Genomic DNA, 64,942 nt, shown 5'->3' on the forward strand with positions numbered 1-64,942 from the left:
AGATAAATTAATTAAACAAAAAGAAGAGAGAGCTTACGTGAATTGGTAGGGGACCATTAAGACATCTTTGTCGGCGTGCGCCAACATTGCTTTTGCCAAGTATGTTGCTACTTATAGCTTCTTCCTCTTGTGCAATGTCTTCACATATTCTTCCTTTTCTTCCGGGGTCTTGCCAACCAATTGCTCGCAGTCCTGTCTCAGCTCTACGGTGTGTTGTGTTTTGCATATTCTTGTTGGATCGACGTATCCAACCTTTGCTCCAGTTCTATCAGTTTCGTGGAATTGCATACTGTACAATGAATAAAGAAGAAATGAGATTTGTTTTATTTGTTTCGAATGAAACGTGCAACATGTAATAAAGAGTTCAGACTTACAGACAGAAAGCCGCAACGAGATTAACGTCCATTTTATCTAGCTTGTAGAGGGCGTAAAGGTCTTGGAAAGAGATAAAAAATATCCCATTAGGACCACTCATGAAAGCGCCTTTCCTAGATGCCTTCATATACCATTCGTGCATTACCCTCATTTCCCATGGTAGCTTGTTCATAAGATAAGTTGGCAAGAATGGCTTGCCATACTCATAAGTTTCAGGCACATCGGCAGATAACCAGGATTGCACTTCATCTTGGGCCGCCAGTACTGACTTCTGGGAGTCTGACAAGACGTGAGCAAGTTCTTTTCTCTTCTCAGAATTCCTGAAAGCTGAAAACATGAACTTCTCCTTATCCTTGTCAATCTCCTTTGGGTCGTATGTCGATATCAACTTTGGAATTATACGACGAGGTTCCAAAGTATTAGACTTCGGTTCGGATGTAGTACCATCTGGTATGTGCACTTGTTCTACCAGAGCAGATTGGGGTGTAGGTGGAGAGGTTTGAACTGAGGGCGGAGCCGGGGGAGCATGCTTTTTAGCTGGGGAGGTGGGAGAGGCTTGAACTGGTTGCGGGGCCGGGAGAGGCGGTTGTTGAGAAGGGGAGGGTGGTGGTGTAGGTTGGCGAGGCGGTGACCTAAGCGGTGGTGGTGACGGCGGATGTCGAGGTGACGGTGGTTCAGGAGGCGACGGTGGTGCAGGAGCGGCAGCTGAGGATGGGGTTGAAGATCCTGCTGCAAGAACGGCCGCGCTCAGGATTATGTCTCTGCGGTGCCACAAGATAAACTGATTCACTGCATCACCGAGAAGTTCAATCCCCTCAGGTGCAGGTATGTCTAGTTCCAAGGAAACGTGGTCGCTATGGACCTTGGCGACCTGTACCCTTGCGTAATCCTCAGGGATTGCCGTGTTGTGGAATTGACGTCCGGGTATCGCTAAACCCGTTGCAACCTCCTTAGTCTTTCCAGCGCGGCCGATTGGTACGACGAGACTGCACGGAGTTGGTCCAGTTATACTATCCACAGGGAAGGTACTTGTCTGCACTGAGCCTACACTGCTGGGTACATTAGTTGTTTGCTGTGCGGATTGTGTGGGTTGCTGGCTATCAGGGAATAACCTTGGAAATGCTGTCGGGTTTTCAGCTGCCAACGAGTAGAAGTGTTCCTTCACTTGCGCATAGATCTTGTCCGATAGTTGTTCTTTGTATTTGTCTCTCTTCTTATAACTTGGTGCGTCTTGTGGAAACCCGACCTTCCAACTTGTCTTTGAGGACAAACCCCTTACACGTCCAGAGTGTTCAGCCGTCCCCAACGCCGCAGTAAGCTGATCTCGCTCCCTCCGTGGGACGAACTGTCCTGATCTTTCTTTCTCGACTATCTGCTGCAAATTAGTAGTCACTTCTTCTATGTCTGGAGTCTCGAATAGTGTCGCGACCGGGAAAATTGCCTTTTCCCGAACGCTAGTGTATTAATCCCCGTCCCAGGAAAAGCCGGGGTACACCACACAAACATGATATAAAAGACACATCTTTATTATATCGATAATATTTACATTATTACAAAGGCGCTTCAGGCCTGACAATCAAAAATAAACAGCAGCGGACTAGCGGGCCTACGGCTCCATCTTCACAGGCGCTCAACTGGGGTATAAGCCAGGACTCCACCTAAGACATCTTCTCCAAAGCTTCTCTTACTGAAGAGGGGAAGGATTGAGCAAGAATGAGTACAACCACAGTACTCAGCAAGCCACACCGGCGGATGCATAATTAATGCAAGGGAGGTACAAGGGAATAATAATATAGGGATTAAGTTTTGCAGTAAACAGCATTTAAAAGACACTTAGTTGCCCAAAGCCATTTTGTAAAGACGATCCTAGAGCTACACAGTATTATTAAACAAGGCCGTGAACCCTCACGAACCTGCCTTAACCCAAGGCCTACGATGATTCGGACCGAACTGGCAACCCGACCTGGGTCCCAGCTCGTCCCAAGCCAACCCAGGCCAACCATTCCATATTTTAGTTGTTGAGCAAATTTTAAGAATTAAAACACTGACTTGGGTACATTGCTAGGCTTGCCCATATCCGAGGGCTCGGCTATTCGAATAGATTTACTCTGATCAGAGGTGTACATCTTTACCCACAGGACACATCTTCCTCACGTGCAAACACGTGCCACATACCACCACGGTATACGGACGGAAGACGTGACATAGTTCCCAACCCATCCTAGCCATAAACAAGAGTACCGACCCAATCCCACCTACGGCCGGGATACCCGGGACAGGCAGGCAGAACTGAGCCCCTAGCAGCAGGGCACCAACCCTCTGCCATATGACATCTCGACTACCGGGCCGCAGCTCGTGTAGCCTTCATTTGTCCTGGAGAATGTCCATCGACACCCGACTTCATCCATCTCCAATCCGTGTACTTTTGTTTATGACTAGACTGAGCCACAAACTAAGCCTTACCCATTAGACATGTGGAAGTACGGTAGTGCTTTGCAACAGAGGCCCGAGCTTAATCCTTATAGTGGCCGGGGTGCTACTTCCCACAACTGGCATGCACCCAAACCCCACCGAAAACAGGTTTTAGGGGTTTTGAAAGAGGAAGAGAGGTGTGTGTCCAATTCCAACATAAGCCAACCATTCCATAGTGTCCAAATGATATGAGAATTCCCAAAGTCTAAAGTTATAAAACCACCTAATGTTGCCTAATTAATCAGCGAAGCATCTACCTAAATTCATACTAGTGGAACCATAAATAGAGTGTCCACTAGTTGGGGTTTTATTTATTCTAGGGTGAACAAGGTAATAATAACAATAGCAATAATAATGTCTTAACAAAGGTAAATAGGCATGGCTAAATAAAACAGTGATAACGCGGGAATTTAAATAAAGCGGTAATGCATTAATTTAAATCAAAATAATTTTATAAACTGGGATTCAATATGCTCAAGGATGATGTGACTTGCCTTGCTCGCTTTCCCAAACACCGGCTTCAACTTCCACGAAGAGCGGATCTTCCGAAGCTGCAGCGTCTACACGACCAACGGAAAAGAAAAAGGCTTTTACTCTAATAAACTCCAAATAACAAGCAGGAACAAAGCACAAAAATGGGTTCTTTACATCTTAAGGAAAAATTAGAGACTTGAACGGTCCAATTCCGAGTTCAAATGGCCAAGATATGGCCATTTGAAGTTTATATGCTCTTTAAATGGATATTTGCGAATTTCTTCATTTAAATTTTAATTTAAAATCGAATTATTGCGTCAGCCGAGGGGAGAGGGCGCGCGGACCGGGTCCACGGGAGTGGGGCCCACGCGTCAGCCTCTCGGTCCACGGTGGACCGGGAGCACGCGGCTGGCGGCGGTCGGCGCCGTGGGTCCCGCGCGTCAGCCGCACCCGCGGGCGCGGGCGGCTGACGGCCGGGCCCACCTGGCAGCCGCGAGGGCGCGCCGAAGGCGGCCTCGCCGGCACGGCCGACGGGAGGAGGACGCGCACCCGCGCCCCGATGGTCGCCGCCGGCGACCAACGGCGCGGCGGAGTGGCACCCGAGAGAGAGGAGGGAAGGGGGAAGCGAACGGAACGGTCTTCGGCTCACCCCGGTCGACGGCGACGACGGGAACGGCGGCCGAAGCGGAAGAAGACGGCGGCGCGGCTCGGGATGACGAGGGCGACGGTGCTCCGGCGATGTTCGGGCGAGGAGGAGGCGCGGACGGAGTCGGCGGCAACACGGCGAAGCGGACGGAGGTGTCGCCGAGTAAGGAGGAAGTCCGGAGCGGCGGCGGCGGCGGAACGGAGCTCGGCGGCGACGGCGGAGAGAGAGGAGCACGGCGCGAGCACGAATCCGACGGCGAGAGCGAGCGGCGAGCGGCGGAAACGGAAGAGCGAAGCACGGGGATCGAATAAATAGCAACGGGAGGGGGAGAGCGCGGCCGGGGAGAGAGGAATCGCGCGCGGAGATCTCGGCCGCCATTGAAGACGCCGGCGACGATTGCGGGATGAATCCGGACGAATCCGAGGGAGAGAGAGAGGGAAAAGAGGGGGAATCGGGAGAGGGAAACGCGGGGAGTAATTCGCCCCTCTTTATGGCGCGCGGGGAAGGCGGGATGCGGCGGATTCGGCGGCGGCGGCGGCGCTAGGGCACGGGCGGCGGCGGGTGCGGCGCGAGGAGGGAGATGACAGGTGGGACCCACCCGTCAGCGAGGGCGGCGGGCGGGCCCGCCTGTCAGCGGCGCGCGCGCGCGGGGGAGGCCGATGGGCCGCGGGGGAAGAGAGAGAGAGAGGGAGGGAACGGGCCGAGCCGGCCCAAGAGGGGAGGGGGGGGGAAAAGGAGACTTCTTTTAGGGTTTTTCTTTTTATAAACCTTTTTAACTTTGTTCATTTCTTTTCAATTATTATTTGTGCTCTGAAAATTCCACTAAAATTTGAGGGCTCCTTTTAGACCAAGGAGAATTTAACAAAAATTCTCCGGGCCACATTTGAATTTTTCTTGCACGTATTTTAGTGTTTGCCAATTTCTTTTCGAATTTTAATTAATTCTATTATTCCTTTTAGCGAATGATTTTTATTTCGGGATGAATTTATCAGGACGTGACAAATCCACCCCCCTTACAAGAATCTCGTCCCCGAGATTCGAGGAGGCTAGCAAGAAGATAGGTTGGGCGGTCTTCTCTTCTTGTCTGACTTCTTCCGTTGCGTCTTGACGAACTTCCAGCAAAACTTTACCACTCGGAACTGCTTGGCTTGACCTCCTGTTGCGGATGGAATCTTCTCTTCACCTGACTTGGACCAGGGTGCACCTTTTGGCTGACTCAGACTAGGTTGCGGTAGTTCAATGATGCTTCCGTTCCAGAACTTCTCATGATTCATATCTTCGGAGTCAACCTCGGACAAGTTATCAACTTCATGTCATGCGTCGATATCAGCTTGTCATTACTAGGGTACCATGCTTGTTATCATGAGAATATCATGCTTGTCATTTACTTCTAACTTACCACTATTCACTTCATGTTGTCCTCAGTTAGCATTCAACGTATTCCTGTGCACCTTCAGCCTTGATGTGTTCTTTCCCATTGGATCATCTCCCAAGACATGGCGTCGCCTGGTAACCGGGGCTTGCACTTTTCACTCCGTGTAGCATCTGATACCGAGTTGAAGATTTCACTCCTTGCCTTCATAGAAACACTTTTACCTAGGTCATCTTGCTTACTTAATGACAAGGTGACTGTTGTGGGGGAGGCAATTACTATCAGGGGTCTTCCTTGAGCGATGCAGAGCATGTTTCTGTTTATCAATCACCTTTCGGCCTACTTCTTTCATGCTTGAGAACATCTTTGCCAATCTCTTTTATCAATCATCTTTCGGCTTATCTCTAACAGGTGGTATTCTTTAATGTGGATTGCGGACGCTTCTGGGGACGATGAGGTCCTTTGGCTTGCTGCCTTTCAGTGAAACCTTGAAGTGTTTCACCAAAAGCTATACTGACTGTCTTTGCCTTTGATCCGAAAAAGACACATCTGAAACTCTTAGTCCAAATAAATGTCTCTTTGGTTAATCGCTTGATTTTCTTTTCCATCATCAGGTTGGTTATTAACTCGAGGTTAGAATATAGTTCCTCTGGCACGAGACCCTAGGTCTCCTTTGTCAGTAAACAATTATACACAGGATCACATATCCGCATCTTCCAAAAGAATCCTCTTAGAACTTGTTTTTATTACAAATCTCTCCCATAGTACATGAATACAAGGCACTGTCTTAAGCAAAAAGGGAAGGTGCTTAACATCGGTACATTGTTTCCACTATGGGTTAGAATTAACATGAGGCCTCACAGGTACGGCGTTTGCTCCAGTGACCACAAGGCGAGTGACTTGTCTTCTTCTTGCATAATGGCCGGAGTGATGACGCAGGTTACGCTTCGGCTGTGGACAATCTCTGGAGAAATGACCTGGTTCTTTGCAGTTGTAACAAATCAATGCCCTTTTTACTGAGTTGTCCGTCTGAGAACGATCATTCTGACCCGGTGTTGGAATTGGTGGTTGGAAATCCTTGCTAACATTGGCATCAGTGGTACCATAGTTGCTATCACCATTGGAGTCTTTCTCAGAGTCAAAATTGCTAAGGTTGTCATTCTGGGTTCCAACATTGATACTATCGTTGACATCTTGGTGAATGCTACTGACATTGCACGCTTTATTCGAGTGGCCACTAATGGGGCAAGATCCATGGTTGTTGGTGGTATCATCATCATTAGTATTGCTAGTGTTGTTGTCTGCATTGCGTCCATCTTCTTGGGGCGGAAACTCTTAATGCGCAACAGAAGATCCGGTGATCTGAAGTGGCTCAGTGCGCTGTCTTTGGTTACCACCTGGAAATACTGGCATGTTGACAATCCTTCTCTTGCAGTTCGTCATCCGATTATGCTCACTTTCGAGTTGCATGGCTTTGTCCACAAGTTTCTCGAAATCTTCATAATCCTCTAGAAGTAGTTGCACTGCAAGCTCATCTTTTAACCCCTGAAGAAACTTCTCTTGTTTGTCTTCATCCGTTTCCACATCTTCTGGTGCATAGTGAGCCAAACGATAGAACTCGTGTAGGTACTCTGTGACGGTCAAATCTCCTTGCTTCAGGTAGCGAAACTCTCGTTTTCTTAGTGTGATCATTCCTGCGGGAACATGTGATCTCTTGAATACAGATGAAAACTCGTTCCAGGTGATGGTATGTCCTTCTGGCCGTGATGCTTCGTAGCTATCCCACCACTCTGAAGCCGGTCCAACCAGCTGATGAGTTGCGAAGCCAACCCGCTCCTGGTCGGTGCACTGAATCAACCCTAGCTTCTTCTCGATTGTGCGCAACCAATCACTGGCTTCCATAGGATCGACGGCAATGGCAAAGGTTGGAGGCTCAGTTTTGAGAAATTCTGATAATTTGCACTGTTGCTGGACTGTAGGCACTTGAACGTTGGTTGCCCCTGCTGGGTTGTTCCAATTCTGTAATAGTTGAAAGGTTGTTGCCAACATGTTGGTTTGGTTAACCACAACTTGGATTAGCTCTGGTGAGGTTTCGTTGATGCTTTTCTCATTCCCATTGGCTTGGGTTCTTGAGTCATCGGATCCATCATTCCCGTAGCCTTTGTTACCAGTGTTATCCATCTGTCACAAGGTAGAGGTTGAGAGGGGAAGCATACAAGGAAAGAATAGACCAGAACTAGGGACAAGACCTTAAAGGAACTAACTCTTTTTGTTGATGTGTTGTTTGTTTTGCTTATTCTGCAAGTTGATTAAGCAAACAACCTAGCATGGTTACATCACAACCCACTGATGCAAACCACGCGCTACACACACAAGCAAGGAACACACGACTAACAACACTACCCTATAGGGTGGCTTAGGTTCAGCGACAGGTTCTCCAAGATCTTCACTCCTGCTTCACAGCTGGCTTCACTGCTTCCTCCACTTCGCTAGCGGATCCTGCAGTCTTTCGGAGCTTCGGCAAACAACTGACGACATCTTCTTCTTCACAAAGCTAACCAACTAGTACTAGTTGAAATCTGAAGAAGGAAGAAGAGGGTAAACCTTTTGCAAATAGCATTAGGGGAAGGAGAAAAAGAGGAACTTTCACAAATAGTTTTATTTATAAAATATGTCCTTAGGTTTTATCCACTTGGCTTATCCTACAGTCGAGATGGCTCTGATACCAGCTTGTCGCGACCGGGAAAATTGCCTTTTCCCGAACGCTAGTGTATTAATCCCCGTCCCAGGAAAAGCCGGGGTACACCACACAAACATGATATAAAAGACACATCTTTATTATATCGATAATATTTACATTATTACAAAGGCGCTTCAGGCCTGACAATCAAAAATAAACAGCAGCGGACTAGCGGGCCTACGGCTCCATCTTCACAGGCGCTCAACTGGGGTATAAGCCAGGACTCCACCTAAGACATCTTCTCCAAAGCTTCTCTTACTGAAGAGGGGAAGGATTGAGCAAGAATGAGTACAACCACAGTACTCAGCAAGCCACACCGGCGGATGCATAATTAATGCAAGGGAGGTACAAGGGAATAATAATATAGGGATTAAGTTTTGCAGTAAACAGCATTTAAAAGACACTTAGTTGCCCAAAGCCATTTTGTAAAGACGATCCTAGAGCTACACAGTATTATTAAACAAGGCCGTGAACCCTCACGAACCTGCCTTAACCCAAGGCCTACGATGATTCGGACCGAACTGGCAACCCGACCTGGGTCCCAGCTCGTCCCAAGCCAACCCAGGCCAACCATTCCATATTTTAGTTGTTGAGCAAATTTTAAGAATTAAAACACTGACTTGGGTACATTGCTAGGCTTGCCCATATCCGAGGGCTCGGCTATTCGAATAGATTTACTCTGATCAGAGGTGTACATCTTTACCCACAGGACACATCTTCCTCACGTGCAAACACGTGCCACATACCACCACGGTATACGGACGGAAGACGTGACATAGTTCCCAACCCATCCTAGCCATAAACAAGAGTACCGACCCAATCCCACCTACGGCCGGGATACCCGGGACAGGCAGGCAGAACTGAGCCCCTAGCAGCAGGGCACCAACCCTCTGCCATATGACATCTCGACTACCGGGCCGCAGCTCGTGTAGCCTTCATTTGTCCTGGAGAATGTCCATCGACACCCGACTTCATCCATCTCCAATCCGTGTACTTTTGTTTATGACTAGACTGAGCCACAAACTAAGCCTTACCCATTAGACATGTGGAAGTACGGTAGTGCTTTGCAACAGAGGCCCGAGCTTAATCCTTATAGTGGCCGGGGTGCTACTTCCCACAACTGGCATGCACCCAAACCCCACCGAAAACAGGTTTTAGGGGTTTTGAAAGAGGAAGAGAGGTGTGTGTCCAATTCCAACATAAGCCAACCATTCCATAGTGTCCAAATGATATGAGAATTCCCAAAGTCTAAAGTTATAAAACCACCTAATGTTGCCTAATTAATCAGCGAAGCATCTACCTAAATTCATACTAGTGGAACCATAAATAGAGTGTCCACTAGTTAGGGTTTTATTTATTCTAGGGTGAACAAGGTAATAATAACAATAGCAATAATAATGTCTTAACAAAGGTAAATAGGCATGGCTAAATAAAACAGTGATAACGCGGGAATTTAAATAAAGCGGTAATGCATTAATTTAAATCAAAATAATTTTATAAACTGGGATTCAATATGCTCAAGGATGATGTGACTTGCCTTGCTCGCTTTCCCAAACACCGGCTTCAACTTCCACGAAGAGCGGATCTTCCGAAGCTGCAGCGTCTACACGACCAACGGAAAAGAAAAAGGCTTTTACTCTAATAAACTCCAAATAACAAGCAGGAACAAAGCACAAAAATGGGTTCTTTACATCTTAAGGAAAAATTAGAGACTTGAACGGTCCAATTCCGAGTTCAAATGGCCAAGATATGGCCATTTGAAGTTTATATGCTCTTTAAATGGATATTTGCGAATTTCTTCATTTAAATTTTAATTTAAAATCGAATTATTGCGTCAGCCGAGGGGAGAGGGCGCGCGGACCGGGTCCACGGGAGTGGGGCCCACGCGTCAGCCTCTCGGTCCACGGTGGACCGGGAGCACGCGGCTGGCGGCGGTCGGCGCCGTGGGTCCCGCGCGTCAGCCGCACCCGCGGGCGCGGGCGGCTGACGGCCGGGCCCACCTGGCAGCCGCGAGGGCGCGCCGAAGGCGGCCTCGCCGGCACGGCCGACGGGAGGAGGACGCGCACCCGCGCCCCGATGGTCGCCGCCGGCGACCAACGGCGCGGCGGAGTGGCACCCGAGAGAGAGGAGGGAAGGGGGAAGCGAACGGAACGGTCTTCGGCTCACCCCGGTCGACGGCGACGACGGGAACGGCGGCCGAAGCGGAAGAAGACGGCGGCGCGGCTCGGGATGACGAGGGCGACGGTGCTCCGGCGATGTTCGGGCGAGGAGGAGGCGCGGACGGAGTCGGCGGCAACACGGCGAAGCGGACGGAGGTGTCGCCGAGTAAGGAGGAAGTCCGGAGCGGCGGCGGCGGCGGAACGGAGCTCGGCGGCGACGGCGGAGAGAGAGGAGCACGGCGCGAGCACGAATCCGACGGCGAGAGCGAGCGGCGAGCGGCGGAAACGGAAGAGCGAAGCACGGGGATCGAATAAATAGCAACGGGAGGGGGAGAGCGCGGCCGGGGAGAGAGGAATCGCGCGCGGAGATCTCGGCCGCCATTGAAGACGCCGGCGACGATTGCGGGATGAATCCGGACGAATCCGAGGGAGAGAGAGAGGGAAAAGAGGGGGAATCGGGAGAGGGAAACGCGGGGAGTAATTCGCCCCTCTTTATGGCGCGCGGGGAAGGCGGGATGCGGCGGATTCGGCGGCGGCGGCGGCGCTAGGGCACGGGCGGCGGCGGGTGCGGCGCGAGGAGGGAGATGACAGGTGGGACCCACCCGTCAGCGAGGGCGGCGGGCGGGCCCGCCTGTCAGCGGCGCGCGCGCGCGGGGGAGGCCGATGGGCCGCGGGGGAAGAGAGAGAGAGAGGGAGGGAACGGGCCGAGCCGGCCCAAGAGGGGAGGGGGGGGGGGGAAAAGGAGACTTCTTTTAGGGTTTTTCTTTTTATAAACCTTTTTAACTTTGTTCATTTCTTTTCAATTATTATTTGTGCTCTGAAAATTCCACTAAAATTTGAGGGCTCCTTTTAGACCAAGGAGAATTTAACAAAAATTCTCCGGGCCACATTTGAATTTTTCTTGCACGTATTTTAGTGTTTGCCAATTTCTTTTCGAATTTTAATTAATTCTATTATTCCTTTTAGCGAATGATTTTTATTTCGGGATGAATTTATCAGGACGTGACAAATCCACCCCCCTTACAAGAATCTCGTCCCCGAGATTCGAGGAGGCTAGCAAGAAGATAGGTTGGGCGGTCTTCTCTTCTTGTCTGACTTCTTCCGTTGCGTCTTGACGAACTTCCAGCAAAACTTTACCACTCGGAACTGCTTGGCTTGACCTCCTGTTGCGGATGGAATCTTCTCTTCACCTGACTTGGACCAGGGTGCACCTTTTGGCTGACTCAGACTAGGTTGCGGTAGTTCAATGATGCTTCCGTTCCAGAACTTCTCATGATTCATATCTTCGGAGTCAACCTCGGACAAGTTATCAACTTCATGTCATGCGTCGATATCAGCTTGTCATTACTAGGGTACCATGCTTGTTATCATGAGAATATCATGCTTGTCATTTACTTCTAACTTACCACTATTCACTTCATGTTGTCCTCAGTTAGCATTCAACGTATTCCTGTGCACCTTCAGCCTTGATGTGTTCTTTCCCATTGGATCATCTCCCAAGACATGGCGTCGCCTGGTAACCGGGGCTTGCACTTTTCACTCCGTGTAGCATCTGATACCGAGTTGAAGATTTCACTCCTTGCCTTCATAGAAACACTTTTACCTAGGTCATCTTGCTTACTTAATGACAAGGTGACTGTTGTGGGGGAGGCAATTACTATCAGGGGTCTTCCTTGAGCGATGCAGAGCATGTTTCTGTTTATCAATCACCTTTCGGCCTACTTCTTTCATGCTTGAGAACATCTTTGCCAATCTCTTTTATCAATCATCTTTCGGCTTATCTCTAACAGGTGGTATTCTTTAATGTGGATTGCGGACGCTTCTGGGGACGATGAGGTCCTTTGGCTTGCTGCCTTTCAGTGAAACCTTGAAGTGTTTCACCAAAAGCTATACTGACTGTCTTTGCCTTTGATCCGAAAAAGACACATCTGAAACTCTTAGTCCAAATAAATGTCTCTTTGGTTAATCGCTTGATTTTCTTTTCCATCATCAGGTTGGTTATTAACTCGAGGTTAGAATATAGTTCCTCTGGCACGAGACCCTAGGTCTCCTTTGTCAGTAAACAATTATACACAGGATCACATATCCGCATCTTCCAAAAGAATCCTCTTAGAACTTGTTTTTATTACAAATCTCTCCCATAGTACATGAATACAAGGCACTGTCTTAAGCAAAAAGGGAAGGTGCTTAACATCGGTACATTGTTTCCACTATGGGTTAGAATTAACATGAGGCCTCACAGGTACGGCGTTTGCTCCAGTGACCACAAGGCGAGTGACTTGTCTTCTTCTTGCATAATGGCCGGAGTGATGACGCAGGTTACGCTTCGGCTGTGGACAATCTCTGGAGAAATGACCTGGTTCTTTGCAGTTGTAACAAATCAATGCCCTTTTTACTGAGTTGTCCGTCTGAGAACGATCATTCTGACCCGGTGTTGGAATTGGTGGTTGGAAATCCTTGCTAACATTGGCATCAGTGGTACCATAGTTGCTATCACCATTGGAGTCTTTCTCAGAGTCAAAATTGCTAAGGTTGTCATTCTGGGTTCCAACATTGATACTATCGTTGACATCTTGGTGAATGCTACTGACATTGCACGCTTTATTCGAGTGGCCACTAATGGGGCAAGATCCATGGTTGTTGGTGGTATCATCATCATTAGTATTGCTAGTGTTGTTGTCTGCATTGCGTCCATCTTCTTGGGGCGGAAACTCTTGATGCGCAACAGAAGATCCGGTGATCTGAAGTGGCTCAGTGCGCTGTCTTTGGTTACCACCTGGAAATACTGGCATGTTGACAATCCTTCTCTTGCAGTTCGTCATCCGATTATGCTCACTTTCGAGTTGCATGGCTTTGTCCACAAGTTTCTCGAAATCTTCATAATCCTCTAGAAGTAGTTGCACTGCAAGCTCATCTTTTAACCCCTGAAGAAACTTCTCTTGTTTGTCTTCATCCGTTTCCACATCTTCTGGTGCATAGTGAGCCAAACGATAGAACTCGTGTAGGTACTCTGTGACGGTCAAATCTCCTTGCTTCAGGTAGCGAAACTCTCGTTTTCTTAGTGTGATCATTCCTGCGGGAACATGTGATCTCTTGAATACAGATGAAAACTCGTTCCAGGTGATGGTATGTCCTTCTGGCCGTGATGCTTCGTAGCTATCCCACCACTCTGAAGCCGGTCCAACCAGCTGATGAGTTGCGAAGCCAACCCGCTCCTGGTCGGTGCACTGAATCAACCCTAGCTTCTTCTCGATTGTGCGCAACCAATCACTGGCTTCCATAGGATCGACGGCAATGGCAAAGGTTGGAGGCTCAGTTTTGAGAAATTCTGATAATTTGCACTGTTGCTGGACTGTAGGCACTTGAACGTTGGTTGCCCCTGCTGGGTTGTTCCAATTCTGTAATAGTTGAAAGGTTGTTGCCAACATGTTGGTTTGGTTAACCACAACTTGGATTAGCTCTGGTGAGGTTTCGTTGATGCTTTTCTCATTCCCATTGGCTTGGGTTCTTGAGTCATCGGATCCATCATTCCCGTAGCCTTTGTTACCAGTGTTATCCATCTGTCACAAGGTAGAGGTTGAGAGGGGAAGCATACAAGGAAAGAATAGACCAGAACTAGGGACAAGACCTTAAAGGAACTAACTCTTTTTGTTGATGTGTTGTTTGTTTTGCTTATTCTGCAAGTTGATTAAGCAAACAACCTAGCATGGTTACATCACAACCCACTGATGCAAACCACGCGCTACACACACAAGCAAGGAACACACGACTAACAACACTACCCTATAGGGTGGCTTAGGTTCAGCGACAGGTTCTCCAAGATCTTCACTCCTGCTTCACAGCTGGCTTCACTGCTTCCTCCACTTCGCTAGCGGATCCTGCAGTCTTTCGGAGCTTCGGCAAACAACTGACGACATCTTCTTCTTCACAAAGCTAACCAACTAGTACTAGTTGAAATCTGAAGAAGGAAGAAGAGGGTAAACCTTTTGCAAATAGCATTAGGGGAAGGAGAAAAAGAGGAACTTTCACAAATAGTTTTATTTATAAAATATGTCCTTAGGTTTTATCCACTTGGCTTATCCTACAGTCGAGATGGCTCTGATACCAGCTTGTCGCGACCGGGAAAATTGCCTTTTCCCGAACGCTAGTGTATTAATCCCCGTCCCAGGAAAAGCCGGGGTACACCACACAAACATGATATAAAAGACACATCTTTATTATATCGATAATATTTACATTATTACAAAGGCGCTTCAGGCCTGACAATCAAAAATAAACAGCAGCGGACTAGCGGGCCTACGGCTCCATCTTCACAGGCGCTCAACTGGGGTATAAGCCAGGACTCCACCTAAGACATCTTCTCCAAAGCTTCTCTTACTGAAGAGGGGAAGGATTGAGCAAGAATGAGTACAACCACAGTACTCAGCAAGCCACACCGGCGGATGCATAATTAATGCAAGGGAGGTACAAGGGAATAATAATATAGGGATTAAGTTTTGCAGTAAACAGCATTTAAAAGACACTTAGTTGCCCAAAGCCATTTTGTAAAGACGATCCTAGAGCTACACAGTATTATTAAACAAGGCCGTGAACCCTCACGAACCTGCCTTAACCCAAGGCCTACGATGATTCGGACCGAACTGGCAACCCGACCTGGGTCCCAGCTCGTCCCAAGCCAACCCAGGCCAACCATTCCATATTTTAGTTGTTGAGCAAATTTTAAGAATTAAAACACTGACTTGGGTACATTGCTAGGCTTGCCCATATCCGAGGGCTCGGCTATTCGAATAGATTTACTCTGATCAGAGGTGTACATCTTTACCCACAGGACACATCTTCCTCACGTGCAAACACGTGCCACATACCACCACGGTATACGGACGGAAGACGTGACATAGTTCCCAACCCATCCTAGCCATAAACAAGAGTACCGACCCAATCCCACCTACGGCCGGGATACCCGGGACAGGCAGGCAGAACTGAGCCCCTAGCAGCAGGGCACCAACCCTCTGCCATATGACATCTCGACTACCGGGCCGCAGCTCGTGTAGCCTTCATTTGTCCTGGAGAATGTCCATCGACACCCGACTTCATCCATCTCCAATCCGTGTACTTTTGTTTATGACTAGACTGAGCCACAAACTAAGCCTTACCCATTAGACATGTGGAAGTACGGTAGTGCTTTGCAACAGAGGCCCGAGCTTAATCCTTATAGTGGCCGGGGTGCTACTTCCCACAACTGGCATGCACCCAAACCCCACCGAAAACAGGTTTTAGGGGTTTTGAAAGAGGAAGAGAGGTGTGTGTCCAATTCCAACATAAGCCAACCATTCCATAGTGTCCAAATGATATGAGAATTCCCAAAGTCTAAAGTTATAAAACCACCTAATGTTGCCTAATTAATCAGCGAAGCATCTACCTAAATTCATACTAGTGGAACCATAAATAGAGTGTCCACTAGTTAGGGTTTTATTTATTCTAGGGTGAACAAGGTAATAATAACAATAGCAATAATAATGTCTTAACAAAGGTAAATAGGCATGGCTAAATAAAACAGTGATAACGCGGGAATTTAAATAAAGCGGTAATGCATTAATTTAAATCAAAATAATTTTATAAACTGGGATTCAATATGCTCAAGGATGATGTGACTTGCCTTGCTCGCTTTCCCAAACACCGGCTTCAACTTCCACGAAGAGCGGATCTTCCGAAGCTGCAGCGTCTACACGACCAACGGAAAAGAAAAAGGCTTTTACTCTAATAAACTCCAAATAACAAGCAGGAACAAAGCACAAAAATGGGTTCTTTACATCTTAAGGAAAAATTAGAGACTTGAACGGTCCAATTCCGAGTTCAAATGGCCAAGATATGGCCATTTGAAGTTTATATGCTCTTTAAATGGATATTTGCGAATTTCTTCATTTAAATTTTAATTTAAAATCGAATTATTGCGTCAGCCGAGGGGAGAGGGCGCGCGGACCGGGTCCACGGGAGTGGGGCCCACGCGTCAGCCTCTCGGTCCACGGTGGACCGGGAGCACGCGGCTGGCGGCGGTCGGCGCCGTGGGTCCCGCGCGTCAGCCGCACCCGCGGGCGCGGGCGGCTGACGGCCGGGCCCACCTGGCAGCCGCGAGGGCGCGCCGAAGGCGGCCTCGCCGGCACGGCCGACGGGAGGAGGACGCGCACCCGCGCCCCGATGGTCGCCGCCGGCGACCAACGGCGCGGCGGAGTGGCACCCGAGAGAGAGGAGGGAAGGGGGAAGCGAACGGAACGGTCTTCGGCTCACCCCGGTCGACGGCGACGACGGGAACGGCGGCCGAAGCGGAAGAAGACGGCGGCGCGGCTCGGGATGACGAGGGCGACGGTGCTCCGGCGATGTTCGGGCGAGGAGGAGGCGCGGACGGAGTCGGCGGCAACACGGCGAAGCGGACGGAGGTGTCGCCGAGTAAGGAGGAAGTCCGGAGCGGCGGCGGCGGCGGAACGGAGCTCGGCGGCGACGGCGGAGAGAGAGGAGCACGGCGCGAGCACGAATCCGACGGCGAGAGCGAGCGGCGAGCGGCGGAAACGGAAGAGCGAAGCACGGGGATCGAATAAATAGCAACGGGAGGGGGAGAGCGCGGCCGGGGAGAGAGGAATCGCGCGCGGAGATCTCGGCCGCCATTGAAGACGCCGGCGACGATTGCGGGATGAATCCGGACGAATCCGAGGGAGAGAGAGAGGGAAAAGAGGGGGAATCGGGAGAGGGAAACGCGGGGAGTAATTCGCCCCTCTTTATGGCGCGCGGGGAAGGCGGGATGCGGCGGATTCGGCGGCGGCGGCGGCGCTAGGGCACGGGCGGCGGCGGGTGCGGCGCGAGGAGGGAGATGACAGGTGGGACCCACCCGTCAGCGAGGGCGGCGGGCGGGCCCGCCTGTCAGCGGCGCGCGCGCGCGGGGGAGGCCGATGGGCCGCGGGGGAAGAGAGAGAGAGAGGGAGGGAACGGGCCGAGCCGGCCCAAGAGGGGAGGGGGGGGGGGAAAAGGAGACTTCTTTTAGGGTTTTTCTTTTTATAAACCTTTTTAACTTTGTTCATTTCTTTTCAATTATTATTTGTGCTCTGAAAATTCCACTAAAATTTGAGGGCTCCTTTTAGACCAAGGAGAATTTAACAAAAATTCTCCGGGCCACATTTGAATTTTTCTTGCACGTATTTTAGTGTTTGCCAATTTCTTTTCGAATTTTAATTAATTCTATTATTCCTTTTAGCGAATGATTTTTATTTCGGGATGAATTTATCAGGACGTGACAAATCCACCCCCCTTACAAGAATCTCGTCCCCGAGATTCGAGGAGGCTAGCAAGAAGATAGGTTGGGCGGTCTTCTCTTCTTGTCTGACTTCTTCCGTTGCGTCTTGACGAACTTCCAGCAAAACTTTACCACTCGGAACTGCTTGGCTTGACCTCCTGTTGCGGATGGAATCTTCTCTTCACCTGACTTGGACCAGGGTGCACCTTTTGGCTGACTCAGACTAGGTTGCGGTAGTTCAATGATGCTTCCGTTCCAGAACTTCTCATGATTCATATCTTCGGAGTCAACCTCGGACAAGTTATCAACTTCATGTCATGCGTCGATATCAGCTTGTCATTACTAGGGTACCATGCTTGTTATCATGAGAATATCATGCTTGTCATTTACTTCTAACTTACCACTATTCACTTCATGTTGTCCTCAGTTAGCATTCAACGTATTCCTGTGCACCTTCAGCCTTGATGTGTTCTTTCCCATTGGATCATCTCCCAAGACATGGCGTCGCCTGGTAACCGGGGCTTGCACTTTTCACTCCGTGTAGCATCTGATACCGAGTTGAAGATTTCACTCCTTGCCTTCATAGAAACACTTTTACCTAGGTCATCTTGCTTACTTAATGACAAGGTGACTGTTGTGGGGGAGGCAATTACTATCAGGGGTCTTCCTTGAGCGATGCAGAGCATGTTTCTGTTTATCAATCACCTTTCGGCCTACTTCTTTCATGCTTGAGAACATCTTTGCCAATCTCTTTTATCAATCATCTTTCGGCTTATCTCTAACAGGTGGTATTCTTTAATGTGGATTGCGGACGCTTCTGGGGACGATGAGGTCCTTTGGCTTGCTGCCTTTCAGTGAAACCTTGAAGTGTTTCACCAAAAGCTATACTGACTGTCTTTGCCTTTGATCCGAAAAAGACACATCTGAAACTCTTAGTCCAAATAAATGTCTCTTTGGTTAATCGCTTGATTTTCTTTTCCATCATCAGGTTGGTTATTAACTCGAGGTTAGAATATAGTTCCTCTGGCACGAGACCCTAGGTCTCCTTTGTCAGTAAACAATTATACACAGGATCACATATCCGCATCTTCCAAAAGAATCCTCTTAGAACTTGTTTTTATTACAAATCTCTCCCATAGTACATGAATACAAGGCACTGTCTTAAGCAAAAAGGGAAGGTGCTTAACATCGGTACATTGTTTCCACTATGGGTTAGAATTAACATGAGGCCTCACAGGTACGGCGTTTGCTCCAGTGACCACAAGGCGAGTGACTTGTCTTCTTCTTGCATAATGGCCGGAGTGATGACGCAGGTTACGCTTCGGCTGTGGACAATCTCTGGAGAAATGACCTGGTTCTTTGCAGTTGTAACAAATCAATGCCCTTTTTACTGAGTTGTCCGTCTGAGAACGATCATTCTGACCCGGTGTTGGAATTGGTGGTTGGAAATCCTTGCTAACATTGGCATCAGTGGTACCATAGTTGCTATCACCATTGGAGTCTTTCTCAGAGTCAAAATTGCTAAGGTTGTCATTCTGGGTTCCAACATTGATACTATCGTTGACATCTTGGTGAATGCTACTGACATTGCACGCTTTATTCGAGTGGCCACTAATGGGGCAAGATCCATGGTTGTTGGTGGTATCATCATCATTAGTATTGCTAGTGTTGTTGTCTGCATTGCGTCCATCTTCTTGGGGCGGAAACTCTTGATGCGCAACAGAAGATCCGGTGATCTGAAGTGGCTCAGTGCGCTGTCTTTGGTTACCACCTGGAAATACTGGCATGTTGACAATCCTTCTCTTGCAGTTCGTCATCCGATTATGCTCACTTTCGAGTTGCATGGCTTTGTCCACAAGTTTCTCGAAATCTTCATAATCCTCTAGAAGTAGTTGCACTGCAAGCTCATCTTTTAACCCCTGAAGAAACTTCTCTTGTTTGTCTTCATCCGTTTCCACATCTTCTGGTGCATAGTGAGCCAAACGATAGAACTCGTGTAGGTACTCTGTGACGGTCAAATCTCCTTGCTTCAGGTAGCGAAACTCTCGTTTTCTTAGTGTGATCATTCCTGCGGGAACATGTGATCTCTTGAATACAGATGAAAACTCGTTCCAGGTGATGGTATGTCCTTCTGGCCGTGATGCTTCGTAGCTATCCCACCACTCTGAAGCCGGTCCAACCAGCTGATGAGTTGCGAAGCCAACCCGCTCCTGGTCGGTGCACTGAATCAACCCTAGCTTCTTCTCGATTGTGCGCAACCAATCACTGGCTTCCATAGGATCGACGGCAATGGCAAAGGTTGGAGGCTCAGTTTTGAGAAATTCTGATAATTTGCACTGTTGCTGGACTGTAGGCACTTGAACGTTGGTTGCCCCTGCTGGGTTGTTCCAATTCTGTAATAGTTGAAAGGTTGTTGCCAACATGTTGGTTTGGTTAACCACAACTTGGATTAGCTCTGGTGAGGTTTCGTTGATGCTTTTCTCATTCCCATTGGCTTGGGTTCTTGAGTCATCGGATCCATCATTCCCGTAGCCTTTGTTACCAGTGTTATCCATCTGTCACAAGGTAGAGGTTGAGAGGGGAAGCATACAAGGAAAGAATAGACCAGAACTAGGGACAAGACCTTAAAGGAACTAACTCTTTTTGTTGATGTGTTGTTTGTTTTGCTTATTCTGCAAGTTGATTAAGCAAACAACCTAGCATGGTTACATCACAACCCACTGATGCAAACCACGCGCTACACACACAAGCAAGGAACACACGACTAACAACACTACCCTATAGGGTGGCTTAGGTTCAGCGACAGGTTCTCCAAGATCTTCACTCCTGCTTCACAGCTGGCTTCACTGCTTCCTCCACTTCGCTAGCGGATCCTGCAGTCTTTCGGAGCTTCGGCAAACAACTGACGACATCTTCTTCTTCACAAAGCTAACCAACTAGTACTAGTTGAAATCTGAAGAAGGAAGAAGAGGGTAAACCTTTTGCAAATAGCATTAGGGGAAGGAGAAAAAGAGGAACTTTCACAAATAGTTTTATTTATAAAATATGTCCTTAGGTTTTATCCACTTGGCTTATCCTACAGTCGAGATGGCTCTGATACCAGCTTGTCGCGACCGGGAAAATTGCCTTTTCCCGAACGCTAGTGTATTAATCCCCGTCCCAGGAAAAGCCGGGGTACACCACACAAACATGATATAAAAGACACATCTTTATTATATCGATAATATTTACATTATTACAAAGGCGCTTCAGGCCTGACAATCAAAAATAAACAGCAGCGGACTAGCGGGCCTACGGCTCCATCTTCACAGGCGCTCAACTGGGGTATAAGCCAGGACTCCACCTAAGACATCTTCTCCAAAGCTTCTCTTACTGAAGAGGGGAAGGATTGAGCAAGAATGAGTACAACCACAGTACTCAGCAAGCCACACCGGCGGATGCATAATTAATGCAAGGGAGGTACAAGGGAATAATAATATAGGGATTAAGTTTTGCAGTAAACAGCATTTAAAAGACACTTAGTTGCCCAAAGCCATTTTGTAAAGACGATCCTAGAGCTACACAGTATTATTAAACAAGGCCGTGAACCCTCACGAACCTGCCTTAACCCAAGGCCTACGATGATTCGGACCGAACTGGCAACCCGACCTGGGTCCCAGCTCGTCCCAAGCCAACCCAGGCCAACCATTCCATATTTTAGTTGTTGAGCAAATTTTAAGAATTAAAACACTGACTTGGGTACATTGCTAGGCTTGCCCATATCCGAGGGCTCGGCTATTCGAATAGATTTACTCTGATCAGAGGTGTACATCTTTACCCACAGGACACATCTTCCTCACGTGCAAACACGTGCCACATACCACCACGGTATACGGACGGAAGACGTGACATAGTTCCCAACCCATCCTAGCCATAAACAAGAGTACCGACCCAATCCCACCTACGGCCGGGATACCCGGGACAGGCAGGCAGAACTGAGCCCCTAGCAGCAGGGCACCAACCCTCTGCCATATGACATCTCGACTACCGGGCCGCAGCTCGTGTAGCCTTCATTTGTCCTGGAGAATGTCCATCGACACCCGACTTCATCCATCTCCAATCCGTGTACTTTTGTTTATGACTAGACTGAGCCACAAACTAAGCCTTACCCATTAGACATGTGGAAGTACGGTAGTGCTTTGCAACAGAGGCCCGAGCTTAATCCTTATAGTGGCCGGGGTGCTACTTCCCACAACTGGCATGCACCCAAACCCCACCGAAAACAGGTTTTAGGGGTTTTGAAAGAGGAAGAGAGGTGTGTGTCCAATTCCAACATAAGCCAACCATTCCATAGTGTCCAAATGATATGAGAATTCCCAAAGTCTAAAGTTATAAAACCACCTAATGTTGCCTAATTAATCAGCGAAGCATCTACCTAAATTCATACTAGTGGAACCATAAATAGAGTGTCCACTAGTTAGGGTTTTATTTATTCTAGGGTGAACAAGGTAATAATAACAATAGCAATAATAATGTCTTAACAAAGGTAAATAGGCATGGCTAAATAAAACAGTGATAACGCGGGAATTTAAATAAAGCGGTAATGCATTAATTTAAATCAAAATAATTTTATAAACTGGGATTCAATATGCTCAAGGATGATGTGACTTGCCTTGCTCGCTTTCCCAAACACCGGCTTCAACTTCCACGAAGAGCGGATCTTCCGAAGCTGCAGCGTCTACACGACCAACGGAAAAGAAAAAGGCTTTTACTCTAATAAACTCCAAATAACAAGCAGGAACAAAGCACAAAAATGGGTTCTTTACATCTTAAGGAAAAATTAGAGACTTGAACGGTCCAATTCCGAGTTCAAATGGCCAAGATATGGCCATTTGAAGTTTATATGCTCTTTAAATGGATATTTGCGAATTTCTTCATTTAAATTTTAATTTAAAATCGAATTATTGCGTCAGCCGAGGGGAGAGGGCGCGCGGACCGGGTCCACGGGAGTGGGGCCCACGCGTCAGCCTCTCGGTCCACGGTGGACCGGGAGCACGCGGCTGGCGGCGGTCGGCGCCGTGGGTCCCGCGCGTCAGCCGCACCCGCGGGCGCGGGCGGCTGACGGCCGGGCCCACCTGGCAGCCGCGAGGGCGCGCCGAAGGCGGCCTCGCCGGCACGGCCGACGGGAGGAGGACGCGCACCCGCGCCCCGATGGTCGCCGCCGGCGACCAACGGCGCGGCGGAGTGGCACCCGAGAGAGAGGAGGGAAGGGGGAAGCGAACGGAACGGTCTTCGGCTCACCCCGGTCGACGGCGACGACGGGAACGGCGGCCGAAGCGGAAGAAGACGGCGGCGCGGCTCGGGATGACGAGGGCGACGGTGCTCCGGCGATGTTCGGGCGAGGAGGAGGCGCGGACGGAGTCGGCGGCAACACGGCGAAGCGGACGGAGGTGTCGCCGAGTAAGGAGGAAGTCCGGAGCGGCGGCGGCGGCGGAACGGAGCTCGGCGGCGACGGCGGAGAGAGAGGAGCACGGCGCGAGCACGAATCCGACGGCGAGAGCGAGCGGCGAGCGGCGGAAACGGAAGAGCGAAGCACGGGGATCGAATAAATAGCAACGGGAGGGGGAGAGCGCGGCCGGGGAGAGAGGAATCGCGCGCGGAGATCTCGGCCGCCATTGAAGACGCCGGCGACGATTGCGGGATGAATCCGGACGAATCCGAGGGAGAGAGAGAGGGAAAAGAGGGGGAATCGGGAGAGGGAAACGCGGGGAGTAATTCGCCCCTCTTTATGGCGCGCGGGGAAGGCGGGATGCGGCGGATTCGGCGGCGGCGGCGGCGCTAGGGCACGGGCGGCGGCGGGTGCGGCGCGAGGAGGGAGATGACAGGTGGGACCCACCCGTCAGCGAGGGCGGCGGGCGGGCCCGCCTGTCAGCGGCGCGCGCGCGCGGGGGAGGCCGATGGGCCGCGGGGGAAGAGAGAGAGAGAGGGAGGGAACGGGCCGAGCCGGCCCAAGAGGGGAGGGGGGGGGGAAAAGGAGACTTCTTTTAGGGTTTTTCTTTTTATAAACCTTTTTAACTTTGTTCATTTCTTTTCAATTATTATTTGTGCTCTGAAAATTCCACTAAAATTTGAGGGCTCCTTTTAGACCAAGGAGAATTTAACAAAAATTCTCCGGGCCACATTTGAATTTTTCTTGCACGTATTTTAGTGTTTGCCAATTTCTTTTCGAATTTTAATTAATTCTATTATTCCTTTTAGCGAATGATTTTTATTTCGGGATGAATTTATCAGGACGTGACAAATAGTATGTCTCCCTCATCCGAGACTTGACCTGTGCTGCGCGCCCAAACCCAGTTCTTGCTACGTTCAACCATGGGGTCTACCAGCAGGGGCTTACCGGCCGCGGCAAATCTTTGCTCGATCTCCCGCCATTGATCGACGTGACCAGCGTATCCGCTCGACCCCAATCTATGGGGATATCTGTTCTTCTTCGCGAGCTCGGACATTTTTTTCCTCAAAGCCATTGCTTCAGTTGTTGTACGATCCGCAACAAACGTGTCCCAGTCAGCCTGCGATATATGTCCATAATCCGTAAACGGTGGGAGATTCTTCTGAACATAATCCCGATTTAGATCGGACTTCCACTGTCGCCATCGATCTCCCATCTTTTTAAGTGCGTAATCTCTCCCCCTGACCTCTGATCCAGGAGGGAACACAAAATACTTCTGCAACTCATTCCAGAGAAGTGTCTTGATGTTGTCGTCCACTGTTTCCCACAACTTGACATTAATGGGACAACGCGTCCTGACTAGAGTGCCACAGGCGTTGCTGAACTTGGACCGCACTATCGGTGGCTCGACGGGCTTTCCATCCTGATCGAGAGCAATCACGTTGTAAGTTTCCTTGGGTAATTTATTTTTGCTTCTCTCACCACGTCTTTTTTTCCCACTCCCGCCTGCACTTGTAGATGTCTCCGTACGTTCAGGTGCAGACGTAGCGGTGTCCATCTCAACTTCTTGCTCTGTCCTGTTCCTCCCGGCTTTACGTTTCGAGCGGCGTCGGACTACCATCTGCACAGAATAGGTAACTCTATACACCATTAGGTTCATGTCACATCATAGTTAGGGAATAATACATGGCTAACGATTTTCAGCACTTACGGCCTGTTCGATAGGTATGTAGTCCGGATCATCATCGCGGGGGGCGACTTGTGTTATTTCCATTGGAAACGGGTCACTTGGTGTGCGCCACGTTTCTTCACTAGAAGCGTCTGGCTGCTTATTGCTACCGGAATTTTGAGGAGCGTTACCTTCTTGAGGCGCTATTGGTGCGTTCGATGGAACCTTTTCGTTCGACATCTTCCAACTTGACGTAAAAAAATTTGACATAAGTCCCAATTTTACGTAAGTCCCAATTTAACGCAATTTCACATAAGTCTCAATTTGACATAAGTCCCAATTTAACATAAGTCCCAATTATACATAAATCTCAATTTAACATAAGTCCCAATTATACATAAATCTCAATTTAACATAAGTCCCAATTATACATAAATCTCAAATTAACATAGGTCACAATTTAACTTATTTTCACATAAGTCCCAATAACTTAATTTCACATAAGTCCCAATTTAACATAGGTCCCAATTTAGCATCAGTGACAATTAAACAGAAATCTCCATTTGACATAGGTGCCAATTTAACAAAAGTCCCAATTATACATAGATCTCAGTTTAACAAAAATCACAATTATACATAAATCCCAATATAACATAAATCTCAACTTAAACATAAGTCACAATTTAACATAGGTGCCAATTTAACAAAAGTCCCAATTATACATAAATCTCAATTTAACAAAAGTCCCAATTATACATAAATCCCAATTTAACATAAGTCCCAATTTAAACATAAGTCCCAATTTAAACATAAATCTCCATTTAACAATCCACAATTAAACCTTTCTCAAAATTAAACAATCCACAATTGCACATATCACAATCCACGATGCACAATTAAACAATCCACAATCCACAATTGCACATTTCACATTTCTTTTTTTAAAAGTAAATGTTATCGAGCGACGGCGGGGACGACCTGGCGGCGACGATGGCAACGGCGAGGGGGGAGAGGTCCGTGCGGCGGCGACGGCGACCTGGCGGTGGCGACGGCGACGACGAGGGGGGAGAGGTCCTGGCAGTGGCGTCGGCGACGGCGAGGGGCGGGGCGACTTCGGGGAGGAGCCAGCTGTAGCGGGGACGACTTGGCGGCGGGGACGACCTGGCGGCGGCGATGGCAACGGCGAGGCGGGAGAGTTCCGTGCGGTGGCGACGGCGACGGCGAGGGGGGAGAGGTCCTGGCGGCGGCGACGGCAACGGCGAGGGGGGAGAGGTCCTGGTGGCGGCGACGGCAACGGCGAGGGGGGAGAGGTCCTGACGGCGGCGGCGGCGACGGCGTGGGGCGGGGCGACTTTGGGGAGGAGCCGGCGGTGGCGGGGACGACGGCGACGACGACTTGGGAAATTTTGGCAGCCTGGCGGCTAGGGTTTCGCGGGAGCCGGGACTTAGAAAATTTTGGCTCCCCGCGCTCCCTATATATAGGCGCAGATCATCGTATGCGGGCGGCTTAAGGGACCGCATGGAAAAATATCTTTCCATGCGGTCGACATAAGCCGGCCGCATGCGAAAAAGATCTTTCCATGCGGGCTGTTAAGCCGGCCGCATGCGAAAAAGATCTTTCCATGCGGGCTGTTAAGCCGGCCGCATGCGAAAAAGATCTTTCCATGCGGGCTATTAAGCCGGCATGCGAGCCAGCCGCATAGAAAGATCTTTTTACCAAAAAAACTCATATTTTTTTTTCTCTAAGTAAACTGTCCATATATATTTTTTTCCCAATATTTCGCCACAATTATACATTCCAAATGTTTTTGGCACTAAGAAAACTCATGAAAATTGCTCAAAACTCGTAATCAAATGTTACATGCTAATGATTACAACATAAGGGGGACCTAAATTCATGCACGTACATTTGGAATACAATGAGAACTAAAGGTTACAAAATAACTATGACTTAATAACCTTGGCAACACCATCTGCTCGAACGTACGACATATTTGCTTCATCGATTGTTCTCTCAACCTTCTTAATTCGCATAGGAAGATCAGTAAACAATGGTACATCGTCGAACTGGTTGTAATCATTGGGGTCTTCGATGTTGTCGATGCCGACGATCTGTTGCTTTCCGGATATGACAATAGTTTTTCTTTCATCTGAAGGGTCCTTCACATAAAACACTTGAGCCATACGCTCTGCTAAAACCCATGGATCATCCTTGTGGCCTGTTTTACTGTGATCGACTATCGTTAGCCCGTAGTCATCAACGGAAACCCCTATTGTGTCTTTAACCCATTCACAACGGAGCACAGGGATCTGGATGTTTAGGCCATAGTCCAGTTCCCATATTTCTTGAATGGTCCCATAATACGACCTCTTTTCTCCACTCGTGTCAATCGCTTCGACACGGATCCCACTATTTTGTGCGGTGCTTTTCATGTCCTTCGTAGTCGTACTCAAGGTAAATCCATTGATGTCGTAACCTTGCCATGAATTGACAATACTTGAAGGCCCACATGCCAGTCTTTGTAAAGTAAGTTCCTCCACAGAATCACCAACTGGCAGGTTTAGATCTTTCAACCACAGAGGAAAGCGACGCTTGTGCTCTCTTGATATCCAATCATTGGACCGCCCTGGGAAGCAGGCTTTGATTTCTTCTAGGTGTCGCTCAATGAATGGCTCAACGATAGCGAGCTGTTGAAGAACGCTGTTGTGTGCCGCGGACACCTTTTTGTAATCATTATCGAAGAACTGCTTCCTACCAACAGTACCCCTTCCAGACAATCTACCTTCATGTCGATGAACAGGAATGCCAATGGCATTAGCATCCTTTATGTAGTCCATACAACACTCGACTGCCTCTTCAGTTGTGTATCCCTCTATCATTGATCCTTCCGGGTGAGCGCGATTGCGTACATAGCCTTTGAGGATCGACATGTAACGCTTATAGGCCCACATCTGATGTAAGTATAATGGACCAAGTTCAATAATCTGAGGGACGATGTGAACGATCAAATGCTCCATCATATCTAAAAATGATGGTGGGAAATACATCTCAAGCTGGCATACAGTCTCGACGGCAAATGTCTGAAGCGGACCTAATTCCAAAGGATCAAATACCTTCTGCGAAATTCGATTGAAAAAGTAGCACAACTTTGTTATAACCACCTTTGTATGGACTGGTTTGACTGCCCTTATAGCAATTGGTAGGAACACCGTTAGCAACCTATGACAGTCATGCGTATTGTATCCCGAAATGGACAAATCCTTCATTGATACTAGCTTCCTGATGTTCGATGCGAAACCAGTAGGCACTCTAACCCCTTGTAAACATTTACAGAAGGCTTTTTTCTCTTCAAGTGTCAACAAGTAACAAGCAGGAGGAATCTCGGTCTTCCCATTTGGCAGCACTACTGGGTGAAGGTCATGCCGTATGGACAAATCTACAAGGTCGTTACGTGACTTCAATCCATTCTTCGTTTTACTCGGGATGTCCAGCAATGTGCCAACGGTGCTATCAAACACGTTCTTCTCGAGGTGCATAACATCAATTGCATGTCGAATCTCTAGGTCCTTCCAGTAATCTAAGTATTTAAAGAAAATTGAATGCTTCTTGAAAGGCGACGCAGTACCGTTGTCACCATCAGCTTTCTTCCTCTTTACTGTCTTCTTCTTTCCCTTTCCATATACAACCTTAATCTTCTTTGTTATCTCATACACGTATGTACCACCTCTTGCTACTGGGGCAGTGTCATTCTCCACTGTATTATCGAACAATCTAGCCATCTTACGGTACCTATGTCTTTGTGGTAGGAACCGTCGATGTCGCATGTACACTGTCTTCAAAGACGACGTCAGGTATTTGTATGAAGTTTTCTCCAGACATATTAGACATCCAGTCTTCCCTTTAATCTGCCCAGATAATGAAAAGTTTGCAGGTAGGTCATTGATGGTAACAAATATGATCGCACGTAGATTGAAGTCTCCCGCTTAAACTCATCCCATAGTCGTAACCCCTCTTTCCAAAGCTCCTCCATGTCCTCCATCAAAGGCTCAAGGAAAACATCTATGTCGATTCCAGGTTGGTTTGGACCTTGTATGAGGATAGTGAGTAGAATGTACTTTCGTTTCTGACATATCCATGTTGGAAGATTATACATTGTGAGAAGGACTGGCCATGTGCTGTGCGAGCTGCTTAAGTCACCAAACGGGTTCATTCCATCAGTGCTCAATGCAAACCTTACATTCCTAGGATCCTTAGCAAATTCTAGGTGTTTTGCATCAAATGTCTTCCACTGGCGAGCGTCGGCGGGATGTCGAATCATACCATCTATTTTTCGGCTCTCTTGATGCCATCTCATCAACTCAGCATCAGTCGGGTTTGAGTACAGATGCTTCAGGCGGTCCTTAATTGGTAGGTACCACATCACCATTGAAGGAATCTTCCCGCGCTTACCCTTATCAGAATCTGGATCGGTACACTCTGAATCTACGGGCCCATTCCCCGTTTTATACCGACTTGTGCCACACGTTGGGCAACATTCCAATTCCGCATATTCTTTACGGTATAATATGCAGTGATTCTTACAAGCATGAATCTTTTCTACACCAAGAGATAAAGGACATATGAGTTTCTTCGCTTGATACGTGTTCGATGATACAAAGTTAGGCTTAGGAAGCAACACACGGAACAAACTCATCAGATCATTAAAACTTGTGTCCGACCATCCATGTTTAGCCTTCAATCTCAGAAGTTCAAGCACTGAACGCAAGACTGTGAAATCCTTATCACATCCCTTCGTTTCATCGTAAAGAAGATCCTTCGATGCCTTCTCTAATGCCTGCCAATTCTCCAATCCTCGTGACCTACCCGCTAGCACCTCTGGTTCAACATGGCGTAGCATATCCTCTAAATCAAAACCACCATCGAAATCATCACTATCGGTGGAAACATCGACAACCATTCTTTCACGCGAAATGTCTTCGATTATAAAATTCTCTGCCTCATTCATCTCGAAACTTAACTCTTCATCGTCATCTTCCGGATTGGCGAATTCCCCGTGATAGGTCCAAACCTTGTAGTTGGCGGTGAATCCGTACTCCATTATGTGACCCAATATTTCACCAGGATCTACCAACAATTTCTGATTCTTGCAATGACGGCACGGACAAAAGATCTTTGTCATATTCTCCCTCAAAGCATGCTCCTTAGCCTGATCAATAAATTTAGATGCTTCCTTAATAAATATCGGCTGCGTTCTCCGCATCTCATACATCCATGACGACCGATCCATCTAATTATATAAAGGCAAAAAATTTACAGATAAAAAAATAGACCGCAGGTATTTCATACAAAAGTTTAAATGCATTTGTCTCCCAAAAAAATACAACAATACATGTAACTAGTATGTACAATTGTTTACATGCAAAATTTGCCCATCAAAACATATATTTTGAAGCTAGATTTTGCAAAAAATAGTTAGAACAAACCTTGTCAAAATATTAAAAAAACTCCACTTTCCACCAACGAAATATAACAAAAATGGAGCCAAATGAAGCAGGATAGAGAGTTCTTCACCTTTCGTATAGAGTTCAAGTAAAAATTTCGAGTTGAAAACCTCCCCCCCTAATTGGTGCTTGCTTTACGAGAGAGAAAGCTTCGTTTTCAAATGGTCAAGCTCGGGCCTGGAGGAGCATATATGGCCGATCATCGCATGCGGTCCCTTAAGCCAGCCGCATGCGAAGATCCATTATCGCATGCGGCTGCTTAGGACAGCCGCATGCGATAATGGGTCTATTTTCGCATGCGGCCGTCTTAAGGAGCCGCATGCCCTAATACATGCGGCCCCTTAAGACGGCCTCATGCGAAAATAGACCTATTATCGCATGCGGCTGTCTTAAGCAGCCGCATGCGATAATGGATCTTCGCATGCGGCTAATCAACCCGCCCCCGGGGGGGCGGTTTTTGCAGGCGCCGCCACAAGCGGCCCGCATGGAACCTACCGACCCCCTCGTACAGAAAAACGATTTTTGTAGTAGTGTTAATTGCGGGCTGGCGCAAGAGGACAAATTTAGGCTGTGTGATATGCGAACGTCGTCGAAGCAGATTTTTTTTTTTTGACAATGGAATAGAATATCCCGGCCTTTGCTCAAAACGAGCTACAAACAATTATTACAAAGTTACACTTAAAAAAGAGTGTAGTCCAACAAAACATTGAGAACACGCACTTAAAATAAAAAATAACCCATCTAAGATAAGGAGAACACGTTATTGAAGTCTACTTGTGAATCTCCAACCATAATTGGCAAAAAGTTGCATAACTGTCGTCTCAAGCCTACGGCATGCAACCTTCATAAACTCGCCATCTTCATCACACCTTTGTAGCTGAGCCCAACACCGGAGCCAATATGTTGCCCTGAAAATTACCTGCATATATGTAATAGATGGTGATTTGTCAAAAACCAAATCATTCCTGCTTAACCACAGAGCCCAACATATTGCAGAGGCTCCCACAAGTATAAGCTTACTCCTTTTCTTGTCCACCCCCAAAAGCCAACCATAAAAAATATGTGATATACTACTAGGAGGGCATAGACCAAAAGAATATTGTATTGCTCTCCATATAAAGTTTGTATAATGGCAATTCATGAAAAGATATTGAATATTCTCATTTTTCATTAAAAAACAACATCTTAAACTACCTTTCCAATTTCGTCTTGCTAAATTGTCTTTGGTTAACACAACCCCTTTAAGTAAGTACCACATGAAGATCTTAATCTTAAGCGGCATTTTAAGTTTCCAAATCATTTTATTTCTCTCAATATAGCCATTATTAATTAAAGCAAGATACATTGACCTAACCGAGAACCTTCCATTCTGATTAAAGTTCCATCTAAAACAATCAGAAGAATGATTCAACTGGATATGTACAATAGAGGCACACAACTCATACAAAAAAATAAGATTCTGACCAACTAAAGCTCTCCTAAAAGAAACATTAAGTGGAACAGATCTCATAACACTAGCAATTGAAGAACCTTTCCTTCGGACAATGGCATATAAAGAGGGATACTTATCTTTAAAGGCTAAGTTATCTAACCATTTATCTTCCCAAAATCTAGTTGTTCCCCACTATTCACAATCCAGGAACCCATGTTTAAGAAAGTATCCTAAACTTTCATGAGACCTGACTAAAACTGACCAAAAATGAGAGTCACCTTGCTTCTTATCAACTTCAGTAATAGACTTATTATGAAGATATTTCCTCCTCAATAAGTCTTGCCAAACCCCTTGTTCATTAATTAACTTAAACAACCATTTGCTCAAAAGGCATTTATTTTGTATTTCCAAATTATGAACCCCTAAACCACCCTGATCTTTGGGCTGGCAAATGATATCCCATCTAGTAAGTTTGTACTTTTTCTTATGATCATCTCCTTGAAAAAAAACGAGATCTATAATAATCAATTTTTTGAAGTACCCCTTTCGGTATCTCAAAAAAGGAAATCATAAACATAGCTAAACTTGAAAGTACAGAATTAATCAACACCAATCTACCACCCACAGACATATACTTACCTTTCCAACTACTAAGTTTTTTTTCAATTCTTTGTTCAATAACCTTCCAGTCTTTGTTACCCAGCTTTCTAAAATGCATTGGAATACCAAGATATTCGACAGGAAGAGAGCCTAACTTACAACCAAAGATATTAGAATATTGATCGTAATGATCCTTCGTTTGACCGAAGCAAAATAATTCACTTTTGTGAAAATTAATTTTAAGACCAGAGAGCTTTTCAAATACGGATAAAATCAATTTTAGATTCTTTGCTTGCTGTAAATCATGCTCTAGAAAAATGATAGTATCATCTGCATACTGCAATATAGATAAACCATCATCTACCAAATAAGAAATTACACCATTTATAGAACCAACATCTTTAGCCCTCTTAATAAGTAAAGCAAGCGTATCAGCCACTATATTAAAAAGAATTGGAGATAAAGGATCCCCTTGCCTAAGACCTTTATGGGTTTGAAAATTATTACTAATTTGATCATTAACTTTAATACCAACATGACCCCCTTGAATAAAGGAAGCTATCCACTGACACCATTTAGGGGAGAAACCTTTCATTCTTAGCGTCTTTTGAACAAATGACCATTTGAATTTGTCATAAGCTTTTTCAAAATCAATCTTAAAGATTACACCGCTTTTATTCTTGCGATGTAATTCATGTATAGTCTCATGCAAAATAACCACACCTTACATAATGTTCCTCCCCGGTATAAAAGCAGTTTGAGTAGGACTAATGACCTTCTAGGCAACACTCATAATTCTATTCGTAGCAACTTTGGTAAAAATCTTGAAACTAACATTAAGTAGACATATAGGCCTATATAGCTGAATTTTCATGGCCTCAACACACTTGGGTAGTAGAATAATTGTACCAAAGTTAAAAGAGAATAGAGGTAAAGTACCGTTATGAAAATCATTAAAGAGATCCATTAAATCATGTTTAATAACATTCCAAAAAACTTGATAGAACTCAGCAGGAAATCCATCAGGACCCGGTGCTTTATTATGTTCCATTTGGAAAATAGCCTCCTTAATCTCTTTCTCATTAAATTGTTGCGTTAAAGCTTCGTTTTCAAAATGAGAAACTTGAGGAGGTTTTTTTTATCAGATCGTCTTTTAATAGACTGAGATATTGCAAACGTATCATGTAGAATATGTACGTCAAAAGACCAGGGCATAGCGTATATGTATCTATAGGTATACTAGCAAAATACCCGTGCTTCGCTACAGTGTATTAAAACTAAAAATATTTATTTTTAGCCAAAGTTATTTTCACACTGTTTGGTACTTTTGCTTGATAGGAAAAGTCTCAAATGATAGGTGACGCCGCTTTTTTTTTCTTTTTTTTGGGATTATCGTTCGGTTTTTATGTTGTGATTTGTACTCCGTTCACGATTAGGATTTTGTATCATCTTTGATTTTTTTCAAGAAAAAGTGCCCGCGCGTTGCAACGGGAAGAAAAGATGAGAAAATTGAGGAGGAGTTAAGAAAGATTTACTTAATTAACTAAAATACAAATTTCTGGAATACTTGTATTTTTTAAGTATTTTTTAAGTAGGTAGGTGTTTAAATTAATTGAAAAGTAAAGTTAGTGTAGGAAATAAAATTGATATGGCTAGATTTAATTTTAATTAAATTCTCTATAGTTAATTACACTTTCTGGAATTTTCTTGGAATTTTCAGAGCTTAATTGCTATTTTTAATAATACAAATATCATTTCAGCATTTATTTAAATAGTAATCTAAATAAAATCCTCATTACACCTGGGCCATTTTCAGCCCATGGCCACCCTCAGTCCACAGCCGAGCCGGCCCGCTTTCATTCCTTATTCTCCCCTCCTCCTCGGCCCGCGGACACGCGTCCGACCCAGCAAGCAACGAAAAACTAATTACCCTCCCTATCTCACTGTCGTGTGGGCCCATCACTACAGTGTCATCCCCTACCTCCGTCAAGTTCCTCATCTTCCCGACGCCTCCCGATGTCACCGCCTTCATAAAACTCGGCCGCATCCTTTAAGATAATATGAAATTAGTTGAGGGGTTTCAATCCTTATATTCTCCTCTTTCCGTTTTCCCAAAAATCAAATCAAATCTGCTTCATATCTAGCTGAGAATAAAGCCCTATCCAAACCCTATTTTTCCTACTGTATTACGATGCAACCCATGTTATTTTTCCGCGCTAACTATTGGAGACGGGCAACGCACACACGCGCGAGAGGGGGAAGAGGGAATCGCACGATTGATGGACGAAAATAAGTGTGACGAACGGAAATTTATGAATCTTTATATTAGTTAAGATATGGTCGATTGGGAAGGCACCCAACATCCAACAATTGAATTATCTGCTGTTTACTTTGTTCTATTTATACCTTCTATTTCTTTGCTTTTTTGCTCAGAAAGTAATCTTTCGTCGTCATGTAAGTACGATAGTTATCTTCTTTTATCTAAAAATATTCTTTACAAATGTAAATTAGTTTTTGATTCCATGAAAGTGAATTGATTGCTTTCATTAACCGGTTTTGATCTTAATTTTAACGACTCTATTAATTATACCGTAAGCCGTTAGGTAATCTTTTGTTGAAAAAAAAAGCGTCAATACTTCTCAACTCGAGAGACCAGCACTCCATCTTCACTAATCATAAATTCACAATTCCTAATCTCTGTTGTTCGTGTAGTAGCAGCAAGAAGCAATTTCCGATATAATTGTAAATGATGTTTTAGAGAATATTAAGTATGGTTGTCGAAGTGACAACTGCGTACGTCGAAGGACGTGGATACTCAATAGTCACTGGAAACGGTGAAGTGTATTATCTTTCTTTTATTTTTTCTGGATCCCCGTTACATGGCCCTAGGAGCCTATTTATAACCCTATTACTAGTTCCCCTATTGGGGTTTAGGTTTAACAGGGGAATTTACATGGTTGCCCTTATGAAAGGGACATTTACATGGGTATATAGTGTAATTAAGGTATATGGGCCCCTAATGGGCCGACTGGCGAACGCTGGCCCAGTGGCCTCCGGGCTTGATCGGCTGAGATGGCCTCTTGGGCCTCCTTGAAGTTGGACTTGCTACGGCAAAGTCATCCGCCTTCGCCATACACTCTTCGCCATATAGTCTTCGCCCAACATGCCTTCAACCTTGTGGGATACCGGTGCGATTCTTCACCCTTCGCCATCTTTGCTTCATAGTCTTCGCCATGGGGGCTTCACCTCAACAGACTCGACGTCTTGGGCTTGAACCCACCCCTGGTTGCATGGTTTCGGCAGGTCCGGTCGAAGGGTCTCATGACATACCGCCAACAAGCCCCTCACGGGCAAGAGTGAGATAGGAGCTTCGGCTGAGACCGTGCAAACCATGTGGTATGGTATGGGGCGCCCCCTTTGGACCGACGCTCCTGCCGAAACCTATTCTGGAGTCCTGCAGAGAAAGTGTGCATTATGTGTACGTGTACTTTTATGGTTAGTAACGTTTTCTAGGTTTCGCGTCTTGCGAACGGCGAAACCGTTTTTAATTTTCTCTAGGCCAAAATGAACAGTGATGGGCTTTCCCTCTTACGATTGGGTGGGGAGACGAACCGTCGCCTGGGTGGGCTATATATTCCCCCTTCCCCTTTTTCACCGCCGCACTCTCGTCATTTTCACCGCGAGCGCTCTCTCTTTCTCCATTCTTTCCTTTCACGACGCCCTTTGATTTCCTAGATCTTTCGCTTGTTCTCCCTTTTCGCCACCGCGCACACCTTTCACCATGGCTCCTCGCAAGCCGAACCCAGCTTCCGCGACAAGCCCTAATCCAGGCCGAATCGACGACGACACCACCGCCTTTCTAGGGGCTTCGCTTGTGGACGACGACGAGCTGGCAAAGCTTGTCAGCGCCAGCCTGCTGGTGGAGGGGAAGGCCTTCGCTCCGGGAAAGGCCGTGGTGCCGAAACACGGCGACAACCGGACGATGGTATTTGCCGTGTTTTTTGAGGTGGGGCTTCAGTTTCCATGCAACGTTTTGTTGCCGGAGATCCTTCGTCTTTTCCAGGTGGAGCTTCCCCAGCTGAGCCCATCGGCACTTGTCCGAGTCACCATCTTCGACTGGGCGTGCCGGACCGCCAGGTTCGAACCGAGCGCCGAGCTTTTCGGCGCCGTGTTCTATGGCACCGTGAACTCGAAGACAGTGGTCACCCCAGCCGGGACAAAGAAAACGGCGTTCGGGAGCGTGAACTTTAATGTTCGCCCCGAGCGCTCCGATCTATGGCCGGTGAACGCCGCCATGTCGAAGTGGGATCGCCATTAGATGGCGAAGTGGTTCTACCACTCCATCCCCTTCGAGGCCGGTTCCGACGCGGCGAAGGCCCTCCGTTGGCGGCGCAGGGCAATTTCGCCGAACAGGAAGCCCAAGGTCGCCATCGATGGCACCATGGAGGCTCGGTTCACCCTGCTTCGCAAGGTCTGCTCTCGGCTTAGCTGCCGCGATCTGGTGGAGGAATTTTGCATGCTTCGGATTTTCCCCCTCTCCCAATCGTGGCATGTTGTGGTGAATGAAGACGAGGAAGTTCACGGCTTGTCAAAGCTCGTCATGCCCGAGGGGGCGAACAGTGAGCCTCTGCATTTCCCTTACGTACTTGTGACTCGCTCTTTTTGTTCAACGCTTGATGTGGCGATTTTTCGACTTTCTGCAGTGTTGACCCTTGCTCAGGTTGACACTGAAGCCCGGAAGATGATCGGCGACGTGTCGATTACTGAGTTCAGCCAGCTGCTTACGCGGCTGGCGGCCGGTCGGGCGAACCGGGTATATGTCGGTGAACTGCCTCCCCGGACGAAGTCCTTCAAGGCCGATGGCGATGAGGGGCCATCTAGGAAGTGGCTGCGGGGCAGGTGAAGTTGGCCCCCCGGAAGTGCAGGGCCCCTGCCTCCACCGACTCTGATGCTGATGACAAAGACACTGTCATAGATCACGACGACAAAGAGGAAGGGGAGGATGTGGGGGAAACGGAGGTTGTGGCCGAAAAGGCCACGGACGAGGCCGCCGGCAACCGCGCCAAGACGCCCAGCTACACTCCGACTCCGAGCCCCGAGCACGTTGGGACCGGGGTGGAGTCGAACTTCTCCCTCCTCCGCCAAATGGATATGGAGGGGGTGAAGGCGCTGGTTGCGATCGCCGCAACCAAGGTGACGAAGGGGGGTTCGATCAAGAAGGCCCCCAAAAAGAAAGGGCTCGTTGATGTCGCTCGCATTTTTAGCGACGACGAGTCTTCGGACGAGACCCCTACTTCGCCCACTGGTCGGAGCTTGGGTCTTTCGACCGCTCTCAGCGCCATGGTTGATGCAGGTGGAGCTCGGGGGGAGTGTGGCCGCTGGGCTTTGGCCTTTGCTGACCGGATTGTCAGGGTCGTTGCTAGGGTCTTTGGCAGTCCTGTGCGGAGGACTGTGGTTTTCGCCGCTTGTCATTGAGAAGGGGAAGAAGACGGTCGTCGAGACGTCTGCTTCAGAGTATTCTTTGGTGGCCCCCCACTGCGCCCCTGCTGACTTCGAGACTGGCGCGGACCTTATCCCCTTCGTCGAGGGGGTAAGTAATCTCGTGTCTCTGGCTGGCAGCCCGAGCCTATTCACCGAGCTGAACGAGTTCGACGAAGGCTATTCTGCCATCAAGCGTTTGGCGGTTCGGGTATGTTGTTCTCCTTTTTGTTTACTTTCAGTTGTCCGTCTTCGACGGCTTATGTTAACGCTTGTCCTCTTCGCCCTCTCTTTTTCTTTTGATCTAGATTCTCGCGGCCCATTGTTCAACCGAACGGACTATGCGGGCTTGCCTTGACGGGTTCAAGAACCGTCTTCGAGCCAAGGACGACGAACTGGGCCGCAAGAGCTTGGAGATGGAGGGCCTCGCCAATACCCTCAAGGAGGCGAAGGCTGAGAATAAGCGGCTCCAAGCTGAATTGGAGAAGGGGAGCGAGGCGAAGGCTGAGATAGAGCGCCTCAAGGCTGAGCTCAAAAAGGAGCAAGCACATTCTACCGCTCTAACCGATTACTACAATCTCATCGAGCCGAAGATTTAGGCTCTTCGCCTAGAGGTCAGCAAAGCGGAGGCGAACACCGAACCCAAAGGAGGCGGCGGTGAAGCTTGGTGATGATGGAAGTGTTGGGATACGCGTAGGCTACGATAGCATAAATCAAAATTTTCTATCGCGTAAACCAGGAACCATGCAAGTATTAGATCATAGATCGTTACCACTCGACGCGCTGCACAGCGGAAGAAGACGCTGAGAAGTCGAAGGAACTCTCGCGAAGTAGCGCGCGTCGATGTAGAGGAAGTAGTCGATCGCACCGGCTCGACCTTCTCCTCCTCGTGCTTTCTCCTCGCCGTATTCCCACGCCGATCAGCACCGCAAACCAGCGGCGTCTCTACCGGTATCCACACGTACAGGGACGGAACGCCACGCGCAGATGTGCTTGCACCCGCGCGTGGCTAGGGTTTTGCTCGGGGAGGGAAGTGATGGCTAGGGTTTCTCACGTATTGCAATACCTCCGCCGGTCACACCCCTCACGAATATATAGGATCCATCACTCGGGCCTCCAAGGCCCATAGGACTCCTATTCGGATCCCTATCCGAATTAAGCTTATATTGGATCCCTATCAAATCCCCTTATTCCGGCCCATTAAGCATGCGACCCTGTATGTTCATATATACTCGGCTGTAATCTGAAAACTCCTTTTCGGTCCACGCGTCAACAGCGGCCCCTAGCAGAACGTATTGACCCACCGGGCATACATAAAGATCATATCGGTTGAACCTCTAGTGTATACTTGTATAAACCCCTTTGCCTCACGATATCGATTAAGCTCAAGGCTAGATATGTGGCATCCTCTAATAGCTAATCATTCACTCGAACCTGTTGATAGATTATATAACTTGTGATTGACCCCTCAATCACCTTTGGCATGGCTATGCACTTCCATAATCTACAACATCGAGGGGCCTAGAGATATCTCTCCATAGGAGGGGCAAATCCCATCTTGATTATACATATCCCACTACATATTTCATAGCATACCCGAAAACTACTTTTATAGCTACCCATTTACGGAGTAGCATTTAGCAGTTCTTAAGTAAGCTACTACACATGTTGAGAACCATGATAATCTCAGGTCTAAGGATTCAACACCAACACTAAATGAGATCACTGATGACACAACACATATGGCTCTTGCAGTGTCTCATGTTGGGTCTATCCAATAACATGTTCACCAACATGTGTCCACATTATTAATTTGGTATCTCTATACCATGATCCATGAGACATGATCATCAATTAAAACATGTGCTGATCATATAAACATATTTGTTCCACATATGATATTTGATTAGGGATCCTTTAGAAATAGTAACAAACAACATAAAGAGTCTCATGAAAGAATCACATATTCATTAACCAATAAGGAGTTATCTATTTCAAGGAACAATGTCGGATAAATATGTAAACAAAGTATGTGATACAATCATCTCTATGATTGCCTCTAGGGCATATCACTAACAGGAAGGAGCAGCAGGGCCTCGCTGGAGATCAAAACGCGGCGGCGAGCTCGGTCTTCATGGCGACGAAGTGCTTCCCGGGGTCTTCGGCTTTGGGGAGATGGCTGCTGAGCTTGCTATTGACCTTGCGGAGCCGAGAGAGGTGGCGGCGCTGACTGGCGACGGCCGAAGCGACGGCGCACGGCGGCTGGAGCGGCGGCCGAAGGTAGAGAGAGAAGGGGCTCCCGGGGAGAGCAATTCCGGCGACGGCGGAAGACAGGACTTGAGGGAGAGGTAGAGGACAACGAGGGGGTCCTTTATATAGGCACGGGAGCTCGGGTCCAGGCCCAAATCGACGGAAAAACTACGGGAAATTCTAGGGATCTTCGCCGGAAAAAGGAAAGATTGATCCGCGAAATTGGAAAGGATTTCCGTAGAAACTTTTGGGGATTTCTTGGGGAAAAGGAAGAGGAGATTAAGAGGATTCCATTCCCAGAACTAATTTGGAAATAGGAGCAACGGGGAGGTCGGATTTGGAAGGAGGAGGCGGCGGCAGTGCATGCGCACGGCGGACAGTCGGCTCTTCCTGAGCTGGAAGATGAACAGTGGCGCAGGAAGGCAAACCAGACTTTTGGCTGGGCTTCTATTGCACAGCCCGATAGAAGGAGGAATGCAAACCAGACTTTGGGAAGGGATAAGGCCGGCCGAATAGAAGGAAGAATGGGCGAGGACTAAAGGTGAACTGGTGTGATTATGGTGAATAAGAGCAATACCGGCTTCGGCCAACAGGATGTAGGGCTATTACTTGACAATTCAGGGGCCCGAAACTATATAAAAATCCCTGTCTCCATCTCTTTTACCTTAGTCTCGCGTATATCCTAGTACCAACGATCATCATACTATGCAAATACCGGAATCGCGACATAAAACGTCGACAGTGGCGCGCCAGGTAGGGCGATTTTTGGTGCTTCAAGGTTTCGATGAGATGGGTTTACGAGATGGATTCTCCAACAACAAGCTACTCGGCGACTTCGGCTGTGGGAAAATCTAACCTGATCGGAGCATATCTTCCGACGAGATTGGGACTACCGCCGCCGCGGAGAACCATGATGTCGGAAGCAGCCTAACCCTCGACGCGTGCGACATCAACTGGTGCAAGGCATCGGCCGGCCGAGTCCAAGCCGAACCCGACACCGATTCCTACCAACCAAGCAAGTGTGTCGAGGAGCCAAAAATCAACTGCCAGAGTAGTGCTACCATGTTCTGACTAGGACCCGATTTTTAGTCAGTTGACACGGGCGTCAACTCATCACGGCCGGCGTCAAGTCCAACCAATTTGGATAACGTCCATATGTGCATGCATCAGATCAATTAACAGCAAGTGCATGTGTTTACTGCATTCATGCGGCTGTACACCTGGAGAAGTAAGATTGCATCGATCTAATCTACTCCGAATACACATGTCAGAAATGTAATTAGTAGGTTAATTAATTTAATTGATCTACTAATTTCGTAGATATATCCGGCATATATCTACACAGGTACGCATTATTTTATATAAAATTTTCCATACCAATATTCAGATCATACAACATTGTCGGATTTATAATTTATTATGTTTACCTAGAGCATGTTTTTTATACAATATCTGTTGCGCGGGTGTCCCTGATGTTAAATCGACTACGATCTAACGCTGGGGACTCGCTCTGTCTTCTTCTGTATAAATCATGCTTGTTTACAGTTTACATAATGCCCTGATATTTAATCTGCTCGTTATATCCTGATAATGCTAGAAGATTCATGCAGTTTTTTGAGTACATACTCGATATTATCTGCTATATATCTTGTCTTCTAGAAAATATTTTTCAGGAACAATTGAGCACTCGAGTAGGTTGTGGTCAAGTACACCGCATTATCGAGAACGATCTCGACAAATGCAGAGTCGTCGCGCCCAACCTACCAACGAAAACTGACAACCTATCTCATAGCACCGGCTGTGGCTGGACTATTTGAGAAAAGGTTGTTAACGGATAATTCCTCGTGAACGTTGTCGGCTTTATTACCTGACATGATTGTGAACGGACATCCGGATATGCTACAAGTTGGGTGTGTGAGTCATGCTAGCCACATGAGATGCGCATGTAATAAACCAATTCCAGCGCCTCCATAGGTGTTCGAGAGTCGAGGTACGACTACAGCAATAACGCAGCGGTCCTCGTACTACGACTTCAAATGATCGAGAGACACCTACTCACTGGTCCTCAACCAGTCAATTGTAGCGATCTCTCGTACATTTAATTCTAGTGGTTGAGTTACGACTACTACCTGGTTCTGACCAGAGGTGTAGTGATTCTCCCATTACCTCTACTTCAACAAAGTTGATATCAGGTGCACAATATCGCCAAGTGTTTTACCCAGAGATCCCTTACCACAAAAGACACCTAGCGTTGAAACCTATCCTAATGTCCCTTTACGCCGTCTTGACAAAGCCTCTGAGGAACCTAAGGAAACTTCGGCTGGGGACGCCCAGAGCGGATAAGGCTTTGTCGGATCCTTTAGAGACGAAAGACCATGTAAGATCTGGTCGTGTAAGAGTTCTCGCCGTGCGTATTAACCAAGCCGTGTAATCGAAAATGGATTTTCCAACTTCACGGCTGGGGGCTAGGATCAGTGCTTGTTCAACCGAGGCAGGTGAAAGGTCCAAGAGCCTTATCCTCCAAGAACAATTCGCCGACAATAAGGCTAGGGGCTAGGGAGAGTGTATAACTCAACAAACTGACTGATCGAAGTCGGTAAAAGAGTAGACGCTCATATACAAAACATTGGTCTGTAAGTTTAATGCATTTTCGGTTTTCCATACATATTATAACATGTTACCCTTTGAGCGTTCGCTCGGGGGCTATTTCTATCTAATATTCTTTTCTGAGTATTGATTTTAGGAAAATTCTATTCGACATTATCGAAGGCTCCATGTCTCTATGGTTCTACACCAAGATCGACTAAGGCGAGTACGACAAAATTCGACAAGGCTTCGTCGCTGATTCTACGCCTTCTCGATCACTCGAGAACAGTTGGTGGATCTCGACAAGGAATACGGAATGAAGAAATGGTGTACCCACCGAGATAAAATTTCTTGACTTCAATCCAAATTCTCGATTACAGCAAGACGGGAGACTTAGTCGTATGCTTTGAACTTTCTTGGTTGACGTCAGAGATTGACTCAGACACACCCTTTAGGTGCCCGCACGAGGCTGATAAAGGAAGTCTAACGTTATCTCTGAATTCACCAAGAACGGTCACATGAGCTCGATAACAATTACTCTAAGGTCTGCGCGCGGTTGAGAATATGAATTTGTTCATTTGCATCGAAGTCTGGGGCTACTGTCAGGGTTATGGATACCACATACCTAATAGTAGTTGACTAAATCTCGGCAGGACCCACCATATACCATGTCCTATACGGAAAGAACCTGTGGATATGGGAAGAGTTCCGGATAAGGAAAGACAACTAGAGTTCTACATGGAAACGACAAGGACTACTCGGATTGTATCCATATTTGTTCCCCTAGTTCTACTTGCACAAGGGGATACCTATGGGTATAAATACAAGGCCCCCTAGGAGGAGAGGGGACACACCCACCATAGAAGACACAGACAACATAGACGCCACAAAGCTACAAGCCAATACAAGCCAACATGCGCCAAGACAAGCCGCCGGATATCGACATCAGAGATACGCCTGGATCGACCCTATCCGGTACGTACTGAGGCTAGCCGTAGGGATCTAGCGCTGTCTCTGACCTCGCCGGGCACGAACTCGAGGAAGAAGACTACCCTGTTGTCGACTACGAGTCAGACCTACAGACCGCAAAGTCGACAACAGTTAGATAGGCTACCCCAAATATTGTACTTGGTGTGATTATGGTGAATAAGAGCAATACCGGCTTCGGCCAACAGGATGTAGGGCTATTACCTGACAATTCAGGGGCCCGAACCTGTATAAAAATCCTTGTCTCCATCTCTTTTACCTCAGTCTCGCGTATATCCTAGTACCAACGATCTCCATACTATGCAAATACCGGAATCGCGACATCAAACGTCGACAACTTGGGCACCCTAAGTATTTAACAAAATTGAAACCAGCTCATTTAATGATTAATTTAATATGTGAATAATTACTGAAATAGTCCTTGTATTATTAAAATTAGGAATTGAGCTCCGAAAAATCCAAGAAAATTTCAGAGAGTACAATTAATCATGGAGAATTTAATAAAAATAAAATCCAGCCATGCTTTATATTTAGGAAATTTTATTTCCCACATTTAACTTCACTTGTAATTTAAGGAACATTTAATATAAATTCTATTAATATTTTATTAAATACTTTATAAATCCTGAAACGAAAATTCAGGCTGTGACAAAGGCGAACGATGTAAATTTGGCCAATGGCCCCTTCCCTTTCTTACTATAGCCAAGAACGGTCTTTTTGATATATGGAATGGATGATCCAAGTTTAGCCAATTATTATGCTTGATGCCTTTGGCATATATGCTTGCGTCATTTTCGCATTATTTTTGCATACTAGAGAGTGCTTACTCTTTTTGCCCACTTTTACGTTTCTTGTGGAGTCTTAACTTTGCACTTCGTCATTTGCCCTTTCTGCACTGTTTTAGCAGGGTGTTTGCCGAAAATTGTGTGTTCGGTCCCCCTTTGGGAATTGGCGAAACAAGAACGAGAAGTTCGTGGCGGCGAAGGGTTTGCCAAAGGTGCGATGCCCGTTTCGGCCTGTTTACTGCGAGATGATAATAAACGGCAACAGCTACAAGGTTTTGAAGGTTGCCGGCTGAATGCGGGCGCACCCCGGGAGAACCCTGGAAGACTACGACCGTATCCATACAGAACGTCTGGAGGACATGGTTCGCTTTTGGCGAAACCATCAGAAAACAGATCGTCAGGAGGCGATCTCCCAATGTCGTTATAGTCTAGTCTGTGTTTCGCCCCCTTCCCTCTTAGGGTCGTGTATAATATTAGTAGTGATGACGAACCTGATTCGCCAAATCATTCCTTAGGGAGTGAGGATTGTTGTGGGGGCGAATGTGTAATTTATCTGTAAGCTAGGCTGTAAAGCCGTTGCTTTCTTTGTCTATACCATGTTGTAAGACTTGTATTCTTCGATTGTTTTTTCGAAGTTGATAAAGATGTGTTTTACTTCCTTTTCGCTATTCTTTGCATTGTCACTTTTCGTGCTTTCGTTAGGTCGGAACGTGTTGGCCCATTTGCGTATATTAGCGAAATAGGTCTGCTGACTTTTCAGCTTTCGGCTTCCGTTTTCGATCTGTAGTATTCTGCGCTGATAGGAGCGCTTGTGTTTTCATATTGATCGAGTGTAACGGTGTTCGGTTAGTTGTTTCCCGAAACAAGTCGTCGGAGTACGTCACCCAAGGTTGTTTCGACAGGCTCGGATTAAAGGGTGAATGCCGGTGTCCATTCGGCCACGAAGTCAGCTAGGACTTCAGACTTGATGGCAGTGCGGGCGAGGAAATGTAGGTTGAAGGGAGATAACTCCGCCACCCACTTGCTGAGCCGGCTAGTAATTTCCTTGCCCCGGAGCTCTTAGCCCAAAGGATACTGTGATGGCACTGTAACTTTGTGGGCTTGAAAGTAGTGTTTAAGCTCGCGCGAAGCCATCACTAGGGCGTAAGCAAGCTTCTCCATTTCAATGTATCGTATCTTCGCCCCTTGCAAGGCTTCGGAGACAAAATACACTGGTTTCTGGCCTGACTCTGTTTCTTGGACGAGGGCCGCACTGACCGCCACCGGCGAGGCTGCTAGGTAGAGTAGCAGTTCGCTTCCTAGTGCTGGGCTGACCAAAGCAGGTGGACTCTGCAGATATTGCTTCAACTCGTCGAACGCTGCTTGGCATTCGGGTGTCCAGGTAAACTTTTCCGCGCCCCGGAGAGTCTTGAAGAAACGCAAGCCTCTTTCGGCCGCTTTTGAGAGGAATCGACTGAGTGCCGCAATTCGGCCCGCGAGCTTTTGTATTTCGCGTACGCTCGACGGGGGCTTCATTTGCTGAATGGCATCAATTTTCTCGGGGTTCGCCTCGATATCCCTTTCAGAAACGAGAAAACCCAACAAATTGCCCATGCGAACACCAAAAACACACTTCTCAGGATTTAGTTTCATACCCGCCGCGCGTAAGTTGTCGAAGGTCCCCTGTAAGTCGGACGCATGGTCGAAAGCCTTGTGGCTTTTCGCAACGATGTCATCAACATAAGCCTCCACATTTCACCCCAACTGCTTGTAAATGACCTTGTACACTAGCCTAGCGAAGGTTGCCTCGGCGTTCCTCAGGCCGAAAGGCATCCTGAGGTAGCAAAAGGTGTCGAATGGTGTGATGAAGGCTGTCTTAGAGATGTCGGCTGGATTCATGTGGATCTGGTGGTAGCCGGAGTACGCATCCAAAAAGCTCATGAGTTCGCAGCTAGTTGTCGAATCCACGAGCTAGTCGATCCGCGGTAGGGGGAAATGGTCTTTTGGGCACGCCTTGTTAAGTTCTGTGAAATTGACACACATGCGCCCTTTGCCGTTTGATTTCCGCACCAGTATCGAATTCGCCAACCACTCGGGGTGATCGATCTCCTGGATCACCCCAGATTTGAGCAGCTTTTGCACTTCGGCTTTCGCTGCTTCTTGGCGATTAGCAGACATCTTGCGCAGCTTCTATTTCCTTGGCTTGGCATTCGGCCTGACCGCCAGATGATGCATGATGAGATATGGCGAAACACCTACCACCTCGTCGGGGCCCCAGGCGCAGATATCAATGTTTTTCTTGAGCACCTCCAGGATGTTCTCAACTTCTCTTTCGCCCATGTCGCCCCCAGCGATACAAGTCTTGTGGGATTGGCATCATCGACCTGCACCTTGATCACCCTGCCATGAGGGGCGCGCTTCGGCGTGTGCTTCGCCCGGTCATGCGGTTCGGCCTCATCATTGTGGACTGCTCTGTTGATTACGGCCAAATCGCCCTTTGATGTAGCCGAAGGTTGAAGCCCATTGACCACGATCACTCTTGCAGGGCCAGGCATCTTGAGCTTGAGATAATTGTGGCGGGAGATGGCTTCGAACTTGTTCAAGGTTGCGCGACTGAAGATGGCATTATAGTTGTATGGGATGTCGACAACGTCAAACAGTATTTGCTCTTTGCGCCTCTTTTCACTTGTGCCGAAGGCTACCACCAATTGTACTTGGCCTAGGACTTGAACTGCTTCTCCGTCAAAACCGCGAAGCGAGGCCGGTGCTTGGGTGAGGGCTAGGGTTGGCATCCCCATCCTGGCATATGCTTCGGCGAAGATGACGTCGGTCGAACTTCCTCCGTCGACTATGATTCGCCGGACTTCGAAGCCAACTACCTCGGCCGAGATCACCAGGGGGTCTTGATGCGGGAACAGCACTCCTTCGGCATATTTTGGCCCGAAGGAAATCTACTGATTCAAGTATCACGGGGCCTCTTCGCTTGCCGAAGTGATGTTGTGCGCCATTCGCAGCTGCATCTTCTTTTGCTGTTTTGACAGTTGATTCGGCGGGTCAACCTTTGTAATCACTTGGATTACTCTGCGCTGCACATCTTGGCGCTGTTCGGCCGGGGGTGCTTGCTCTTGAACAGCTTCGTGAGGTGCTTCAACAGCTACTCCTTGTTGCGGTTTTGGATCTTGCGCGTTGCCATGCTGTCGAATGTTTCGGCATTGATCGGTGGTGTGCGAACAGCGTCCATGGAAGGCGCAGTAAAGGTCTTTTCTGACCTTCTTGCGAACGGGCTGTTGATGGCTACTTGCTTGCTGGGCGTCGAACTCCTTGCGGAGGGCTTGAACTTCTTCAACAACCATCACGGCCTTGCGTGGATGGTCGGTTCTGAATTTCCTCCAAGTCATGGGAGCTTGACCTGGCCTTGGCGGTTGTCACACCCCAAAGTTCTCCTCCCAAGCCTAAAATTTAATTTATAAATGACCCTAAGAAAATGCAGGTGCAAATCAAGAGAAAACCCTAAGAAGGTAATGCAAATAATAATCAGATTTGACATGTGGAATTTTTCTTGAGTTCTACATGTCGAAATTCATTAACAGGATTTTTAGTGGAATTTTCAGAGCTCTAGAAATAATTTTAACCAATTAAAATTGAGCAAGCAATATTTTAATTCCAGGGAAAATCCTTTTTTTTCCTTTTTCTTTTTCTTTTTTCCTCTCTTTTTCCTCCTTTTTTTCGAATGGGCCGTCGGCCCATTCTCTCCTTTCCTTCCCCCTCCTCCTTGCTAGGCCGGCCGCAGGCCGAGGCCCAGCCAGGCCGTCCCGCCGCCCTCCTCTCCGGGGTCACCGACAGGTGGGGCCCACCTGTCGGGTCCTTCCCCCACCTCCCGCCGATCTCGCTCGCGCCGCCGCGCCCGCAACCGCCGCCGCACCCACGTCTCCGCCTCCTCCGGGCCACGTCGACCACGCCCGCGCGTGCGCCGCGTCTCCCGCGCCCACTCCTCTCTCTCTCCCGCTCGCGCCCGCGCCCGAGATGGCCGGGATTCGATTTTCGAATCCCGCCTCTCTCTCCTCCGCCACCCCCCACGTCGGCCGGCGATTCCCGCCTCTCCCGGCCACGTCCGGTCCCCTCTCCCCCTATTTAAGCATCGCCGTCGTCCCCTCTCACTTTTTCCCCATTCCGCCGTACTCTCTCGAGCCTCCCATCGCTCCCGCGCCGTGCAACCCTTTGCCGCCGCCTTTTCCGCTACTCCGGCCGCCGCTAGCCGCCGTTAGGGTCGCCGCCAGGCCGCGCCGTCGCCGCCGTCGGGTTCGCGTGGCCGAGATCCACCCCGTCCACCCCTCCTCCGTCGAGGTTCGTCGCCGGAGCCCTCGTTCCCTCGCACTCGGGTGAGCACCACCTCCACCGCCGCCTTCGGCCATGGTTTCCGGTTGCCGTGGTCCATCTTCCTCTCTCTAATCCCTCTCTTCTCCTTCCTTAGGGCACCCCGAAGCTCGTCCGCCCGCCGACGTCGTCCTCCCGTGGCTTGCCGTCGCTGTTCGCCATCGTCTTCCTCCGCGCCGGCCACCCTCGGTGAGGCACCCCCCTCCCCTCTTTTCCCCTCCCTCTCCCTCCTAGCCGCCGCTTTAGCGCCGCCGCCGGTTAGTCGTCGCTTTAGCATCACCGCCCTTCGGCGCCGCCTTTGCGTCGCCGTCTCCGCCGCCGGATGCCGTCGCCGGCAACGCGACGCGCGCGTGCCACCGCCGTCAGCCCCGGGTCGGCCGGTCGGCTTTGATGCCGAGCCGAGCCCGGCGGCTGCCTCCACCGCCGCCCGTCCGATCGGCCCGAGGGCGATCTGGGCCGTCGGTCCCGTGGACCGGCGGTGGACCACCCGCGTGGTCCTGGTCCACGGTGAACCGCTCCTCCTGAGCCGCTGACCGGTGGGGCCCGCTTGCCGGCGCCGCACCCCCCTCTGTGCTGACGTCAGCCCTGGGATTTATTGCGCAATAAATGATTTAAGGTTTTTCTTGTATAGTAATAAACACAGTGAATCTTCTAAAATTCATAACTAATTCATCCGAGCTCCGTTTAAGCCCATTCAAGTCTCAGTAAATCAAGAAAAATGTGTAGAATCCATTAAAAATGGTTTTGTTCTCTGTTTCAGTAGTCTTATAGCCTGTTTGCAATGTTTGCCTTGTATGTCGCTAGATTCCGTTTCTTCCGACGCTCCCGTGTACTTCGAAATAGTCGCCGAGGTTTCTCCAGCAGCAGAGCAAGGCAAGTCATGCTTGTCACTTGAACATGTTGATCCTATATTGCAAATGCTCTATTGTTTTCTTTCAAATATTGCATTGTTTTATAATATTACTATGGGATGGTTACCTATGGTTACCAGTTCGCGGGATGCCCTGGAAGAACTTATCGTACTTACCACAAGCCAGCGTGGGCAACGGCTGGGCTTGTAGTGTAGCTTTCCTCTAGTCGACGCATCCAGGCAAGGGTGGGCGTGATGGAGCGGGGCGGGCCCTGCGACGGCCTCTGTCGCTTCCGGATTCACCTAGGCACGAGAGGGGACTGCCCGTTGCCCGCTGGGGACGGGGGTGAAACCTGAGGTGTGGTGTGCTTGGCTAGAGGGGGTTATGCGAAGGGTCCTGTCACGGCCTCTTTCTGATATGTCGTGGTGGCATGTGGGCGCACGGAAACGTGTCGTGGGGCTGTGTCTTGTGGGTACAGTTGTACAGCTCTGATCAGAGTAAAACTATTCGAATAGCCGTGCCCGCGGTTACGGGCGGTCAACCAGATTCACCGTGATTAGTCTCACCTTAGTGTAATCTTTTGAATTTGGATAATTTAGGTGGATGGTTGGGCCTGTCGCAACGTGGGTTAGCGCTGGACAGAGGATGTTTAATTAATAATTACAACTGTTTGAATCTTTCAGCTTCTGTTTATAAATGCTCGCTTTATGCAAATGAACCTGCTTAGCTATCCCTTGTTGAATCCTTGCATCATACCCCTATTCCTGTATGACTTGCTGAGTAATATTGACAAATAAAAGTTCCACAAGATGCTATCGAACAAGTGGTTTTTTCTTCCCCTTTTACCATCACTATTAGCCTACCCTTAACTATACTCCATTGCACCACACATAAAGTGTATTTTTGCATATATTATTCTAAGTGTGAAATGGACTTTTCACATAGTTTATGGGAGACTAACGGTGATACAATGAAAGGTAGGGGTGAAAATGGATCGGATTATATCCGATCTGATCCGTTCCAAATCCGTCCTAAACGAGGATGGTATGGAATTTTAGAAATCGGCGGATATGGATGCGAATGCGGATAGTAAGGTGCGGATTCTGATTCGGATGTGGTATCTCTAAAAACCGATAAATGCGGATTATCTGGTATTTCTATCGGATTATCCCATAGGTCGTTTGCCGGATAATCCGAAAATATCAACCCATGTAACCACTCTATCTGGGCATATAACATGAGTCGGCCCATCCAATGACCTAATTTATCAATTAACCTAAACTTCCTTGTTTGAGGCTTTTGCCGTCTCATCTTACACTTAAGTTTATGAAAGGTCGTTTAATGATTATTGTATTGCTGTCCCTTGCATTGATAACTCAATGTTGTATTGATTGTATAAACATCTAACATCTGATAAATTTAATTTGTTTCCCGAACCGAGTCTGCACCGACTCCGCACCATTTCCAACATCCGAAACAATCCGCTCTGCATGCGCACATATCCGCACCCGCTTCGAATCTGCTTAAAAAATGGTTTAGAATATGGTTGTTGATGTGAAAACACGGTGGCCTGGGAGATTTGCTTAACTCCAGTGCAGGTCCAAAGGTTGATGAGATGCGGGTGTGCCAATCAGTTTGATCCTGCAACTCACAAGATATACAATAGCAGATCAAATAGCCGATCGGCTGATAAGCTGATGGAGTAGTTCCAGTCGATGCCGATACTAGCCGATGTCAATAGGGTTTTGATCAAACGGCTATATGTCCAATGTAGATAACGATATAAAGACAATCGGCTGATGGTAATGTAATCCAGTAGAAACCAATCGGCTAATAATGATATGAGAGCATAAACACTAATCCGAAGGTTAAAGCTTACATCGGCTGAAAGTCCGATGTCATTAAATCCAAACGATTAGATAAACAATGAAACCTTTATTGCGATCGGCTAAAACCAACTTGTATGTAATCCTTGTAAGCCGATGCAACGCCCATGTAACTCATTGGCTGAAACCCCGATGAAACCCTTATTAGCAATCAAGAAGCAGGCTAGAGATCATGGTTCTAAATACGACTTAGTAGATCGAATGTACTAATGCATCACTAAGTATGAAAAGAAACACAATATCTAGACAATCAAGCTTTTGACTAATTTTTAGGGTGGTGGATACCTTAGCTAATCCAATCTAGTAAATCGATTTAGCCGATACCGGCATAAACCCTTAAGCGAGAATCAGCTGATATGACTAAATCGATATACTAAAACTAGATTAACTAAGATATATGATAAATAGGTAGGCAAAAATATCAACCGAACCAGAGCGATCCAAGAGGTCGAAGCGATGCAGCCTTGAACAACACCATTATAGCCGATACAATTGCCAGGACTGGCGGAACGTAGGACTTACCCCCTTCGCCGAAGATCGAAAGCCGATGCAACCCCGCGTCAAGTGCTAAGGTTTCGCCGGATGATAAATAAAAACCTCGGGAAAGAGGGTGGCTATACGCCAAGAGTAGCTGTATTGATCTATGAGATAAATTAAAATTACCACATATGTACATATTTATACCCATGGGTAGATACTAGTCCTTGTTGGACAAGAAAGAAACTTTTCGAAAGATAAAAAGAAAACATAAAATCCTTATGGGACACTAAACACACTTTCCTAAAGATAAAAGGAAACACAAACTCTTCCTAATTAATAGATAAACTGCCATGCCACATCTTCCTTGAACACGGTCTCTTCTAGATAAGCTTTCTTTAATTGATTAATTTTCTTAATCTGATTACTAGCGACTTGATGACTCTCATCGGCTGATTCCAGAACTCTGAAGCCAATACTAACTCTAGGCCGATCAGGACTTCGGGGCTTACCAAATTTCACTGTTAACAATGGTGTGACCACTATCCGTCCGAATCCGATCCGTTTCCACCCCTAACGACAGGATGTCGTTTTAGATTAGTGGTACTAGGTTATAATATTCTAGGAAAGAGGGAGTTATATTTACATATATTAATGATTTAAGATTTGATGGTTTAACTGTACACATTTTAAAATGTCATATATATTCGAGAAGCTAGTAGATAGTAATGCTTTGTTCTGCATCTGACCGTATGTGTCTGTTGTGATGAAATGACTACAAATCGGGTGCCCGATTTTTCCTAAAAATCAGGCATTATTTTACCCCTTATGAAAGAGTGTTTCAGCACTAAGTGAAAGAATGTTTTAGTTCTTGAAAAAAGTGAAACGCAATCGGATCGCCAGATGAAACAATTTGGTTCAATAAATAAAACTAATGATTTAAAGCCATTGAAAGATCAACAAGTTCCGAGTGAAATCGAAGACAAAAATTGAAACACCATAAAAAAATCCAAGTGAAACACTTTGATCTGACTAATGAAACAACCATATACATAGAATGAAAACATTGAAACAATCACCCGAAAAAAGACCAGCTAAATCCACTTCAGGTTAGCCGGATCATCGACGGTAGATGCTGCCCAAGCCACGGAGGAGACGTGGCTAATGATGGCGTGCAGCTGCCGAAGATGATGATTTGGCTGATGATGCCCTACAAACCACCACCACCACCCACTCCTACAGCCACTCAGGACATAGCCATTGCCGCCGTTGTTGCATAGACTCAGCTAAGTCTACATTGCCGCCACTGCAGCTGCCTGCCACCGTCACCCCTATTAGCCACCGCCTTGTCCTGCCGATATCTTGCCTTATGTTTCTGCCTGTCACTACCTTGCCTCCACCTTTGCCTCCTCACAGATCAAAGGGGATAGAGAGGAGAGAAATGGTGAAGAGAGAGATAAAGGAGGGGAATAGATGAGACCGAGAGAGAAAGGAGGGATGTGGGGCGCAGGGCGCCCGATATTTTCCTTCCCACCAGGCACCCGAGCCAAATGCTACCATATATAACTTTCAATCTAGTTAGTAATAGTTAGTAATGAAAGAGAATTACCATTTCTAATATATACACCCTCTGGAAAGTCCTCCGGGATTGCCCCTTCTATCCGCAATATATTTGTTATTTGACCAATTTCTTCAACTGGTGCAAAATTACTCTGCATGGATATATAGATCCACCACATACGTAAGTTATTAGCAATGGAAATTGAACTGATTCTCCAATTTAGTTTTAGAGGAAAATTGTTTCTCCAAGGGAAATTAATGTATTTCTCTCCAATTCATTGCTTAGACCCCAAAATAAGTGCTACTTGCTCTTCTAACTTGTTTAGCATAAATCAATGCTTGAGAAGGAAACAACTATGATGTATGATAGGAGGATGCATGATTAGGAGTAGGATGGGACAAAGTTTTGAATATAACATGTACTTCCTCCGTTTCATATTATAAGACTTTCTAGCATTGCCCATATTTATATATATGTTAATGAATCTAGACATATATGTGTTCCTAGATTTATTAACATCTATATGAATATGAGCAATGCTAAAAAATCTTATAACCTGAAACGGAGGTAGTAGTACTTAGAAGAATACTCTTTTCAGACAAATTTTTAATCCTAAAAAGCATTCATTTTTACAGGACGGAAGAAAATTTATATTATAGGAAGTTCAAAGCAATAAATTGCTGCTGCATTTTGTGTAACGTATATGCAATCATGCTTGCCTGCCCTACCTCGGTGGGACGTAAAGATTGATGACTGAATGTGAAGATAGAGTCCACAAACGCATCCAGCAATTTCTTGGAAGCACTGCTTCCTGCAGCAGATGCCTCCCTAAGTTTGGTTTTCAATACTTGCTGAAGCTCCTTGAAACGAGGTGGCTGTATGTATCAAATGAACGTATTAAAATGGAATCATATGATCATCTCATTGTACATATGCAATGCAACAGTAAAATATACATTTTTTTTTGGCCCAAACAGTAAAATATACAATCTCAATCTCGTTGTTGCATGCTTATAGCAGTAGAGCTAGCTAGCTCTGGAATAATTGATCAGTTCAGTTGTTATATGCAGAGAGACAGAAAGGAGACTAGAGAGGCTAACTACGGAGGGAGGTGTGGTTTAGTACTGTGCGTACGATGTGCGCAGAGGAATCATGAGTCGCCAAAGGCTTAGTCCTGGTGATCTTGGCTGGCCTTCCTCCGGTGCTGCACAGGCGTGGTTGAAGAGAGAAGCCATACATATGCATGGATGCTATGGTCGCCATTGTTGCAAGCTTGTTGCTCCTAACAACTCCTCCTTTTATAAGGCTATTCCAAGAGATAGATATAGTACTCGCCTTCTGTCCCAGTATGACGTTGTTGACTTTCACGTAATGTTTAACCATTCATTTTATTTAAAAAGTTATATAAATATTATTTATTTTATTATGACTTATTTTATCACCAAAAAAACTAAAATCCTAGCCTGTACTTTTACATATTTATACTACATTTATAATAAAACGAATAGTCAAATGCTATGCGAAAAGTGAACGATGTGATCTATTTTAGCTGGGTTTTCGCAACAGAACAAGGACAATCCTCCAACATAAGGATTCTGACATATTCACGTGTAAAAATATCTAGATATTTATCCACCCTAAGCTTGGGTATGTTATTATTGCATATTTATTAATTAGAGATGCATACTACTACTCCCTCCGTTGTTTATAACCGATAGTTTGGATAGTTCCAAAATATAAGTATTCGTGGATTGTTTGGGCGTTTAGCAGAGATAAGAAAAAAGAACTTTGATATCCTTCATTAAATAAGACTTTATTAGGTTAGATTGGTAATTCTATATATTAAAAAATAAAAAGAGAGGTGATTGATTACACGGGTATAAAGTAATACGAATAGCACTTAAATTACTTAGATTTCGGTACAAATTTCAATTGTTAGAACCATTTATATTGTATAACCGACCAAGCAAGCATATTATATTCAAAATAGTGGTACTATAGTACTTCCTCTGTTAGTAGAATTACGTGAACAATGCTATAAAGTTTTATAATATAAAACGTTCCATCTCCACTCTACTCACATGAACTACAATAGGCCTAGCTAACAGGTACCACTGGACCAAGCAGATTGATTGGCTCAACGAAATTGCCACGTGAATTTTTGTACCGTCTGGACGATGCTTTCACCAACTTTCACTGGCCATCTCTCTCACTCAAGAGTCACGGTCGGCACATGCTAGAGGCCGAGATCCTGGCTAGGAGTCTGTTTCAGGAGTTTTTTCCAAACAGTTTAATTAACTTTTCATTCAGATTTTGAGAAGCTATAATTATAGAATTCAGAAAATTAATTAGAAAATATAATTAAGTTGAGAAACTTAGTTTCTCAGAAGCTGACTACCAACCGGCTGTTTCTTAAAACTTTAAACTACCCAAACATACCGTACGACCGACCAAGGTTTGAAATTTCAGTAATTTCGACCCCATCGGCAAACACAAATCTCCCCAAAAGTTCCATTTTTTTATCAAATATTTCTAAATCTGTTCAAATTCAGTCAAAATACGTTACAAATTCAAATCACTTCGGTCTGAAAAATCCAGAAATCACGACATTTCCAAATTTCGGTAACCACCGAAATTTCGGTGGGGACCAAAATTGAAACCTTGAGAGTGACCCGGCCTGACTTGCGCACGGGGTAACATCGTCGGATCGAACGACACGCCACCACACAGGATGGATAAGCTAGCGTGCGGCGGCCTCAAATATCATCCGCGTCAACGTCGTCCTCTTCCTCTTCCTCTTCCTCTCGGTGCCTCAAATTTCTTCCGCGACTCTCATTAGTCCTCGGATGCCGGCCGGTGTCGATCGATCGGCAAGCTATAGATAGACAGATGTGGCACGGTCGATCGACAAGCAAGCGGGCGTCGCTGTCGGGCTCGTGTCTTTTGTCACCTGGTAATATTGTACCGATCGACGATCGAGCTTGCTGCCGAAGTCGATGGGCATTTGAGGGGACGCTCTCTTGTCTCCTTGCTCTCTCTCTCTCTCATTCCATGTACAGGGTAAACGATGAATTGGATGGACACTAATAGTTGCCTTATCGTACAGCTTCCACTGATGCAGCTTGATCCTCTGACCTTTCTCCTCACTTAATTAATGGGTCTGTCTCCTAAAATAAGTAATAACAATTTGTAGAGTTAGGTACAGACATTAAGGAAATAGTTGGAATTAAATATAGGAGAATATCGTGATTTTCTATTAAAGAAGACACGGCAAAGGAGGTCCCCGTTGTTATTGCATGCTTTATTTAATATATAAAGAAAAATGTAATTACAATAGAAATATTAAAAAACACTGATCCAATACATGGCTACATCTTTATCTCTCTCTCTCTCTCTGCTAGCTTGAAAAGGAGTAGAAGATCTCCTTTTAAGAGACACCTCCAAGACGACATGGAAACTGGCTTGCTTTCAAAAATAAAACCATTTCTCACTTTCCAAACTTTTCAAGTCACCATTAAAATTTTCTCGATAAAGCATCTTTCTCGGTAGCGAAGATAGACACCAAACATTATATTCTCCAAATTGTCTGATGTTTTCCAGAAAATCCTAACAACGGCCCAGCAAATCTTGAAAAGGGGCACTCAAAATTTAGATGCAACATGGTCTCCACAATTCCATGTCCACATAAAACACACCCGCGGTCACAATCAGGAGGTGCATATTTTTTATGATCTAGCATGTATCTTTTATTCAGTGGATCCTTTAATGAAAGCCAGCCAAAAGCTTTTATGTTAGACATACATTTACTCTTCAAGATTCAACAGCAAAACCATCCACAACTTATGGATGTGCACAACTCATGTTCTCACTCGCAAAAAAGGACTAGTTCACAGCTACACATCTTCAAAGAGAAGATTAATTATGTACATGAACACTACACGCATTCAGAAGAGAAGAACAAAGAAACATACAAGAGCTCCTGGCCGCCGCGCACACGCCGCGGCGCTGTTCGTCTCCGCCGTCGCGCGGACTGGGCCCGGCGTTCCTCCCTTGAGCCGAGGACGAGTACGCCGACTCCGACGGTGACCCGGCCGCCTCTCACCCGTCGGCGGCAGCCGCCTCCCACCCGCTGCCGACGCCGTCGACGGAGAGGGGAAGGGGAGGTGGGGAAGAGAGGGGAGGTCGCTGCCGCCGCTCGCCACCCCAATACTACATAAACGATTTTTGTGTACGAGACCCTTGGTAGGTTGCAAACGGACCATAACTTACAGCATCTGGAAAAATCGAGCGGCATTTTCGCATATGGCTCCTTAAGACGCCTGTATGGAAAAATTTACATACGGGCATCTTAAGGAGCCGTATGCGAAAATCGATTTTTCCACAACAAAGGTTTCTCTTTTTAATCTTTGACTAAAACTTGTAACTAGTGTTTTTCCCTCATACTAACTTCAAATGTGTTGATTCTTTCCTAAATGTTTCTAAAATCATGCTCTATTATGTTATTGTGTTCCTACTGCTATTAGTTTGGCCAACTTTTCATGTGACTTTGTTTTATCAATTAAAAATTTGAATTTCAAAAAATGGCAACTTCAAATAATATTTTGATGCAGTAAATATTTTCAGCTGAAAAAGTCATGAACATAAAAGTTGTAGAACTCAATTTTTTAAAAAAAAGTTGTAGAACTCATCAAGATATACAACTTTTCTTTTAGTCATTTTTTCATCCGATAAAGTGATAGTAACATTGTTCACACAATTTACATATCTCTCTTACAGTTTATAAAACCATATGAGAGATATGTGAAATTCGTGAACAACATTACTTATCTTTTTGTTGATGAAGAAATGATAAAAGTAAAAGTTATAGATCTTAGTGAGTTATACAACTTTTTCAGTTGAAATCATTTAGTTTTTGAAAATTTTGTTTGAAGTTGTCATATTTTGATGTTTAAATTCAAACTGTTCAAACAAAATCATGTAGAAAAATGATTAGAACAAAAGTTGTAGATCTTTATGCGTTTCACAAATTTGTTGTTGACAATTTTTCCAGTTGAAATCATTTACTACCATAAAATTATTTGAATTTCTTATATTTTAAAATTTAAATTTTATGTAGTTAAATCAAACTCAGATAGAGAAATGACGAAAATAAAATTGGTAGATCTCAACAAGTTCCACAACTTTGTTTTTGACAACGTTTTCACATGAGTTTATTTAGTATCACAAAATTCGATTTGAAATTCTCATATTTTCGCATGTGGCCCCTTAAGAGGTCCGTATGCAAAAATAGATTTTTGCATGCGGACTTCTTAAGTGGTTCCATGCAAAAATACCACCCCTTCACATATTTTTTTCATCTCCCTCCACTCTTTTTTCCCTCCCACCACTTCAATTTTTTTCAACCCATCTCCTCTCTCTCTCCCCTCACCTCTCCTACTATTATTTACTTTCCTCTCTCTCTCTTTTTCTCTCCCTTTCTCTCCTCTCCCCTCTCTCTCTCTCTTCTCTCCTCTCCCTCTCAGAGCGGGCACAGGCGGCCTGGAGTAGGGGTGGTGATGGCGTCGGTGGGCGGTGGATCCGGCAGCGCTGCCCTAGGGAGCGGCTGCAGCTGCGGCGGCGACAGCGAGCGGCGGATCCGGCGGAGCGGAGTATTTTCTCACGTGGGTCACTAAAGAGGCCCGTATATGAAAATAGGTTTATTTTCAGATGCAGGCTTTTTAAGAGGCCCACATGTGAAAATTCATTTGCATGTTAAGGTTACAGTTCGCGCCTGCAACCTACAGGGTCTTCGTCCCGAAAAATCTTTTCTATAGTAGTGTCCTCCCTCCATTGTTTATAGCAAATAGTTTGGATAGTTCTAAAATATAAGCATTTGTAATTTGTTTAACTGTTTAGCTGAGATAAGGTTAAGGATAAAAGATTTTGATGTCTTTCATTAAACAAGAGATTGTTAGTACAAATTTCAATTGTTAGATGTATTCATATTTTAGAACTGAGAGAGTGTATGTTTGAATTATATAATAGAGCCGGCCGCTTCCATCTCCACTTAATTCACATAAACTACATTAGGCCTAATAGGTACCCTGCAGATTGATTGCCTCAATAAATTGCCAGTGAAGTTACGAAAAGTGGGTCCAGATAGGACAATAATTGACCCTGCAGATTGACAGGCTAGTGAATTATTGTCCTGTCTGGACCCACTTTTCGTCACTTCACTGGCGATTTTTTATTTCAAATATTAATAAAACAGTATTTTTAATTACCATACAATATTTATTTTGTGAAATTGTGCGTTTTATCATGCTAATATAATTCACGTGACATTTGATTAATGTCACTTCAGTTTGAATTAATGACGTACTCCCTCCGGTTCCATAATTCCTGACATTTTGGACAAGGTTGATGTCAAACTTTTGCAACTTTAATTATCAATAACTTTAGAACTATTAAGTTTAAAGGAACTAGAACAACATATATAGATTCGTCTTTCAAAATAATGTAAGAAAAGTAAACATGCATTTATTTATTGTATATATTATTTTAGGAAAACAAAATGAAATACATATTTTGAAGACCGTGTCATTATCCAAAACGTCAAGAATTATGGAACCGGAGGGAGTAGCAAATTCTGGTCAAGTTGGCAAGAATCTACCTATGTAGTATAGCATTACTCCCTCCATCCCAAGATGTAGCAATCTAGGATGGGTGACTATGAATCTGGACATAAGTCTTAGGACAGAGGTTGCTACATTTTCGGACAGATGCAGTATTAAACTAGGTGAAACCCTACGTGGTACTGTGGGAGTTTACTATATGATAACAATAAGTAATTATAATGTGTAAAATAACTTAAACAACATAAGTTTATATAAACATAAGTTTATATAAATTGATGTAATTTAAATTTAAATAGTATATACAATGATGACTCAAATATAAAAGTAAGATGGTGTGGCCTTATGAGAGAATAAAAGAAGGAAGATAATTTAGACTATACATATAAGGGCTAAAAAAGTTGAGATGATATGGCTTAATGAGAGAAGAAAAGGATAGAGATAATTTGAACCACGGATTAATCGCATAAGCACAATTCATCTGATACGACTTAACGAGAGAAAAGAAAAATATAATGACCTAAGTGAGGATGAACTATACATAGGTATATAGTGTATTATAAAAAAATGATGGAGAGATATATTGAAATATTATGTAAATTATGTGGGATGATTTAACATTATTACATTTTAAATCTTTAAAATTTAATAAATTATTAAATTATAGATAATATAGCATGTTTGCATGATACTTAAATGTAATACTTGTTAGTAGATGATGATGTGGTATTTTTACACTTTAGAAATTAGTGTACTTTAACTTTATATATAGTATATAGTAAGAGAGGATTGGTTGTTGTCCACACCAGTTTAATTGGTGTGGTAACCTCGTGCAACAATGCTAAACTTTATGGCGTGACGACTTCGTCGTGCATGCATGCATGTATTTGTAGACAATGTATATGTTTACTAGATGAATACCCCATTGTGTTGCTGCGGAGAATTAAGTTGCATAATATATACAAATAAAATATAATTTGATTATCAAAACGAAAACAATTTGATATAATTTTGAGCCTGAAAATAAATGAGATTGCATGTTTTATGAGAGAAGAAAGAATAGACAATTTAGACCATAGATCTTTTATCCAAAGGCTAGAAATAATTGAGGTGGTGTGGTTTAATAAGAGAAGAGAGAAATATCATGAACTACATTTAGTGGGGATGAACTATATAAGTATATATAAGTATATATATATATATGATTACCTTGGTTATTCTAATTTGCAAAGAAGAACCTTGCTTTCACATAATTAACAACAATTTGTCATAATATAATTATTTAGATAACTTTCAATATATGTACTGTTTTTGGTAAAAATATACTGATATGTCTTTATATATAGTTGAGTTCGATATAATGCTGAATGTTATTGGTGCTCGTCTATGTTGACACCCCGTTCATGTTGAATACCACGTTGATTATATTGCGTGGATTTTTTTTTGGTATAGGTGCTCGTCTATGTTGACACTCCATTCGTGTTGGCGTGACATTAGTTAAATACCATGTTAATTATATTGCGTGGATTTTTTAGAGAAGAATATTTTTTACCCGATCGGATATATGCAATCTTTTAAATTGGGACTTAGCTTCTCAAACAATCTAATCTGAAATTCGCTCCTATAAAGATGTGAAGTCAGTACTACTCAAGTCACTACAATTAATAGGCTATATGTCCTTTTGCTATATTGCGTGGATATGAGGTTCCGTTTTGAAAATAGAATTTTATATGGTCTGTCAATAATATATTATTTTAGAAATGTTGAGAAAACAAAGCGAAATTCTTCACAGGCTTTTTTTGTCACTGATCGATCCAGTAGCTGTCGGTGGGCGGTGGCTACGGCTGGTGGCCAGTTACTATGATCCTGATTGACCATGAGCAAATCGTGCAACACGCGTAGGGTAACGAGAGACGCTAGCTCCGCAGCCTCATCATCCCCCCTCTCCATCGTGCGCCACGGATGTGTGCTGCTCTGCTCGGGATCTTCATCTACCGTGTGCGGGCGTAGCTAGGTGGTAGTTTCCTGATATACTCGAAACTACTCGCTCCGTTTCACAATGTAAAATTTTCTAGCATTACCTACATATATATAGATGTTAATAAATCTAAACACATACACATATCTAAGATTCATTAACATCTAAATGGATACAGACAATGCTAGAAAGTTTTATAGTGTGAAACGGAGGAAGTACCACCGATTTTGGCCCAAGGACCCCTACCTCCTAAATTCTGTCTCAAGAGTAAGCACAAGAAATGAAAAGAAGCCAGCCCAAGAAAGAGAAAGAGAAAACATAGCAGAAGCCCTAGGCTGATCGGCTGGGACGCGACCCTCCACTCCTTGCACGCCCGTGAGAGAGCCGCACCACCACTATTCTCTGGCTCTCGCCTCTCTCCACTCCTCACCTCGCCGCGCCGCCGTTTTCCTGTATCGATTTGCAGAGGGTAGAGGAGGGCAGACGGGCGACGTGGCATAGGCAAGGAACTTGCTCCCCGCCCAGCGCCCAGCTGGCTTCCCCCTCATGGTGCCATGGCGCCCCCACCGGCCCCCTGAGGCCCTACTTGATATCTCTCTCTACCAAGTCCTATCATCCTATGCTGTCTGGTTGTTTGTTGTTCGATCTTGGAGCGTGCAATGGAGGAAAATTTTGATCTTGGAAGAGTGAAACAAAACAATGTAGTTTAGCTCTGAGTAATCTGCGTTCTTGGGTTGGTACAACTGGAGAAGGTTCAAATTTTCTCAACATATAGAAGATCATGTCTTGATTAATTACCGATATTCTTCATCGCTAACAGGCCTAGTAGTCCGGCCTGATTGAGATATAGGATGTAATCTCAATCGGGCCTAAGGGAGAGCCCGACACTGATGAATGTCATCGGTGATGGGCTATAGGTATATACACCTCTATTATGTCTATATAAGTACATCTACAACGATGTTAATTTAGGCCCGATTGAGATGGCTTCATTTTAACGGCCCATGTTGCCTAGGCATATGAGCGGATTTGTACTAGTGGCTCATTTTGCTTCACTTGTTCTGTGTGGAGATCAGATTCTATCAACCTAATCAGCTGTTTGAGAGCAACAGAGCTGAGCGGGAGCACCATCAGCATGACCGAAAACCAGCTACTCACCTTGATTAGGCCAAACCTGGTTCATCTAATTTGTCACATTGGAAAATATATGGATCGTCTGAAATAAATGTTACTCATGTTTCTTTATTTGTACCATATTCTCAACGTATTACTACTTGTATATATCATTTTAGGTGTTTGAAAATTTTGATGTGTAATATGAACTTGTGAAGTAGGACTACCTATCGAAAAATTTCTAACTACACCAGCCACTCTGGCTCATTCCGGTTCTGGCAGCATGCTAACCTAGCTAGCTTAGGGCACCAGCAATGTACAAGGAGAGAGAGAGAGGGGGGGGGGGACATTGGCCATCACGGACGGGAATGGAGCCAACGACGGGGGTTGCGGCAGCATGTGCGGTCATATGTGGCAGCATCGACGGTGATCGTTGGTTGATCTCGCGGCGGCAACAGTGATAGCAGTTGCGAACGCGCGCACGGGCGAATTCGACGGCGGTCCTGGCTGGATCTCTGGCGGTGTCGGCGACGGTCGAGGTTGGATGCAGCGTCAGCGATGGTGGTCGCGGGCAGATCCCGCGACGGTGCGAACGAGCGGATCCAGCGGCGGTCGTGGGCAGATCTTCGACGGTCGCGGGTGGATCTCCGGTTGCGGAGATGGCAGTCGCAGGGGGATTTCTAGTGATATCCATGCAGGTGCACCCATGCTCTCTCACTCTCCCACGGCGGACTACTTGCTGCTTCTCCTCCCTTACGGGGGCAACCAAAAGATTTGGAGAGAGACAAAGTTGGAGCAGAGAAGATTGAATTTTTTATTCTTTATGAGTGGTCCTTTTGTATAATGCTTACTTAAGTAAAGAATAGCTATAAGGATCATCTCCACATACAACGTATAAGTAGATATCATAAGCATAATGCCCTTTCCGATTTTCATATTGTGGATGCCCTAACTATTGAGTTCGGTGTGCGTCGTCCTCAGGCGTACGTGCGTGCCGCTGTCGGGCTCGTGCCGCGTCACCCGGTAATGTGTGACACTGATGAGTTAGCCGCCGAAGACGTACGACTCGATCGATCGACACTGAGCGGACACTCTCTTGTCCCCTTGTCTCCTTGTTCTCTCCTGCACGCGGAAACAATGATGAATTGGATGGACTATAATAGTAGCCGTACAATGTTTTAATTATAGTACTTTGTCTAATGCAGCTTGATACTTCGTGGTGGTACTATATATCCGTTTTAAAATATGGCAATACAGTATCAGATGGAACATATCTCACTAATATAAATAATATGGCAATACAGTATCAGATGGAACATATCTCACTAATATAAATTTTGGACAGACCCTTTGTACAGATTAATAATACTAGGATGCATCTCATCCGATGCTATATTGCTATATTTTGGACCGATGTAGTTCAATCAAAGCATGCATCTAAACTATTTTACGATTAGAAAAATATCTGAATTACCCACTGAACTATCACGACATTATGAATTGTCCTCTAAATCCCAAAATCAGACTTTTAAACCCCGAACTATTTATACCAGACAAAATAACCCCCGCGAATCAATCCGATGCAGTTTTGTCCTACATTACGTACGTACGCGTGGCAATCCAGTTAGCATTTTTCTTTTTAAAAATAAGTGGGGTGGAGCAGTTAGACTCTCACCTCTCTCTTTACTCTCTTCCCCGACCATTAACGACATTGACGACGGCGCCGTCGTCGCCACTCCCTCTTCCTTTCTTCCTCGCTATCGACCACGGTAGGTGACGGCATTAGCAGGGGAGAGGTGCTTGCCTGTTTCCGCCGTGTCGGTGATATGGGCCCGGGGGTACCTATGCTGAGGGGAAGGGATCCTTTCCCGTC

The 64,942-nt window shown here is 46.1% G+C and overlaps 2 protein-coding genes across 2 annotated transcripts; both read right to left on the reverse strand.

Moving 5' to 3' along the window:
* Positions 1-30,694: 30,694 nt before the first annotated feature.
* On the reverse strand, positions 30,695-54,654 carry LOC4345406 (uncharacterized). The gene is made up of 4 exons (XM_015793541.3): positions 54,499-54,654; positions 54,093-54,239; positions 53,413-53,515; positions 30,695-31,037 (listed from the first exon to the last, which is right to left on the reverse strand). The coding sequence occupies exons 1-4, from the start codon at positions 54,625-54,627 to the stop codon at positions 30,982-30,984; spliced, it is 435 nt and encodes a 144-aa protein (XP_015649027.1). The 5' UTR covers positions 54,628-54,654; the 3' UTR covers positions 30,695-30,981.
* LOC136351402 (uncharacterized) lies at positions 31,053-31,744 on the reverse strand (the record flags this gene model as incomplete). The annotated part of the gene is made up of 1 exon (XM_066303486.1): positions 31,053-31,744. A coding segment is annotated over exon 1 (576 nt), but the record flags the coding sequence as incomplete, so codon positions are not given.
* Positions 54,655-64,942: the final 10,288 nt, after the last annotated feature.

The sequence above is a fragment of the Oryza sativa genome, chromosome 8 (genome assembly GCF_034140825.1).
Source record: "Oryza sativa Japonica Group chromosome 8, ASM3414082v1".
In the NCBI taxonomy this organism is placed as follows: Eukaryota; Viridiplantae; Streptophyta; class Magnoliopsida; order Poales; family Poaceae; genus Oryza; species Oryza sativa.

Bases quoted from the DNA above. Each gene is read 5' to 3' on its own strand.
- LOC4345406 (XM_015793541.3), bottom strand. From the start codon at position 54,627: ATGGCGACCATAGCATCCATGCATATGTATGGCTTCTCTCTTCAACCA. The intron at 54,240-54,498 runs GTACGCACAGTA...TGATACATACAG, and splicing joins ATGATTCCTCTGCGCACATC to CCACCTCGTTTCAAGGAGCT. The intron at 53,516-54,092 runs GTAGGGCAGGCA...ATATCCATGCAG, and splicing joins AATCTTTACGTCCCACCGAG to AGTAATTTTGCACCAGTTGA.